Genomic DNA, 64,297 nt, shown 5'->3' with positions numbered 1-64,297 from the left:
TTTTGGTAACTCAACACCTATGTGAGACAAAACTGATACAAACCTTTCTAGATTGTACATAAGATTGCTTGTTTTTCAGCTTACTCAATTCTGTAATTATTCCATTTTCATGTTTGACTCTAAAGATCAGCATTAATATTAGACCATCTGTTTTAGTTTATTAAATTGCACTCCCAATATAAATGGGCAAAGACTATTCCTTAAGTGTATTTGAAATATTGGCATTTGAGAGTGGATATTCCCAAAACAGGTAAGGATTACACCGCAGTGATAGTTACTGCAAGTCTTTAAGTCTCTCTAAATCTTTGAAGTCATCTTTGAAGAATATTTTAATTTTCCTTTTTTTTGGTTCTTTTTCTCAGTAGTTGTCAAAAGATGAAATAGTATAGGTTTGGAAACCTCTATTCTTATCCTCTTTTCATGTGATGATACTACAGCAAAGTAAAGAAACAATTTTCTCTATATAAAGGCTATACAGAACTTAGTGTTAAACATTGAAATTACCATTGTCCATAGATTCAGATTAAATGTATGTTTTCTTTTTCTGAATTATGTAAATGTACCTTAAGAGTTACATCTCCTGAGCTTGTGCTTCCTAAAAGGATAACTGACGCAGCATATAAAATTTTTAGCGCTAACAACACAAGGTCCTTAATTCACACCATTCAGGGGTCAGCTTGAAAGTTCTTGTGATCCTGCTTGATGTTTTGAGAATGACCTCAGGGGTACTGAAGAAAAGGTATAAAAGAAAAATCGAGATAGATCATTTCCTGGTATGTATCCTTCTAGAGTTTGGGTCGGTGGCTTTCAGAGAGGGTATCTGCTTTCATTGTCCTGTGACGGGAATTTCTTACATGATTTATATGGCACTGGCGTTGGATAGTGTGTTGCATGCTGAATGTAAGAAATATATTCAAGCAGAAATAGAAGAATGCTAAGTCAGGCGCTCAAAGGTAGGAAATGCTGGAAACAAGGAACTGTACAAACCACTTCTTTCCATTCGCTATATTTTAAGTATTCTACAAAGACTGTCCTACCTAGGTGTCTGCATATGGTAACATTGAGACTTCTTGTTGCCTTGATGAAAGTGTTCTTCGTTTATCAAGAGATTAGACAGGTATTCTTTCCAGATGTCTGGTCATTCTCATAGATCTTTTGTGATTCCTTTCTTGTCATAGCATCTATTTTGATGGAACTAGAAAAAGGGTGTGTATTGCTCTGTATTCTGAATTGATGACATTATTATTGGTAGTGATATCATGGCTGTCTTTCTATCTAATACAAGCTTTGGGTAAATAAAAGCAACTATTTTTCTTATATTTTTAACAGTGCCTAAAGTTCTTTGTGATGAATAATTAGCTGGCTTGGAATTGTGATTATCAACTTCTACTATAAAATGCAAAGTATTCTGAGGTTCAGTAGCTTTCCAGGAATCTGTTGCTTGTTTAGACAGAGGCAGCATCTGATTTGTGCCTGGACTGTTGAAATATTGTCTGGAATTTGGTTGGGTTAAAATAAATGGAGCTATCTTACAAAGTGGACTTGATCTAGACACGCAAGTCATTCCCAGCCCTAATTACTTATTGTATAAAGGACCCAAGAGTTCACGGGAAGCTTTGTCAGTAGTAGGTTATGGTTAGCTATGTTATTGGTGAATCACAGAATGGCCTGGGTTGGAAGGGACCTCAAGGATCAGGAATGTCCAGTCTTGCTGCCGCAGCAGGGCCACCAACCTCCACAGTTAATCAGGCTGCCAGGGCCCCATCCAACCTGGCCTTGAACATCTACAGGGATGGGGCATCCACAACCTCTCTGGGCAGCCTGTGCCAGCACCTCACCACTGTCACAATAAAGAACTTCCCCCAGACATCCAACCTAAATCTTCCCTCCTTCAACTTAAAAGCATTTCCCCTTGTCCTGCTGTTATCTACCCTTTCAAAGAGTAGAAATGTAAAGCCAGTAGTTTTCCTTAAACCAAATGTACTTGTTGCTTTGAACTTTTTTTTGGAAAAGACTGCAAGCAGATAATTCTACATTAATTTTTTTAAGTCTATTCAAAGAGTTAAAATCATTTAAGAATGTATACATATTATACAGTATCTCTACCTTATCCTTGACACCAAAAAAGTGTTATTTTGGTGACAAAGTCCAAATGTCTTAGTGTTTATTTTGTTATTCTTGGTATCCTTTGGTATTCTTACCAATCAAAAGAAACAAAAAAAGCCCCATGAATTTTTACTGTGTCAGCATGTGGCCTTATCTTGTGTCAGTTTGATTTCCATATCAAATACCAAAATCTAGAACGCAGGGGTTAAATTTTCATGATGAAAAATCTTTATAAAATTTTTTAAAGGCAGGATATTTATTTAAAATCATCTTCGGTTTCCAAACCCATTGTGTATAGTAGCGTTGAAGGAAAAGAAAGAAATAAAAGTCACCCGAGAACATCTTGTTGTGATGTTTCAAATTCGTCAAATGAAAGCATAGCTGTAATAAAAGCTGTCAGACTGTTTTAACTGCAGATTTTCTTGCTGCTTGCATTGCTTACTATACTGTGACAGATAGTGTTTATAGTTTTCAAACAGTTTTGTAGTTCTGTTTTTGCCAATTGTTTATACTTCTAGAGAAATGTGGGCTCCATGTATTCCATCTGAAATGATTTTTCAGCTAATGGTGTGACTGTTGTTTGCTTTATGTTAGGATGTTTTTTTCACTCTTTGGCCTCCAGTAAGCTGTCTGACTCCATCACTTCTTACATAGCATTTATTTTCCCTTTTCTGTGCACAAGGACTGGGCTGGTGATTTCCTCTGTCACTGGAATTTTTCTTGGGAAGTTTTGTGACCTACCTTGTCACAGTCCTGTTCTCTGTGCTCTCTGACTCAAAGCAAAACTAGTAACATCTCCCACTCTTCTGCTGACAGTTGGTGTATTCTGTATAATATCCTTTTCCTTGAAGGTTATTAGTTGTAGGTGTGTGGTTGGAATAGATGATCTTGGAGGCCTTTCCCAACCTTGGTGATTCTATGATTCTGTAGTTTTTCTGATGGAGAAAACGGTATGCTATTGGAGTTGAGACCAAACAGGAAAATGGCTTGGAGTAAGAGCAACCAAAGATTATTGTAATGGCAAGATGGAACTGGATGGATAGGGGATAGAAGAGAGAGAGGTATTGGTGCGGGGACAGTCTTGGAATAAAGGTAGATAAAAAAGTTAACTTCCCATCCAGAAAACAGAAAAGATAAACCAGTTATGTTTGAGTTGGATGAAAAAAATTACCAGCAAGACAAATATGAACAGAGTAGGCACCAACCTTCTGTTTAGTCAGTAAATAAAAGATGATATTAAAAAGAAATGAAAAATATTTGTTTCAAATAAATGGACTACTGATATCTGTAGCCATTTGCAGGCTTATCATCTGCTTCTGCACAGGGACTTGCCTCTTAGCACTTCTGTCAGTTTAGAGCTGTTCTACACAGTAAGAGGCTGTGGCTCATAAATGAGTCTGTTTCTATGCTTCTATTACAGTGATTCCTCTATGATCTTTTAGAAAAGTAGTCTTAGTTCAATATCCAAATAGAATTAGTTGTTTGAGTTCAAAGCACTTAATACTTTTCTAATGTTACATTCTTATAGTTGCAGGTGTGCAAAGGAGAATGCAGTGGTACCAAGACTTAAGATTTTCCTATTGGTATATGAATGCTAGTAGCTAGATCTTGTATTTGATCAAGTGTCATTTGATTACCACAGAAATATTTCTAATCTAGGAAAGAATAAGATCCTCTGCTCTGAATTTGTGTCTTAGACCCAGACATATAGAACTCAAGGTGTAATTTTGAAACCACATGGAGATAGTAACAAGTCATTTAACTGGTTTGGCTTTTCCCTTTTTGGAGTGAGGATGATTGTCTGATCTTTGGGCTACTAATAAGGAAGCAAGTGTAATTCTGATAAGTTGTTGAAAACCTTTTTTTCCCCCCCCTTTGGATCAGGTACAAAGAAGGTGGTGAAGCTTTGTTAGTACTGCTGCCCTCAGAAGAAAAAGGCATGGTAGAACAACTGGCGCAGAGGAAAGTACCTGTCAATGAAATAAAGTAAGTGACTAATGGCTCATCTGTTCCTCAGGTAGTGTGTTGTGAGTATGGCAACAGTGATGAAGTCAAATGCTTGATTTGCTTGGAATTGGACAAACAAGAGAGATGACCTGTTTCTGATACTATTAAAGAAGAAAAGACCTTGAGAGGTTACCTATTCCACCCCTTTTGTTGAAGATGGGATCAGCCATACAAATTACTTACACTGAATGCCTGTCTAATTTGCCAGTGAATATCTACACCGTTTCCCCAAGTGATCTCATCTATACTCAGCAGTTCCTGTCATTAAGGCTTTTTTCTCAAGTGTCTGATAAGTCTTACAGTAAATGTATGTGAAATATTTCTTTAATCCTTTGCCAAGAACTTATGAAAAATGACGTTCTCATACTCTCAGCAACTACTTTTCATTATCGCACTATCTCCTTTTCTTTTGCAGATTAAATAATTACAGCTTCTTTAATCTTGCCTTGTAATGTTTTCCAGACCATTTATCATTCTTATTTCTCTTAGCTGGAGCTTCCTTACTTCTAGAGTATTTCTCCAGTTTGTCATGGCCTTTCTGAATCAGTTACCTGATGAACAGGAATTCTTTTTAAAAAAAGCATTACTAAATGATCATTTCTCATATTTCAGAGAATATACTAATGAAGACCTGCTCTGTGCTTTCCGTACCAATGAAAACTGACTTTGAACGAGGTGGGGGGGAAAAAAACCAAAGCAAAACAAACAAGCAGCTTATTTCCAATATCTGCTAAATCTGACATAATGCACCTGTAGGAAAGACAAAAGTTTTAACTGTAAAAATAATAACTAAAACACAAAAAGAAATAAATGATTTCTTCCTTAGCAGCACTATGTTTTTTTTGATGCTGTCAGCCCACTGATAAGTCAAAAGACAAAACAGAATGAGAAGGAAATGTAGGAAAAGAAGTGAAATAAAAACAGCAAATACACTGTGAGCCGACTCCATTTTGAAAACTTGTGTAGATGGGGTTACCTCATATCAAAAATGATTGAATAAATCAAGAGAAAGATGGATGAGAGATGGGAAATGTCCATACCAGTAGATAAGATTTCCAAATTTCCATACCAGTAGATAAGAACAGTTAGAACTGTTCTATTTTTGGAAAGGTATGATTTGAAGGTGAAAATATCTGAGACTGAAACGTAATTAGCTGTATGCAGAGAATCTTGGTGGAATAGTTGTTTTTAAGAATAACACAAGATAGGGTGAAACTTTAAGTGGCTATTATTACCTTAGCACTTAAACCTTTGGATTTGCTAAAAATTAACTTGTACTGTATTCTTTGAATTCTAATGTAATGATTGAAGGTAAGAAATCACTGCTACTTTTACTGTTAGATGAGATTTTTTACAGCTTACAATACAAAATTATTTGAATTAAGGAATGCAAGTGGGTGCAGTTTAGGTTTTGTCATTAGAATCTATTGAGTAAGACTTTCTTAATTTAGGTTCTTTATTGTGCATTTAATAATAGGGTGCGTTAAAATAAGCTAGGATAATGTAGTCAATTGCTACTTGATATGATAGTGGCTTAATAAACTTTAATTTGTTTTTGTAAATGGAGAGGAGGACTCGTGGTCAGCTGCGATGGAGGTGGTAAGCAAAAGTTTGGACTGATAATCATAGAATACTGCAATTTCTACTGAATCTTACTCTTCTGAGTGCACCAACCAGCTTCACAAGGCTGCAAGCTATGAGCAGGACTTCGCTAGTTGTTTTCAATGCTTACTGTCATTTTTAATGTCAAAGTTAAATATAATAATTTTAAACATCCAATGCCTGGACACGAGTTGTCATTTCTGCAGTGTGGAAAAATGTACATGTGGCACTTTGCAGATTTAAAGTTTTAAGGTGGACTGTTTCAGTTTTAGTGGTTGTACTTGCAAACTGTCCTTGCACAGAATTGCAGAATCACCGAGGTTGGAAAAGACCTTCAAGGTCATCCAGTCCAACCATCCACCCATTACCAAAAGCTCTCACTAAACCATGTCCCTCAACACAAAATTCAAACATTCCTTGAACACCTCCAGGGTCGGTGACTCCACCACCTCCCTGGGCAGCCCATTCCAGTGCCTGACCACTCTTTCAGAGAAGTAGTATTTCCTAACGTCCAGCTTGAATCTCCCCTGGTGCTGCTTGAAGTCATTTCGTCTAGTCCTATCACCGGTTACATGATAGAAGAGGCCGACCCCCAGCTCACTACAACCTTCCTCCAGATAGTTATAGAGTGCAATGAGGTCTCCCCTGAGCCTCCTCTTCTCCAGATGGAACAATCTCAGCTCCTCCAGCTGCTCCTCATAAGGCCTGTGCTCCAGACCCCTCACCAGCTTTGTTGCCCTTCTTTGAACATTCTTTGCAAGCATTACTTCTGTCTAACAGACCGACTGCAGAGCAACCAGTGAAATACATGTGGTATTTCAATGTGGTTGTCAGTTCTATGTGGAATATGCACAAATTTCAAACGTTAGACATCTTTTGATAGGACTGCAAAAACAAAGTCAAGCAGCTCCTAAAAGTCTAATTGCTGAAGTTTTCTTTTGACACTGCTGTTTGTTTAAAATAAAAAAAAAGTGGATGTGGACAACATTTGTAAGCAAAATGTCTTCACATCTGCTGTTTTCCTTTTAAGCATCGTAGCACCTTACAAGGACCAACTGTATAACCTCAACAGTCTAAGTGAATTTTTTTCTGCAAACAGCTGTTAATATTTCTTCATTTTGTTTATGTAGGGCTGTTAAAAGTCACATAATTTGTAGAATTCATGGGGTGAATCTTTCATTTTCCTAAATACCTGTTTAAAAGGCTAGAGGTTTTTTTCCTGACTTTGAATTTCATATCCAAGCTCCCTGTAGAGCCTGTTACAGTAAATCATTCTTTTCTAATCACGACAAGCTGCAAATTTACAGTTAGTGCTTTTAATGATACGTTTTTTCATTGTTAAAGCAGAGCAAGAGAAGCTAAAATATACAATAATAAATGTAATGGTATGCGAATAAGGCAGAAAGCTACTCTGAGAGTATTAAATGTTATAGGCATATTTATAATCAGTCTATAACTTTAAAGTTTTAGATGTGAACTGAAATGATTCTTGATAGTACCTTGAGATTGCTTTATTGCATGTAATTTTGTTGACTAGATAAAAGCTGCTTCTGGAGGAGTTATCCTTGCTAAATTTGTCTCTCTGGAAAATTTTACCCAAGGAAGTGCAGATCTGTAGATATCCAGTGTGAAATATTGCTAGCTTCAGTCTTAGGCAAAAAATGCAATTACTGAAAAAACCTCTGCTTTTGTGTCTCATAGTGGAGAATACTTGGATACTGATTCTATATAATAGTATTTTTAATACTTGGGAATCCATTAAAACTTGCTGCCTTCTGGAAACCATCCGTGCTGAATGAATATCCGGTTGTGTCAGTACCCCCACCTGTACGTGCTGTGCTGTGTGAGGCTGGCAGCTCTGTGCAGCCACTCACAGTCCCAGCTCTTCCTCCTCCCTCCACCTTGGAGGTAGTCCTTGCTGCACAGGAAGCCAACTTCCACGCTGAGAGCATGGAGCAAAAATTGCTGCTGCTTGGAAGCTGGGTGAAATACTGAGACTATATAATGAAATAAAACCGAACCTTCTTAAGTTTACTTTTTAAACATTACTAATACATGTGCATTAAAGATTAAAATCTGCGAGCAAAGCTTTTCTAACAAAATAGCAATATGATCTTTGTGTTGGCTCCCTTAGAGGCTTCCTTATATGAGCATTTCCTCTGGAGGGTTTGGCGTTGGATGAATTACCATCTAAATGCCCAGATGCTGTTTTTGGGAGTTCTTAAATTTAAAATAAGTAAAAGCAGGAGAAAGAAGTGTTGGTAAGATATCTGACTTACTCTGTACAGTCTTGCAAGTTTAGACCATTATTTTTCTCATGTCTATTTTTTTTTTTTCTTAGTTTAACCAGCAGCTTTCCTCTTAGATGTATTGCATACTGCTGAAATGAAGCTTCACTGCCTGTTTCCTCAGAAATCCTTACAAGGGGTGATAGGAGCAAAGTGACTAGGGCTGGAATTGACTTGCACAGCGCACAGACCCTGTGTGTGTGCTGACTGTATGGCTCAGTATCCAATTTACTGACATTGTGCTGTTTAGCATTGTTTGTATGTTTCTCATTTTCTCTAAAATGGATGTTTTATCAGCTGGTTCGCACAGTTTCATAGAATCATAGACTGGTTTGGGTTAAAAGGGACCTTTAAGATCATCTAGTTCCAACCCCCTGCTATAGGCATGGACTCCTCCCTCTACTCCAGGTTGCTTGAGTTTCAAAGGTGTGTTGCTTTTAAATATGTATGTTACATGTTTGAAAGAATAATTTTGTATGTTTTTTAAAAATAAATCAATACAGATTTTCTAGACAGACGTTGCGTTGAAAGAAGGAAAGTGCAGACGTTTCTGTGGATGAGAATCTGCTGAGGCCTGTTGTGTAGTGTCTGTGCTGACAGCATATTCGTCAGTAAAGCTATGCACAGCTGTATCTAAAGCAGAGTACTTATAACCCAGTGAGTGGTAAAGGGAAAGCATCTTGTTTTAGGGAATCATTTGGCAGCATGGTGTTTTTGGTGGTGATTTAATTGTTTTGATTAAATTGCACTTTAGGGAAGATGGAGAAGACAGAGTATCTACTTAGAGCAGTGCTTGTATCCTGATATTAAAAGTGAAGGAAAGAAAAGGAAAACAAGAATGAGTGTTGGCCAGAAAACTCATAGAGCGCTGTCAGATATGGTCGTAAGATGGAACTAGCTGAAATCATGTGTATATCATGACATAGTCAGAAGTGGCCATTTGGCCATTTATGCAGCTGCTGGGCAAAACTGCAGCTCTAGAAAGTTATATTACTTTTTAATTATAAATTGAGTACATACAGAGTAAGAGAAGGAAAAACAACCTAGTTAAAATGACAGACAGTGCAATAAATTCCTCTCCTGTGCTTTTGGTAGTGGATTCTAGCTTGCTGATTCTTAATTGCTCAGGCAAGCTCACACTTTAAGTGTTTGGATTTATTAGGTTTGTCTCCCCACATAGTTACATGTCTATAGTTATTGTAAGGAGTTTCATTTGTTTGGAATGAAATAACATACAAATTCATTAAAACCAAAATCCACTGACTAGCTTTTGTACTTTTGGAATCCCACCATAAGAAGAAGACAGCAGTGGTTGATTCTCTTGATGCAGATGGAGAGAAGAGCATCCAGAGTTACAACTTCTTTTTCAGGATTGCACATTGACTCATTCATTAACAAATGCATAACCGCAGAATGTGCTTGGGGCAACGTGCACTTTTTTAAACATTGCTTAGATTTACACTACAATATATTATCTTTTAACTTAAACAAAAATCAGTTTGCATTCAAAAAATTGTTATAGCCTGCCTGAGATTATTGTCTTTTGTGCCTGAAGCCCCAGTGCCATATTGTATCCTGAAAGTAATGGATCATACTCTTATGATTGACAAATTATTGTAGAAAGTGATGAGTAGCAGCGGGCCAGGTGGGAACTGGATCTTGCTCTGCATTTCAGCATTGTGTCAGTCATAGCCATAGCAGCTCCACGGCTGGTTTTGCCTTACTTTCATATTTCGTGCAGATCAGACACGTCCAGTGTGTGGGCTGCGTGCATCCCGGCTGCAGCCGTCCTGAGCTGTCGTGGTGCTGGCTCTTCTCACTGTGGGGCCCGGCCTGGCCATGGACACACACCCATTGCTCAGCCGCAGCTGAATGTTGATGTGTGATTGGCATTGGGGGCTGTAAGCAGGCATGGAGACAGGAAAAGAGCAATGCTAACTTCAGTTATGGCAGATAATTGCATGCATTGTGGTACACTGGCTAAACACAGTCCTGTGAACAGTAAAAAATATGCCACTGCACTTTCTATTTTGATAAGGGAAATTGGGAATAGTTTGCAAAAAAAAAAAAGATCAATTTTTTGTTTTCTTTCGTTGTATTTCTAACTCCATTCTCAGTTGACGTGAATACATGACCTGTGAATTTTCAGATGGAACGCACAGAGATGCAATCAGATACTCAACTCAATGATGTCCCTTTACCAGGCTTTTATAAACTCTCTCTCACCACTGAGATACCCCTCACTTCACAATCACACCTTGTTCACGTCAGCGTTTTGTGGCTGTGAGAACATGCTAAGAACTGCAGCCACTTCCATCAAACCAGACATTGATGCATTCGTTTCACAAAAACAAGATTAAATATCCCACTAGTTTTATTTTCTTGTTGATTTTTTTTTAGGGTTTAATTAAAAATGTTTTATTTATATACATTAACTATTATTTTATATGCGGCCTGAGACAATTCCTCTTCACTCACTGTGACCCAGGCAGGCCAAAAGGTTGGATGCTCGTGATGCAGACAGTGTTTCCCTAGCTTCTGAGAATATGAAACTGCTGGATGTTTTGCCAACATCAAGAGAAGACATTTGCTACTTCTTTCATATTCTTAAAGCCAGTTATAGTATGAAGGATAATCAAATTGATTAGTCATGTTTTGCTTCTAAGCTGTGTTGGCTATTATGTGTTTGCTTGTTTTCTTTAGGTGCTTACAAATCAATTTTTCAGTATCAAGTGCAGCAAAAGCACTGCTCTTTTTTTTTTTTTTGTCACCTTTGAAGATGAGCACTATGTTTACCTGCCCCGTCTCGTAGATCTTCATCTCTCAATGAGCTGTCTAGAATAGATGTGACTCTGTCCCTAACTGCTCTTTCTTGCTATTGCCAAGTTTCTTTTCACCCTGTGGGTTTATCTAAGTGCCTCTTAACCCATGATTTCTGGTTCTGGCATGAGCTTGGTCTGCACTGTAACTGCTGGTGGCTGTGTGATGGCACCTGCAGCTTTAAGTGAAGATCAGGAGGGGAAAAATTTCAGTGTATGTCATCTCTTAGTAATTTTCCTGTAACTTACCAGTAATTCAGTAGCAGTAATCCCAGTTTTTGGGATTATTAAGTGTTAATTTTAAGGTTTATTGTTGATTATTCTTGTGCTTTCTTCTTCATTATACCTCATTTTGTGCTTGCATTCCTTTATCCCAGGGTACTTGTGATGGTTTTTATACTTGTATTTACTTGAATCTTTCCTTTTGAGTTTCAGGTCACTGTGAACCTCTTGATTTCATCTAGTTAGATTTTTTATTCTTCTTGTATTTTGTCTGCCTCAATGTGGTGTATTTTGCACTTGTACCTTCTAATGTAACTCAGTATCACTTTAGTCACTGCTTTTATTTTGCTCTTCTACCATTTTTCCTTTGTTAGGATCATGAATGTTTTCACTGTTACCTTCTCATTCTTGTTTGATAGAACAATTTCTGTTTACTTTTTCTGTGTTTGGTATCTTATGTGTATTTCATCTGCACCGCATTTCAAGGACTCGTTGGTCACTTTGTGTCTCGTTGAGTTTTTCATGCCTCTTGATTTCTGTCTTACATTTTTACATGTTTGGAGTGAGCTTTTACATATTCGACTGGGCTTTCACTATTGGATCTTTAATAGAAACTGCAGCCAAACAGTTCTTATGTCCACTGCAGTCTTCTGCTCTCTGTTTCTGATAGACATAGGAAATATAAGTAATGACATAGGAAATATAAGTAGTGAATGAATAAAGCTTTGCTGTCTTAAATGGTTAATTGGTAGCACTTCCAGCCCAATTTTTAATGGCTTTTTTTCATGTTTCACAATCTCAATAGTTTATGTTACCAAAGAAATTACTGTAAGATATTTCTTGCCTAATATTTTAATCACAGTCATGTTTTCTCAACTGAAATATGTGAACTAACCCTTTTTTTTTTTTTTTGGTTTCCTTAAGTAAAAACTGTGTGTTGTTGCACAGCATAGGATGATGTTGCACTCAGCAGCAAGATTCATTGTGAGAAATATGATGACTGTGATAGAGCACCTTTTTTAACATCTGCTGGAGGGGTACTCTTCTACCATGTTTGGTAGCTTGTATGAAATGCTCAAGTGGCACTAGCAGGTCACAAGTTGGAAGAAGGCAAGCAGACATCTGGGCAAATAAACTTTGGAATCGGAAAAATATCAGTCGAATAAATGTAAAAAGTCCTGAGTTTATGAGAAGACTTGTATAACTCCTTACCAGCTCTAATGTCTTTTTCTGTAATATAGTAGCTGTTCTCTATTTTCCTGATTGATATCTTGAGGAGATCTTAAATCTGTTTAATCTGAACGTTCTTTGTTTTTGCTCATCTGCCTGTTGCAGAGAAGTTAATTTCATTATTCCCAAGGCGATGGATCTTTTTTTATCTTTCAAAAGTGCTGAGAATTTCCCTGGGAACGTTATTATCTCAGTGTAAAGTAGTCCTATGATTCATTGGGCTTTTTTTTTTTCCTCAGCATTTTTATAAATTCCAGAAGTATTTTAATGATGATTTTGGCTTTGGAGAAGGTTTCACGTCCTTCACCAAAAACTGTAGCTGAATAAAAAGTCTAAGCTCCTGTTTCTTTCTTCTGTATTATTCGTCTAGAGAGTGTGTGCTTCATCCTTAATATGGTTCCACTGTAAACTTTTCAGAGTGGTGATAGGTCTGTGCATATTAAAGTGATGCAGAAAACATGAAGATACTCTTGAGAACTTAATATTTGTTATTTGTTATAATTGCTACAACAAACTTTTTTTTTTTTGTTAATAGAATTAATCCTGAGAAGATTACAGACATCCAGAAGAGGATGCAAGCTTTCTTAGCTCAAGATCAGGAATTAAAAGAGAAAGCTCAAAGGGTAAGTAGTCATCTGCAGCTTCTTGAGGCATGCCAGTTAAATAGAACTGCTGTTAGAATAATTGGCCTGCAGGAATGACCTAGCAGCAGTGTTTAGAATTGCTAAATTTTTCTCATGCTTTACAACATGACATCAGTAGAAAGAATAATCATGTTTTAGCAAGTGGTGGTACATAATAAAATCTTTTAGGTCACTTTGTTGTACATATAGGTGACATTTAAAGAGCATTACCAAAGGCCAGATGATCAGAAATTTGGAAATGCCAAAGTCTGAGGAATACAAGAAAAGCAGAGATTCTGGATTAGTGTTGGAAACTATTCGTTTATCTGAACCAGCATGGGAACAGATGACACATGAAAGGATTCTACTGAATCTGAGCAATAGAGTAAAATGAGAATGGGATTGTGACCAGGAGTTGTAGTCTTTCTGTGGAAAGCAAGTTGTAATATTTCAGACTGTAAAGGCAAGGTTGCAGCTTGTGGAATGTCAACATAAGCTTCCTCATGTTGCACAGGCCAAGTGCACTGGTGACAAATTATGATCATTGGCAGCTGCCACGGGAAGTTGTAATTACACACATTTACATCAAAACTGGTAGAGCAGCTGATTGAAGAAGGTTGAGAATAGGGGGAAGCCAGCATTATCTTTCTTGGAATGAAAATGCTAACAAGTCTTTCTGTTTCTGGCTTTGTGGTTTTTTTAAGATCTCTTAATAGAAAGAGAAAGATCTTTCTGAATTGAACAACAGAAAATAATGGGAAAGCTTCAAAATAGCGCAAGAACAAAATCAAACATGGGGCTGTCTGTCAAGGTCGCAAATAAGATCTTTGACTAATTTTGAAAATTGTAAATTGTAATTTCATTACCATTTTAAGCAATTTTTGTTGCAATTTTTCATTTATGGCTAATAAATCACTATCACCTTGCAGGCAAACTGTGTATATGTTCAGTTTTTGAGAATCTTAAAATATGGACAAGTGGTTTGTCATAGGTATTCCTCCTTAATAAGATTTGAGTGTTCAAACAGTCTATAGTGTCCTCCAATATTCATACATATTAATGTGAATAAAATAGTAGTGATAATGTAGCTGAAATCTTGACCTCAGATTCTTAACTGAAATGTTCAGTTTGTCAAAAAATGGGTCTTGTGCCTGTCTGTTGGAAGCTTCTAGGTTCTTGATGTTTATAAGAAATAAATTCTCCTTGAGAACCAGAGTGGATGAGACAGCAGTGCAGTGGTATAGCTGTGCACAGAAATTCAGGTAGGATGTATTTTACTGTGTTGGGGGCATGAGATCTAAATCATTGTGTCCTGCGTTTTGGAGGCTGAAAGCAAAAATCCTGTTGAGAAGCATACTTAAAAGGGATAGAATTAAATTCTTGGTTACTAATTGCTTTAAGGAATTTTGCAGTTCATTTTGTGGTTTGTGTACTGTTGATTGGAATGAGACAGAGTGAATCAGACTGATGTCCTTTGCAGCATCTATAGTTCTCATGGACTCATGCCACCTTCTGCTATTCTTTTAATTTTGGTGTTAGATCACCTAGTTCTGTGAAAGAGTTAAAAAATACATGTTTCTGCTAACTTGAATTTTTTGTATAGGAGGAGATGTGGACACCAGAATGATATTTGTCCACTGAATTCTCCATCTCTCCTGCAGGGGCTTGCTGGGTGCTCTGGCAACATAATCAGTTACAGTTCAGGATTCCAGTCAAGCTCCGTTACTTTGAGTTCTGTCAAAACAGCACATAAATTGATCTTTTTCTTAATGTTTAAAACAGTTATCCAAGAAACACATTAATAAAATAAAACTACAGATGTGGCAGATTAATACAGCACTTGATGTGTTTTCTTTTTCTAGTAGTTCTGCTAGTCAGAACCATTTTTTTTAGCTTCTCCTGTGATACAGCTGTGATATGTTTCTGATGCTCAGCATTAATGTTATCCATGAGGGTATGATTTAATTCATGTGATAGTATTTTTGTAACATTTGGTTGCAGTAAAAAACAAAAACCAGCAAACCATCACAAAAGTTAAATCAAAACAGTAGAAAAAGCAGTGGATAATATAAAATGATAAAAGAGAAGGAATAGAGCTCCTACTGACAAAATTCATCTTCCCTCAGCTCTCCGGTCTGGATGCGGAGATGTGACCAAATCTTAAAAGAATTGAATGAAATTCAGAAGAATGGACAGTGTTTTAGAACTTGAAGTGAAGGCACTGAAATTAAATCAGAATTTGGATTAAGTTGCCACAGTTTTGAAGAAGCTATTTGCTTTTCCTGTACTTAATTCTTCTTAAAATTAAGTAGAATAAAGTAAAATTTCTCTTCTGTTACACACACACGCGCACACACACCCCAGATATAAGTTTATATATATATTTATATGTATGTATAACCTTTCTATTTTGCATTAAGGCTTATTGGAAGTGTTCAGTGTGTGTGAAATAGCAAGTGAGGTCAGCGGAAGGCTTGAGTCATCACCATCCCTGGATGTGTTTAAAATCCGTTTGGATGTGGTGCTCAGGGACATGATTTAGCAGAGGGTTGTTAGACTTAGGGTAGTATGGTCAGGTTGTGGTTGGACTCAATGATCTTTAAGGTCTTTCCCAGCCTGAGCAATTCTGTGCTTCTTTATTACTACTGAATTATCTTTGAAGCCTCTTATCTGAATGAGATGCTAATTTATTTGAATGTAGAGCAATACAAACCTGAATCCAGTCTGTGAGAAAGCTGAAAAAAATTGTTTTGGGTATCAAAGGGCTGAACCCTGATAGTTGATAAACATTACGACATAATGCATTTGTTTGGCTCATTCTCAGTTGTGGTAGAATCATGGCATGCTTTAGGCAGGAAGTGACCTTAAGGCCCACCCAGTTTCACCCCCCTGCCACAGCAGGGCTGTCCCCCACCAGCTGAGGCTGCTCGGGGTCCCATCCAACCAGGCCTTTAAGGCCACCAGGGATGGGGCACCACAGCTCTCTGGGCAGCTGTGCTACCGCCTCATTGCACTCTGAATGAAGAATTTTTATTAACATCTAATCTAAGTATCCCCTTACAAAGGCTTGGTACATACACAAAAGATGTGTTCTTTCCACCCCTTATTGATAATTTGTTAATTTCTAGACTGTGTGTATCAAAGAAATACTAGTAAAGTAAGTTACCCAAAAGACACAATGAGATTTCTGCTCTGTGGGTGCAGTGACCCACGTAGACCTTACAATCTGTAGGTATTGCAACTTTCAGATTCACAGAAAAGGTAGTTTTTGTTTAACACAATTTTTTCCATCTGTCACTACAGAGAAAGAAGGGACTGTCATTTCTTTTTGCTGTCACTTGCTAGACAGCAGTAGATTAATGAGATCTGCCAACTTTTACATCTCTTTCTGTAGATTTCTAGTTATCTTGGTAAAACATTTAATAATTTAATGTGAGAACACAAGTATTTTATTCTATACCTTATTATTGATAGTAGCTGAGATGGGATGTGATAAAATCTTCCAGCCCAAGAATTAATTGAGAGATGATCAGGCTATGAAGCTACCTGAAAACCTCAGCATTTGGAAAAGCAGACAAGTAAAAGAAAGCTTCTCTAACCAAGTGTAGGACAGCTTGAAAAGCATCTCTCTTAGCTCTTTACTTCTTACTTCCACTGGCCAAGGAAAGAAGTATGACATTGTGACTGCTTAATCTACAGCCTCATAGTTCTCATGTCTGGTGAAGTTTTTGCCTGGAGCATTTCAAGAACACCCATAAAAGCTTGGTGCTTCAGACTTTTGTTTCTCTCCTCTGTCTCAGGTTAACAACAAGTAGAAACTTTTAAAATTCCACTTGAATTACCAAGGCAAAAGTTTTCTCTGACAAGAGTGTAGGTAGCAGAACGGGGTGTGTTTGTAGTGTACTTGAATAAAACTGTGTGCTAGTTTAATTAGCTGTTGGTTCTAGTGCTTGCTGGTTTAAAAGAAAAAAAATATTGTAGTAGTATGTATCTAACCACAGGAGGCCAGCTCAGAATTCTGCTAGTGCATAAGGAAAGCAGTAGATGGCTAATTTAACAACCAACTGCTACTTTGGAACAAATGATACAATTTATTGATGAATGAATGTTAACTTATCAGAACATCACCTGCTTTTGCTGCGGGAAAGAGTGGTGAAATTCTACGAAGCAATTTTGTATTATTTTATTACAATTGGAATAGGAATAAAACTGTATATAGAGCTATCAGTGGTGACAGAAGTGCTAATTTCAAGAGATAGGCAGAAATATACTACATAAAATAAAGGTGAATGCTAAAAGAAGAGCAGGAATCTGTCCTTTGGAGAAGGGCGGAGGGAAAAATACAGCAGAAGATCAGATTGTCCTGTTAAGTGATGTTTCCAGTTTTCCTGGTGAGCATCATGGATTTATAGCAATGTCAAGCTTGGGCTCATAGTGGTAAATGTCTTGTAGCGAATTTATGCTGACCAGTTGAGCTGCGTTCGTCGACTGCAAGTGTATGATTAGCTGGTGGCAAAGGCAAGGTGATATGAATTATCCTGGGCTGTAGTGAAAGACAGCTACATTGAGTTGAATTGCTTTGTTAGCCAGCGGCTACAGTTAAGGCACTTCAGACTGATAGTACCTTAGTCTCTTTTTGTTTCCATGTGATCCAGTTGTCAGAATAGAGGAACATCATTTAGAAATTCAGGAACAGAGGAAAAAAAATAATGTCAGCAATGTTTCTTTTTTGGCTAAGTTGCTGTATTTGCTTCCTAGTGAAAATAAAAGGGCACGCTACTGGCAAATTCAGCCTATTCGTGTGCTTTAATGAAATATTTGAATATTTGAAGTTGTATCATTTCAGTAGCAGTAAATTTTGACTGATGGATATAAGGTAAAAGAACTTCAGCCTGAAATCCATTTAGACTGAAATTCTATTTCTGTTTAGAGAATGATATAATGGTAATTTTGTGTGTCGGTAATTGAATGAAAAACTTCTTTTTAAAAAATACTTTTATTTTCTTTTCAGTGTTTTGTATCCTACTTGCGTTCAGTTTACTTAATGAAGAACAAGGAAGTATTTGATGTTTTCAAATTGCCTCTAGCAGAATATGCCCTGTAAGTATGGCAGAAAATATGGAAAGTGAAAAGTATAAAAAGAAGCCTCAATGTGTATTATAGCTTTAAAAAGCTTGTTTAACTGTTGACACACAAAATTGGAAAGTTTCTTGTATTCATGTTTCCATGTTTATGCAGTGCTCTTTCCTATTTTAAAAGATATTTTAAGTAGGAATGATGTGTAAAAACCTCTACAAAGAGGGATGAATTGTACAGCAGAAGGTACAATAAAAGACAGAGCTTGCTGAGTAAAAGGATAGAGAACAAATAATTCTTGTTCAGGTACATCCTCAAACCACGTAGCTACATGCTGGCTATTATTTAATGAGAAATTGAGATATTAGCAGTCCAGTTTTGGGTGTGAAAGAAACATTGTTCCCTGGATGTAAATTACTTTTCAGAAGATACTTAGGGCTTGGTAAAGATGAAGCACTTCTTCACTGGTCTGAATAGTGTGTATTTTACTATAGAAGCTTTTGTGCATATTTTCCACATTTTCTTATGGGAGGGAAATTAATTTTGACAGTTTGACATTAAAGATGACAACCATCTGAGGTTGTTTTAAAATGTGAAGCTTTGAAACAATCTCAGGGGACATGGGGTAGTCAGAAGGGAACAGGAGGGTGATCAAAGATGCATAATGAATTGATTTTATGTGTCTCTGGAATTATAACAGAGAAGACCTAAGTCTTCAAACTTGTTAGTACATGGCATAATGAACTAAAATGTGACAAATTACTCGACTGTGGAACACCTGGTCTTCCTGGTGCTATGCTTCAATTACACAATTTTGTTTTTTTTTTTTTTAGGTAATAAACCTGTTATAAAATATGCTTTGCGGACTAGGAGTTTTTAAGACAACTAGGAAAAATTTCAGCAATTTCATTACATCTATTGCCTGCCCCTTCAAATGTGTGGTTTGTCAGTATCTTTAAAACTGAATTGTGGGTCTTGCTGTGCTGAATGATAGAAGATGAGGACTGAAAGGACTGATCACAAAAACTTACCCAGTATTTTAACAAGCCTACTAACAGATGGTGGTAGTGATGAAGTCTAGGAATCCAGTATCTCTTTCTGAATTTCAGCATTTAGTATCAGATATTTATGTAGACAGAATAGTCTACAATTCTTGTTGGCCATCTGAGCCAGGATTTGACCCTCCATGAAAGACAACTCTAATCTGAACTCAGCCAAGTTACTAATATGTCATTGCTGTGATAAAATGGAAATAACTGGGCAGTTTTTGGACTATATGGAAGCATAATCAAAAAGTCAGAAGATAACACATTTAAGAGATAATTTGGAGATTCTGCTCTGAGCAGTTGGATCTCTTCTTTCCCTCTTTCCAGACCATAAGGCTTGCTTACATACACCCTGCAGCCCTCTGCCTTTCCATTCACTGCACATGCCATAGCACACTGAGTCTCCTCGAAAGTATTTCAGCCTTTCTTCAGAGACTTACTGCTAGCCTGATAGATGTTACTTGGCTAAAAATCCGATAGAAAAAACATGCTCACTCAGGTTTGCATTTCAGTATGTCAGATCTCTGTTGCTCTTTTACCTGGCTTGTCTGTGCACTGAGATTGTTTTCAGTGCTGCTGACAGAGTCTGCAAAAAAGCAGTGGTCTTTTTTATGCATCTGTGTGTATATCTATGCATATAGGTAGATAACTCTGATAGTAATGCCTCCAATTTATTTCCATGGAAACTGCAACAGACACAAAGAGCACAATAACACTGTCTGATAGAGCAAATTCACAGCTACAAGACACTGTTTTTCAGCATAGCCACCACAATTAGCTATGCATTTTTGCCAGCTATGAACAAGAGCCTGCATGCCCTGCTCCTCGAACTCTGCACCAGTGGAGGTGACCCCCCGATTTCACCCCTTATACCTAAGTATTCCAGAGATATTGTGACCTTTGAGCTATGATACATTAGTATTGTATCCAATATCTTCTCAATACAAATTGCTATCAAGAATAATTTACTGGAGGAAGACTTAATCAGACCTGTGACCAGAGCCAGCCTTCAGGTTTCACGAAGGAGAACATCCACACTACATAAAAGAGAATTTGTGTTTTCATTGCAAAAACCAGTGTTGAAAATGTAAGTGAAGGTAAACAAATAAGAGAGAAAAGGAATAGTAAGTCACTCTGGCCTCCTGGTTAGGAGTCAAGGTAAAAAGGAGGTGGGGAGATATTTATTTTTTTCTTCTTAGGCTATCTAACACTAGCACATTTCAATCTGGGGGAGTATCTTAAGTCAAGTCTGCTGGATTTAGGTTAGTCACTGCTCTAAGGAGCTGCTAAGGAAGTAATTTCCTGTTTTCCTTGTGATTTCCAGGAGGAATGCAGCATATTTTTCTGTTTATCTCTTCACTGATACACAGAGAATAAAGAAAGCAGGCTGAAGCCAAGTTGTTTGGGAAATATCTGATGCACACAATTTCGTACCCAGATGAATATACCATTGTTGCTTACAGATCAGTGTTACAGAACAGCAGTTATCTGCAGGTGCTGTCAGACCTGAAGTGCGTGATACTAGAATGCACAGTCATCTCTCTAAACCTGTCTGTCCTGTCACTGACCAGAGAAATAGCCACTCCACTGCAGCTATAGCCTTGATCCTAATGATGTGGTCGGGACAGAGGGTCTGATTTGTTTTCCTGCTCTGGCTGCTGTCAACAAGCACAAAGCTGCCCAGTGTTCTGCAGACAGTGCCACTTCTGGGTTTGCACATCTCAGCCCTTGGGTACTGCTTGGCCTTCCTTTTTGCTGTCGTTGTGCATCTTTTCTTAAACACAGGCCTCCTTTGAAATTAATGGCCTGGCCTTAATTACTTTTTCCCAGTTGGTTGCAATTCTGTAAGCAGACATAGTATTTCCCATGCTGTTACCAAGATCCTATCTAGTGATCTGTGGAATCACTAGATCTTGGATCTTTGGGTGTTTTTTCGCGTTGCTCTCCCTCAACTGCCTGTGAGATCCAGCCTTCCCTTTCTGAGCTTTCTATTGCTACTTCTGTGAGCATCTGAGCTTTCTGGTCCTGCCATGCAGTGACAGAGATGTGCTGGAGCTGAGGCCGCACAGCACAGAGCGGAGGGCACAGCCCCTCCCCCTGCCTGGCCCTGCTGGGCTCAGGGTACCCCAGGGTCTGGTTGGCCCTGTGGGCTGCCTGAGCACTGCGTCCACCAGTCCATACCTATATCCAGGGTTGTCCCAGGTGCAGAATTCAGCAGAGAAGAGTGTACTTTGTTTTTCTCAAGGCTTGGGCTGTAGGACATCAATCCAAGACAGCTTCTTTGTGGCATCATCTCTGATTCTGACCCAGAGACTCTTGATGATCCTTCTTTTTATTAGTTAAGTGTCTTGCATTTTATTTCCTTAGCGTAGACTTGAAGCTTGCTAATCAAAGAACACAGCAAAAGCAATTTTTCTGTTTATTTTGGTTATTAATCAAGCCACCTGGAAAGACTGTTAATTCAGATTTGTATCACTTCAATTGATTTGATTTCTCCTATTTTCAAGTGCTTTGTACATTCTGTCTTCTGAAAACATTTCAAAAGCTTTAAACAAATAATGCATATATTTTCTTCTGAGATTCTGGAGTATTTACTTTTTTTCAGACTATTTTAAGTCATTTTCTGAATCTATTTTACTGTAGAAGAATTCGCTGTGTTGTGCTTTTATGTGTTCCTATAATTCTGAACAAGTTTACTGATGTGGCATGCTTTGCATAAGAATTGGTGTTCTGCAGAAACAATGATAGGTTATTTACAACTGTCTTGTGTTTGAAAAAGGGCTGGAAAGAAAAGCTCATTTATATATGAAGATCTTTTAGTACATCTGAACTTCAAATTGGAAAATCAATTAAGAAATATATTCTGAAGAAACTATTGCATCTAACAATATGGGGAAACTTTCAACAGTTGTAGAATGCTTTTCTCAAAGTATTCTCAGTTTGGAAGATACTATAAAAAAGAGATGTAGTGACCTAAAATCCTCAAGTTTCTTTATGAATTCTTATAATAAAAAGTGTTTGGGGGATTTTTTGTGCACAGATTTGTCTAAGATTATCTGCTATTATTTTCTTAGCAATATTAAACCTCTCTACCTACCCCCAAGATAAGAGCTGTGTTGCTTGGCTTATGGGTCATTTCAGTTCTGGTAATTCTAGTCTTTTTCTCTAGGATGGATAGGAAAAACTGGCAAACATGAGAAATATCTGTTCACATACAGTCTTCTCCTGTTTTGCTCCTGTATAATATTTCTGATTTTTGTCTGTTTATTGTCCGCTTATATAGAGTATTCTCATGGGAATAACTGGGTTTAACAATAGTGCTGTGGCACTCAGTTATACGTGCCACAAAGCCAAGGCTTTGCTGTAGGAGTAAAGGCAGATGGGATTTCTTTTAAGGTATAAATGTCTCTCCCAGAGCTTTTCCTGGAGTTTATCTGTACTGTTTGTTCTTGTTCTTCTGATCACCACGAGATGGTAGGGATGATGTTCTGGGTGTAGTTCTAGCAGCAAAGGATACTGACTTGATCAGTGCTCAGTGTGTGACGTGACATCCGTGTATCTTCAACACCAAATTATATCAGTGTTTCTTCTGCTTATTTCATTGTAGATCACATTTGATTTGCTCTTCCCTGCAGGTTTTCATGTTCTTTGTTTTCTTGGTCTTCTCCTGTGTTATCTCAATTGTTTCATCTTCATTCCTCATTCCTCATTTTCATTTGCATCTTTCAACCTACTGTGTGCTGTTGTGTACCAGACACTATTCTCTAAATATGTTGATCAAAGTGTGTAAGTTTAAACGATCGTAACTAAAATGAAACACTTCAGCTGTTGATGAGGTCTTCTAATTTGGTAAATTTTTTTGTATTTACCTTTCAGATTAATGTATTCGCTTAATTCCATGCTTTAGGTCACTTGGTCTTGCAATGGCACCCCGTGTGAGGTTTCTTCAGAAAGTTCAGAAACAGTTGTCAGCGAAAGAGACATCTGAAGAGAGAAATCCCTTGAAAGAAACAGAGCAAAACAAAAATACCGTCTCCCCACCGAATAAGGAAGGAATGGAAGAACGCAGAATTAATTCAGGTGGAAAGTTGTCTGTTAACAGATCAGAGGAAAAGGAGAGAAGGAAAGAAACTGAACAATATCCTTCTTCCCGTGAAAGCACTGAAGAGAGTGAGTCTGAATGTGAATCAAAAGAGGCATTTGAGGAGGAGGAAAAAGAAGGTGCTTTGGCAAGCCGCGTTCCAAACACAAACTCCATGCAGTTCTTTGAAGATGATGACGATGACGATGATACTAAAGATCTTGATTTGCTGACAGTGAAACGACGGGATGTTTTTGACTTGGAATCTAAAGACAGTCCAGCGCTGGTAAGTGCACTTTACAGTAAGACTTATGAATCTTAATGATTTGATTTTGAACACCCTCTGGAAAGGAGAAAATTCTGCTCTTAGCAGTGCACTTACTTGAAGTCACGTGTGTTGCCCAGAAGTATTAGAGATCAGAATTGCTCCCAGAAGATAAGTGGTGTGACTTACGCTGTTATAATTTTGTATTCCTAGCATAAAATAATATTATTTACATAACATATATCCTTATAGTAGTTATAATTTATGAATGTGACCTGAATACTTGACAATTTTTTACAGAATTCGTGCCTATTTACTATGCTTTTACCTTCCTGCTACAACCTAGCTACAAACTTTAGTCCTAATTTTGATGATGTGATTGGGTTTGTGACACCAGGAACCAAATTGCTGCACATGATGAGCTGTTTCCTAATACTGATAGTAACAAATAATCTTTACATTAACGTAAAAGATCCAAACCATTAATGTAAAGATCTTCAAAAATTTTCCTTTCAGCAACACCTGAGCTACTAGGAATTGATCCAATATCAGAAAACAAGTGAACATTTCTTATAGAACATGATTATAAAGGCTATTAAAAATAATTATGAAGAGTTGTTATTTCCTTGATCAGGAACTATTAGCTGTACTATTGGGACTATTGGGTTACTCTGTGCTTACTATTCTGAGATAATGTTGTTTTCATTTAATCTTAAATACAATGTCTTAGTAAGGTGTTTTTTCTTTTTTTCCCTTTTCCTCCCATAAAGCACATTTGGTGTGTGTTGTGAATTTTTTGTATCCTTTCCTGGCTAGCAACTAATTCTCTGTAGAAAAGATATCCAGATAGCCATCTGCTTCAGCAAGATGTTTTTTTTAACATGCAAGGGGAGTCTCTCCTGTTAAGCAGCATACTTATTTTTTCGACTGATATTTAGATTTTTTCTTTTTCTGTGCTGTTATTTAACAGCATGGGGCACTTGTCATGAACTTTTGCTAATCAGCCCACTAACTGCATTTATAAACAGCACCCTTCCTTTAGTATTTAGTGTGCATAAAATGGTCTTAGCAGCTACCTGTGTCAAAGCTGAGCACTTGAACTCTCTGCTACCTTCAGGAGGTTGTCACAGTTTCCCATCTGTGGCCAGAAATGTGGAGGAGGATGGGTATACTTAGGGGAATAGGTTAGATTAGGGATTTTGTTTCTGTTCCTCTTGTTCTAAAACTGAATTGTGTGTCCTCTGTCTGCCCATGGCTGGCTAGTGTTAGTAGTTGACAGATCTGAGTGAACATGGCAGGAGCTTGCACGTAGGTTGCTCTGGAAGTAATGCCTCCTATTTATTTTCATGGAAACTATAGCAGGTGCAAAGAGCAAACCAGCGGCCTCCCTGCTCCTTGTACATCTTCTCCTCCAGACCATTCATCATCTTTGCAACCCTTCTTTGGACACGCTGTGATAGTTGTATATCTGTTTTATGTTCTGGTGCCCAAATTTACCTAAACGTGTCTTATTTTTTAGCTTACGGGGTTAGTGAAAAATGCAATGTTTTTATGCATAAAAAGGTCCAATAATCACAGCACGATTAACGTATACTCAGTATTATTTAATTTTTATGTTAACATTATTTAGATTATCCATTTAAAGTGCATTTAACAATATTTGGAATACTGATGTTACAAGGACTTGAAATAATCCCTGGTTAGAAACTTTGTTTTTAATACTAAATTCATGAAATTGGCTGTTGCATTTTCAGATGCATTGAGTGTACTTAAAACATTATTTGTTATAGTACTAAGATTAATCCTATGATTGGTTTATTCTTCATTCTTCTTCTTTATGCTTATCCTTCATTTTATCATCTTGTGCATACAGTCAGACTTGTCTTTTGCTACCAGATTTCCATTTTTACAGTAGAGAATGTTAAACTTCTGAATTTTTAGGTTTGCTGTGAGTCCCTTCTTTCTCTATTGTCCTTTGATTTATGGACTCATAAAGCTCTTCTAGTGAGGTACTGCCTGGTTGAAGATGGTAGTAAGTGTAAGTCTATGGACAGAGGTTTGCCTTAAATGATACTGCAGATTCGGTGGAGTTAGCCTGCAGTTTGAAAGCTGTTGCTTTGGGGAGAAATAGCTTTATCTGTCGTGAATTCTGTTTCAGCTAGTCAACTTATCTTATAATCCAGTACTGTTATTAAAAATGAGATTTTCTTATGCTTCACCGACACACAAACACTGTAAGTTGTTGAAATATTGCAACATGTCTATGTACATTTTTTTGTAAAAGCAGGAAAGAAGGTTCAATTTCCTTATGTTAGAGATTGTATAGGTCTATACCAAGTCTATACCAAGGAGCAGTGAGTGATAGCTTGTTGTAATGTACACTTAGAACATATCAAGGAAACACAGTCTGCACCAAAGCAAGGACATGATCCTCTGAAATTTCTTCTGTGATGTTGGTAAGAAAGTCTGTTACTGTACAGATAAATCAAATCTACTTTTTTTAGGTTGTATTTAGTTTTGATTTCTTTCCTTACTTTGGCTTCTTATTCTGGTAGGGATTTTATTACCTTCTGATCCATGCAGTGAGGTACACTGCTTTTTCTATAATGACGAGATTGGTCAAAATCTATTTGAAGCATCATCTTCCTTTTACCAGCTCTTCTTAACTCATATTCTTGCATGTAAATCCATGTCAAGTGTGTGACCTGGTCTCCTTGGTGCTCTTTTGGAGATGGCAGGCTAGAAGACAACAAAGGAGGCAAAAGGGAAGGGGTGAAGCTGGCTGACTCGAGGTAGTGCTGATTCCCTCAGGGATGGTCCTCTGCTTCTGCTGTAGCAGCATCTGCTATTTGAGAGAACAAAGCTGTTCCTGGGCAGCCTGCTAGAGAGGGAAAGCATTATTCCTTGGAGGCACGTTGCAGGGTTAGCATTCTGGCTGAGTAAATACCTAGGTTGTTTATTTTTTAAATTACAAGTCAATATGCTGATACACCATAAATCCTTCCCACAAAACTGGCCTTAGGTTTCTATCCTATTAACTGCATGCTTGTGTGTTTCCAGTTGAATTGAAGCAAATTACGATTTATATGAAATAAAAAACATTTGCATAGAAGTGAAGTGGGCCTACATTTGGATGTAAAGCAAAGTGCTGTAAAAGCAAAGTGTCATGAAAAAATGTCTTACGTCAGCCGTGAGTGGGAATCAAACCTGCTGATGCACAAAAGTGAGTGCTGAAGGCATCCTATAAAGTGGGTGGAATTGTAAGGAAGTCACAGTTTCTTAGCATGTAGTTGTAATAACTTAAGTATAACTGGAACTTGTTTTTTAAGAAACAATGTGATGTTCAGTTATATCAGATAGAAATCAATATGTCATTGAGGAGTGCCTCTGGAAACTGTCTGTGGAGGCAGTGCTAACCCAGGGACAGGAGTCAGCGAAAACATTTCTTTCTCTTCTTGGACAATTTTTCACATTTTCTTTTTGCCTGTCATCATTAAGTTTAAATAGAACATTTGTGAATTTCTTGTTAAGTTGAAGTGTGTAGCAGGGGCTTTGGAGGCAGTCTTTTGTAAGAACTCGTAATTGGTTTTAGATTCCAGATCTGCTGATTGCTTATTATTTTAAGATAATCTTATTGCTTCTTGGTTGTACTTTCAAGTTTGGCTGCTTTAGCAGCCCTTCTTTTTGTTTCAAATGCATCTTCGGTTTCTTCTCTGTTGATTTCCATTTCAATTAATTTTCTAGAGACTCAGCAAAATCTTCTGTAGTGTATGAAAAATTCACTGTAATTGTTTATTTTGCCTCTAAGGAAGCTTTCCAGATGTTTGTGTCAATTGCTGTGCTGTTCAGGAAAACTGAAAAATCTACAGTATTAAAATCTTGTCTCTGAGTTATGGGTGAGCTACAAACTTCAAATAAACAGCTACATCTCTTAAAATGGTCATCCTAAATGTTTTTAGTCATGTTTCAAATCTAGATATAAAGTATTATTTAGGAATTTCTTTCTAAAATTTGCCCTCCTTATAGATCTCAGCTGTATGTGTTGTAAGCTACTAAGTACTCAATTCTGATGTGGATGATATTGTTTCTGTGAGAAGTTTTACATTTGAAACTGCTTTTGAACCATTGTGAGCTGTGTTTGTTTTGATGTCTGCAGTACACCTTGTGAACTTTTGGTGGCTTCTGTAATGAAGAATGCAGTATAGAAAGATGCTGCATCTGTCAGGGACTTGCTTTTAACCTTTCGGTTACACTCTTTGAGAAGCACAATTCTCCTATGAGCCAGGAAAAGCTTCCTCAGTTTTGATGTCAGTTGCTCGTAAGTCAGTATCTTTTCCAGGATTGTGCTGCTCATCTTCTAGCAGAAATGCTGTTTACGAAATTGCTAATGAATGGAGGATGCTCTTGAACCAAGCAGGACCACCTCTTTATTATAGGTGCTGGGGCTGTGGCTTAAAAACTCCTTAACTCCATGTGCTCTCTAAAGCAGCCTAACAAGTCTTCTCCACTGTGCTGAATCTACTGCAGTATCACACAGATTTCTGTCCTGGCAAGAAAAAGCTGTTTTCAAAGCATTTCTGTGGTTAAGTTACACTGAAGCAATGTGAAGCTCGTATTTAACCACAGAAGTTTTGAAACTGTTTTTTGAAGGTGATCTTTCTGGTATATCTACTGTAGCAGTGTAACACATTGCTTAGGTGCTCATGTTGCAGTGTGTAAGCTGGTTTGAGTTCAGGTTGCAGCAAGGCACACTTTGTCTTTGGATTAAATGAGACCCGAGATGACTGAGATGCATGGTGTTGTATCTCAGAAATTATGAGGGTATCGAATGTTTTAAGGTGAATCATTAAAAACTCCTAGTAGATTATTCAAGCCTGCAGAAATGCCCTCAGTTTCATTGTCCTTAATCACTGATTTATAGCTTTGTGTGATATGTTGCAGTAGTTTCATAGATGAAGATGAGTGAACCAAATACTCAGTATTAAAACTACTTTGTTTTAATCAATATTCTCTGAATCTACAGGATTTGTATATTCTGAAGTGCTGCAATTTCCTTTAAGATTATTAGTGCCTGAATGCTTGCTGGGTGATGGCAATGGCATTATAAATAACTGTGACATACTTTTTGCATGACTGATTTTCTAAAAGTTAAGTGCTAATACTGTAAGATGCTGCTAGAAATTACAGAGCACTAATTTTCAAAGGAAATGCTGTTTCCTGAAATAGTAATAAAGCAGAACAACTGATAAATGCATACTCAACGTATCCCGACAACTGTCAGCAGTGCTTATAGTAAATATCTTGAGAACTATTCCTCAGTTCTTTATGTGGATATCTTCCCTGATGCAGGCATCTGCTGCTGCAAACCTGGCCTAACGAACTGCTCATACATATTTTTAACAAAATTTTGGGGCAGATTTCTGAATTCTTATCTCTCCTGTGCAAAGTTTAGCTGGAATAATTCAGTGACTGTGGAAAGAAAATCATGGTTATGATGAAGATTCATGAGCTGTGAGCCAAAATAAAGATCTCGGTAATTCATTACACTATCACTAATATGCAAATTGTAGTTTAATTACTATTTTAAAGGGAAAATGTGTACTGTTTCCATATTCTGATGTGAAGACTGATAGGAAGAGAGTACAATGATTGCAGAAGGCTGCTGTGTCCCTTGGAGCTAATGCTTCTCATTCCCATGGGACTTTGGTTTGTACAGCTGTGAAGTGATGGGATGGGTGAGCCCAGCACGGGGGCCTCCTGCCTGCTGCATGCTGGGCTCTGCTCCAGCTTGGGTGAAGGAACAACTATGGCCTCTGGGGTAAAGGTCTCTTGAAGGAGCGTTAATCTGAATGAGTGAGAGGAAAATAAAGCAATTAGGGTGACAGCTCCTAGCCTTACTTGTGTCAAAAATAAGTGAGCTATAGATTGCCTTGGGCCAGCCTGGCAGGGAGGTTTTGGTGGTGTCCCATCCTTCATTATCTATAGCATGCTGCTCCTTTGCTAGCTGTCTGCTTATTTCAGTGCAGGGCTGCTGCCCTCTTTGCTTGAATTGCATGCTTTTTAATCCTCCATCAGGAAATGTCCATCTCCTTGGTGCTTGCCAAATCAAGACAGGTTGCCTCTCCTGTTCCTTTGCAGCCCCATTTGCTGTGCATAAATGCTTGAACATTAATGGGGCTGGGCTTGGGCCACGAGATGTCTGGCAAATGTGCCTCTAGAAGCTTGAGGGTGTACAGTAGGAAATCCTTCAAAGCAGTGTATGGATGGGAAAATATGGTGTTTTTAAGTGGTGAAACCCATAGGTGAATGACAGAAGTAGCTTTTTGAGGAGCTAAATGGCAGTATAATTCTTCTCTAGACCCACCCCTTACATGACCAGAACAACAAAGTATTGTTTAAAATGCTGTTTCAGAGTGGAAGTGGAAGAGAAGGAATATGTCAAAGGTACTTCTGCCATGCTGATTTTGCTGTGAGCATGCTGGCAAGAGAAAACAAATGGCTACGTATGTGAAATGGATAGCTAGTGCTACCACAGTACATTCCAAACCAGGGCTGTAGAAGCTGCCCTCCCTGCAGAAGCTGGTGTCTGACCCCTGTGCTGTGCTGCTGGCACACCTACTCACCTACTAAGCTGATGCTTAGAAAGGTTGTTCTTGAAAGCAGAGCTTGACTCTCTGAGGAAGTGCAGCTATTTGTCCTTGTTGACTTCTTAGAGAGATGCTGGTGAAGGACCTTAACGGCTTTCCTGTTTCCCTAATCTCCAGTTCACTGAGCAAAATTAATATTAGTTGCTGTTTTGTTTACATTAACAGTTCCATATCCTTGGCTCGGAGATAAAGAGTGCCTTCAAACACCAGCATTGCTGTGGCAGTTTTCCATCAAGTTCACAATGCAAGGGCAGTGTCTTGCAGAGCATAAAAGGACAACGTGTATTTCTGTCTCCATAGGTCTTCTTTTGTCTTGGTGGAGAAATTATACATCTACCTTATGATTTTGAAAAATACTGTTTTTTTTACAGTAAATCCCTCTTCCCGTATATGCTGTCCTAGTCTGAGTTTTATTGGTCTGTTCTTTGGGTGATAGTTTTCCATTGCTATAGAAATGACAAATTCATGAGGCATCTTTCCAGCCTGATCCCTCAAGAGCCCACATCAGCCCCGTCAGCAGATTTTTTTGTCTCCCTTAACATCATTTGATGCAGATTTGTACCATTCTTACACATTGATTTTTGAATATATGTTAGTGTGCTGATCACTGCTTCCATTTTGGATCTTGACGATTCATCTAGTATGTAATTTTTTTGCAGATCTTTAGTGCTACAGTAGCTACATTTCATGGATATGAAAGGAAGTGATTATCTGGTCTGAGCTCTCCAGGTACCATAACCCTGTTAATTTACTCTGGCACTCCTGTCTTGAATGCAAAAAATTCTGCTTTTGGTTTCAGGAGGCATCTTACCTATATCTGAAGATATGAAGAGATTCAGAATCCACCACTGCTATTAATTTGTTCTATGATTTAACTCAGTGTTAGGGTTGCATTAGAGAGGTGAATGGAGGGGGAAAGGAGGACAGGAGCTGAGAATAGCAAATATTCCTTTGGCTAGCAGGAGAGAATTATTTTAGCATACAAGAATCTGAGAAATGTGATACTGTTATGGAGGAGGTGAATGATATGATATAAATTGAAAGTGCAATGTGCGAATGCAAATTAAGACAGCATTTAGCTTAGGGACACTGCATTACTGAATGTTATCAAATGTTGCAAGTGACTTGGAAGGCATCCCATAGTTCCTTTGGAATTGAGAAGATGGTGTAGGTGTTGAAGGTTGATTATTTTGACTACTGAACTTAAGTCAAGTTTCTGCTGGCTGGGTCAGGCGTTACAATTAGCTCAAGAGGGCAGGCATTAGAACAAAAGGAAGTTTTATGTAGCACATCTGCAGGTAATTTTTCTGTGTTTGGTTTCAAGGTCAGTGTTTACACTAAGCCAAGGAAAAGTTTTGCTTTCATTAGCCAACGTTATTCTTGTGGTCCATTCTCAATCCTTTATAAAATGGTGGAAATGTAAAACATGAATTACTTTAACTTCTGTCCTTTTTCAAGAAGCATTTTATTTTTACTACAGCTGAATTTTTCAGTGGGTCAGTGAAGCTAATCAATCGTGACATTTCTCTGTTATTGCTAGTCTTTTAAAGTGGTTGGAAAAATAGCATCTTCATATTTTAATTTACCTTTGGACACTTTTTAAGACACTTGTAAGCGATAGAAGCCTTCTGAACCCATTTATGATGTGAAGGAGAATGTTGCTAATGATGAAAACTGAGACAGCTGTAATGGAATATTTACTGGATATAAATAGAGATTAATAAATAGTGGTGCAGGACATGCTAATTTTTTTTAGTGGAAAAACATTGGAGAAGGGAAATGTAACTTTTGATGGAGTGTTTCTATCAGATGTGAGCATATCACTGGAATGCAGGCCTTCGTTTCTCATTTGTAGATATTCCTTTTGGTGTTGGAATTTCAGCTAAAAGTAATTTCAAATGAAGCTTTTGTTGTGTACTTGCTTTCCCTGGAAGTGAGGACACGTGCCTGCTTTCATGTGACGTGAGCCCTGTGGTCTCTGAGCTGGGCACTGCTGTACTGGCATTTGTGCTGTGCTCCTGCAGGCAGAGTGGGAACTGGTGTGGCTGAGAAGGCTCTCAGCTGTTGTTTCTCAGCTAGATTAATAGCTAGATTAATTTCTTACCTGTGTGGCTCTACGGATATTTCCTTCACATATCACAAGGTTTTCTTGTACTGTGACTTTGTGACCGTAATACCTGTAGAGCCAGGCGATTCTTCTGATCTTCTTCAGATTCTTCTTACAGGCTGAAAGAGCTGGGATTGTTCAGCCTGGAGAAGGCTGTAAGGTGGCTTTTCAGTTTCCAAATGGGAGCTAAAGGAAAGAAGGGGACAGACTCTTTAGCAGGGTCTGTGGTGACAGAACTAGGGGAAATGCTTTCAGACTTAAAGAGGGGATATTTAGGTTAGATATAAGGAAAAAGTTTTTTACAGTGAGAGTGGTGGGGCACTGGAACAGGTTGCCCAGCGATGCATTGGATGCCCCAACTCTGGAGACTGTCGAGGTGAGGCTGGATCAGGCCTTTGGCAACACGATGGAGCTGTGGTGTCCCTGTTCACCGCAGGGGAGTTGGACTAGGTGACCTTTAAAGGTCCCTTTAAACTCTGAAGATACTGTGATTCTGTTCTACTGAAAAAAGATACAGAATAAATTGGAGCAGATCATACTTTACGTCAAGATTTTGTGCCTGTCTCAATGTTAGGAGGGAATCGAGAAAATTATTTTCTTTTGTAGGATATTGGCTATCAGGTCAATATAGCAATTAATAGATGCAAGAAGTATCTTTCTTGGAAAGAAAATACTGTGAAGAGGACGAAAGTCAAGGAGCAATCACATTTGCTCGAGTCGTGACATGTGGTAGATTGGAAACCAATTTTTTATTTTCCAGTTGCTTGTTGTTGCTGCTGTTGTGTCCTCGTGATGAAGGCTAAAGGGCAGGACACATCACTGCTTTTGTGCATCTCATCACTGTCTGCTTCTCTGTTTTTCTTTTTTTTAGTCATAGGAACAGAACACTTTAGCATTCCTTCTGTCCTAGAGGAGTGATTTGTTGCATGGTTCCTGGTGAATTTTATGGTAAATTTGAAGAAACCCCATTAGAAAAGGAGTAATAAGGATAAAGAATTGAGCATTTGAGCTAGAGAAACAGATGCCGGTACTGTGGCTTCTAGTTCTCAAGTCTGAATGCTAGGGAGAAGTGAGGTTAAATCTGCAAAAAATTATGAGAAACAATTTTTTGCAAGTGTAACTGTATCTAAAGAGATCTCTTACAGCTGAAAAATCACTAGCTCTTTCCTGAAATTATTCATCTGTAAAAAATATTACTTCTAAGAGATACATTCCACTAAATTACTTTTCGTTTTGGTGGCAGGAAAGCTCAAATCTATCTTAAACTCATTTTATCAAAAACAAATTAATAGAAATTCAGACTGAAGTTCTGTAGAGATGGATGTTCACCCAATTAATGTTCATATTAAACAACCAAACTTTAAAATCTTGGTTATCGATCAAAGTCATCTTTGCGTGTGTTCCAGGTTGTCTTCAGTGATGCTTGTGTAAGGTTTTGGAGGACTTGGGATGAGCTGGGAGGTGATCTACAGCTGTGGAACTGAGCAGAGGGACTGCAGGAAACAGAACATGTGGTAGAAGCGTTCACTTTCAGAAATGATGTGGGTGCATACACAAAGAAAGAGGAGGAGAGTAATGTTCCAGGTTGGGATTTGTGAGGGGGAAGGAAAATCGGTAGCTACACTAATAATGCTTCAGCATCAGTAAAACTGAGTATTTTACATCTACAAGATTTTCTTTAAGAGTAAAACCAAACTTTCATATTCTTAATTCTCTTGTGCCCTTTTGATCTAGTCCTTTAGAATTTTGTGGAAGGAAGGGATGCCATTCAGAGGGACCTCAACAGGCTTGAAAGGTGGGCCTGGGTGAAACTAATGAGGTTCAACACAGCAGAGTGCCTATATGGATGTGGGCAATGTGACGGAATGCACAAGTCTAGCTATGTGCTTAAACATATAAATTTTACTGTGAGGTGACTAGAGTTCTTCAATCATGAGAAATTATGCTGTGGTTAAGAAATTCAGAGTGATAAGAGAAACCTGGTCAGTATTTTTAATTGTGAACCCATTACTGCTTTGTTCTCCCATGTCTGGTTTGCTCACTCCTGGAGCACGGTTTTCCTGCTGCATAAAATACCCATTTTTCTTGCACAAAGGTTGCTTACAATTCCTGAGGCAGTTCTGTGTTTGCTAATGTCCCGTTTGTGAACTGAGTGTCTGAAGCTCCGCTTGATTGCATTTGCAAAACGATGGAGAAATTTTATAGGTCTAAAGCTTTCATCTCGTGTTAACCTGTAATATGAATATGAATTGTGTACTCAGGCTTATGAAACAAACATCCTTTCCTTTTTTAATTCTTTCTATAGATCTTAACAGGTAAAAATTCTACCTGATGATCTCTACTGTGCTCTGAAAGCAAGATTTCCTGTTGGATCAGTGAATTATAACTGAGTTTTGCTGCCTTGAGAACTTTTGCCTTGCCTTCTCCTTCAGTGGAGAGGCTGAAATCCATTAATGAGAGTGGCTGAGGACTTTCTATCTGTCTGCTATTCACATGGACCTTCCTGAAACCCAAATGAAGTGTACAGCCTACTGAATTTGCCATGCTCAATCCAAAATGACTTGGTACAAAATAGAAATTCAGTGCTTGTGCTGTGAGACCTGGGGCATCTGAATGTCAAACTCTATCTGATGAAATTGCATTCTTCTCCTGCTTTAATAGGATTGTGAGGATAATATAGTTTAAATTTATAGTTGTCATAAGGATAAGGTCAGCAAGTAGATCAGAGATGAATTGGAATTGACCCTGTTTTCTTTTCACTTGAGTTAATTTACTGACTAGGCTACCAGGCTTCCAGGATTCAGTCCATGACTAAATTGTGTGACAGATGGGAGTTGTCTTAAGCATTTAAAAATATATTTATATCTTCATAAAATATTTAACCCTTATGTATACTATATGTACAAAGTGTATTTCATGCATAAAGATATAGATCTTATATATTGATTTATACATATTTCATTTATATACTTGTATATGCATACGTGTGCATTTGTGTATAAATGAAAAAACCACTGCCCAGATAATTCTGCCCCCACTGTCTTTCCTAAGAAAGTTTACTATTTAGTCCCTGAACTTAGCACATTTTACACGAGGTTAATTTTGCCATTTAAGTGACTAGAGCCTAATGATGAATGTTTTAATTTCTGTGGTACTTCTTGCTCAGCTAGGAGTAACAAACTGCGATAGCGATTCTTCTTCGTTGAGTTTTGTGATTGTCTGTGATTGCCTCTGGACGCAGTGCAGTCAGCAAGGGCTGCAGAGAAATAGTGTTTGCCTCTTTCAGGCAATTTTGGTATTGAAGATAATTCACATGATAGTTGTAGGATAAACTGATACAGTTGTACAGAAGCTGTGCCTCGCTTCACGGTCCCCTCTCTCATACTTTATACACGTTGTTTTTCCTTTCATTAGTTCTGACTCAGTCACAAAAACAAGAGGTGGCTGACTCAGAAGAAGGATTTCTTACAGCTCAGTTTTCTTTCTGCGAAAAGAGAAATCTGCCCACTCTCCCTTCTTCATGTTTATTTTAAAATGTCAGTCATTAGATTCTTGGGAAAGTAAGTTGCCACCATCTTGAGTTTATTTTTCTACATAATTAGGTTTGATGCAAAGATTCCTGAGAACAGCTGTATTTTGTTAACTCTCTCTCAAGAGTAATTGTAGCAGCACAAACAATCCAGTTTAACTTCTCCATCCATTGGGAGGCTTTAGGATAGGGTTATATGTTAACCTCTATAACGTAAGAAGGAAGCAGACCTCAGGAAAACCAAGTGATCCCTTCTGGATTTTTCAACCTGTGTTTATATTTATCCTTCAGTTCAAGTGGCTGTAGTGAGTAAATATGGTGCATGCCCATTGTGTGACAGGAGGGGCAGGATGAGACATGGAATCATAGACTGGTGGTTTGGGTTGGAAGTGACCATAAAGACCATCAAGTTCCAACCCTCTGACTCAGGCAGGGGCACCTACCCACTAGACTATGTTTCCCAAAGTGCCATCCATCCTGGTCCCTCCAGGCTTCTCAGGGCAGCCTGTGCCAGTGCCTCACCACTCCCAACTCTAATTTGTAATTTATTTGTACGTTATATATGCACACATACATTTATAAATTACATGTAAAAATTTGTAAATGATACCTAAGATGACTTAAATCTAAACATTAATGGGAGTTTACCAGTGGCAGTTAGAGTTTTCTACTTTTTTGGGGATATGAGTTATTTAAAAAATGTATATACTGTTAATACTTCACCTTTTTATTGGTAGTTATTTCTTGGTATTTCTTGGTAGTTAAAGTGATGGAACCTACTTTTGTTTCATGCAAAATCTTTTGCAACTCTTTGACTTCATTTTGCGAACACCTGTCACTTTCACTTTTTATACTGGACTGGCAAAACCCCAAATTGTCGATGAATAAATAAATTCTAAGATCTGAGTGGTCTGCTTGCACCAGAAAGCTTTGGGGGCTAGCTGCATACGGAGCAGGCAATGGTTCTAATTACTGGGTCTAGACTAATTTGGCTATTCTGACAATGAGTTATTGATGAAAGCTCCTAAACTTTCATCAAATAAAAGTCTGAAAAATGAAAACTTTGTCTATCCACTAACTCCAGAGAGATTCAAATTTAAGATACTGATAATCCCAGCTGTGTAGTCAGTAATGTCCCAAGCTGTTCCACAGCTGCATTTAGCAGCTGACTGTGGTAGGCGCTGATGAATGGTAGCCAACAAAAGACATCATCTTTCATACTATTTGGGAAAAACCCTCTCTATGCAAGTTTTTGAAGAGTCGCCCAACACAAAGCATTTGAGAAGGTATAGGAGCAGTGATGGCCTCCTTTATTGGCCATACAGGCATTGCCAGGTGGCACACAGCGCAGTGCCGTGTTCAATTAATGTGTTGTCTTCGGCAGATGAGCTACTCAGTTCTTGGAGCTATGCAGTAACATGGTTTTTCTTTCAAGTGTCTTAAAGGCATTGAGATACACGAGTAAAGGTGGATGAAAATTCTGGGCAGATGTGCTTACTTCAGAAAGGGATAGAGAGAGAAAGGGTTTGTTTTGGAAAGCACTGGGGACTGTTCTGCTTAGCACTGGGGCGCATCCCCTGCCTTTCTGCCCTTTTTGCAAAGTGTTTATATGGATGTTCAGGCCTAAAAGGCTGTTCCTAAGTGCATTCATAGATTTGCACATCAATGTATCTGAGACAAGCAAGGGTCTTTACACACCTTTGAAAAAAAACAGTATGCTTTTAGATTTTGAGGTGATAAATTGTAGCTATCTTTGGTATGCTTGGATAATTACAGTAATGGAAGCAGTATTTGTTCTGGTATTAAAGATACAGACAGACAAACCAACTTGCTTTACTTATGTGCTGGCCACATGGCATTCTGCAGCCCGTCATGGTAAGTGCCGGATGTTTCAGTGCTGAATGGCTCCAGTGGACCCAGTAAAAACTACTTTTAGGCTTAGGGATAAAATTGGCATACTGATGTTTTTGTTTGTTTAAAAAAAAAACAACAACAGGCAAACATACCAAAATACCTCAGACCTAACTGCATCCTTCCACTCTTCTTAAATATGAAGGAAATCTCCCTTCAAAATTGTACTTCAAAAAAAACAAACAACATTTTGCTGAAAAGGACATTCAATATTTCGCAAGCAATCTAGAGCATTTATTTTCAGCTTTAACAGTTTTTAAGAAAACAAAAGCATGGAGAGAGAGGTTAAATAAATTCTTTTTTCCTATTTTTTTCCCTGTTAGTTATAGTTAGTTATTATTATATCCAAACACACTGGTAGTTTCTGTAAAATCTGATGCATTTTTGATCATGCTGAGTTCCTGGTATCAGCTGCTCTGTGTGATTTTCACAATCTAATTAGATATTGTATGAGAAAGTATTTCCTGCCTTTAGTTTAGATTGTGACTTTTTAATTTCATATAGTGTCATTTTCTCGTGCTGTGAAACAGAGTGCATCTCTTCACTTATTAAATTATATACATTGCCAAATTCTTAATGTATTTCTTCTTTTCAGAGACAAAGATTTGCAATGATTTCATTTTCTCTATGTAAAAGTTATTTTAGATTTTCTCCATTCCAGTCTGCCTTCTCTAAACTTACAGTAATTACTTCTCAACAAAGAAAGAACAAGTTCACCAGGAAATCCAAATAAATGTTGTTACAAAGTAGTAGTTGTGAAGCATGGACTTCTGGGAGGTTTGTAGCCTGGAGAAATAATTATTTCACTTTCTTCAAGAGCGTATTCATTTGTTCTGGTTACATTTATGCTCCTTTCATTCTAATGAAGAAATCATTGACTGAAGATTATATTGCATAAACCATAAAGCTGTTGGTCTAATTTGTGTTCTCATGCTGAAGTTGCACAGTCAGAAGCATCCAAACAAAGAGAAGTGGCAAAAATCCCTTGCTTGACACGCAGAATAGGACTGTGGTTATAAATAAAGTACAAGAAATCGGGAAGCAGATAGATATTTGCAATACAAAGTTGTACATACTGAAGTAGCAAGTAGTGCTAGCTACTTCTGCTGAGCACAAAATAATTCTCCACTGTCTCAAAGAAGTGGATAGCCTTACCAGGTATGTTCCATGAGTTAGCATTTAAAATGTTCTAGAACTCCTTTACTTTATGATTCTGCATATATCTATGTGTTAAGATATGCTAAACATAAAAGGTAATACTGTAGCTTTCATTAAATTAAAGGCTAGAATAAAATGCATTAGAGAGATCTAATAGAACCTTAGATTAACTTCTTCCAGCAGTAGGAGATAGGAAGTAAATTGGCACATTTTATCTACATAATTTCCCAGGAGAAATATTAAGAGTTAAAATCTGTACTGTTACAATGAAAAAACCAATACATATTTAACTGTGGTACTGGAAGGACTACTGGCTGAATTTGTCCGTGGAAAAAAAGACACTCATGAGTCCTTCTTTAAGAAAGTGTTCTAAATATCTGTTGATTGTTAACTGATTGGCTTTTTGAATTAATTTTAAGATGAAATTTCCAGTTTCACTTAGTAATTTAGGATAACAAGTAGTAACATTTGAGAATCAGTAAGTCATGAAGCGAAATCAGAGGTTTACTGGAACAAAAGTACCGATGTTAAAGATCCTTTGCATCTATGACTCTTCGCATAACCATAATTATATGCTGCTAATCTGCTAGAAATAATTGTGAACTTCTTGACACTGGTAAGCCCCATGCAAAGGAGAAGGAAGAAGCTTTCTTTCATTGTTCTTCTTTTAGATGGAGACCAGAAAATGAGTTCTGTCATGAACATCTTTCTCATTTAGCTTCAGAGTTACATGCTAGCTAGAGCTATCTTACTTAAAGCCTTGAAAGTTTAGCAGTTATTCCGTACTTCATTTTAAGCAATTTCCCCTTCTTAGAAGGAAGGATTTTTGTTGCAAACTTCTAAATTAGGAATCAGTATTCTTCATTAGCTGGAGGGTGTTTTTATTTTTAATTACTGTGTAGCATGTGCTTAGACATCATTTGTATTCCTGAAGGGTATTAATTTTGAGCAGTTACTTGGCAGACAAGATTGAGAGAGGAAGCGCAATGCTGAAAGCATTCTTACAAAACTGTCTGAGTGGGCAGTGATGTTTGGGTAATAAAGAGGATAGGAACGTATTTTCTGGTGCGATGGGGAGAGAGTGATGGATATGAAATACACAGCACAGTCTAGAGAGCATTATTCCTGCTGTGCAGTGAGCAGTGAAGTCTGTGGTGGCTGTACCCTGAGATGAGCTTATTGATTCCGCTTTGGTATCAGATGTTGGGTTGACTTGATTTAGTTGCCATGCTGATTTCATTGACTCCCATGCATGTATGGTAAAGCGCAGTTCCCTAAGACGTGTCTCCTAATCTAGAAAAGGAAGAGCTGAACCAACCTGCAGATGTTATTTCTCTGTCAAATGGTGCAGTTAAGTCCTGAATTTCTTCTTGTTTGCCTACTGACAGGTCTCACTGTGCATGACTTTGAGTGGAACTTCCAAGTGTGTTGCTTGGGGAGGTGTTTGGCCTTGCATCAGTGGGCTGCTTTAGGAGAGCAATAGTAGCTGTATGTCAGCGTTGAGTCAGAGTTCCTCATGGATAAAATAGTTTTGAGCTATATGCTGGCACCTGCACGGAGAGTTTACCATATTAAACTCTGATTCTCATTGTGAGACATGTAATGTGTTTTAATGAGCCCCTTTAATTCACTTTTGATTGCTAGTCTAGACAAAATCCAGTGAATAAACTTATATCCATTATAACTGTTGGAAATACCATTTATCTTTGTATGGTTGTAGTGTGATGTTCCCTAAAGTCTTTTCTGGCTTAATTTGTTGTAGTAACATATCACGTTGTAGATGCTGGCACTCACCAAACAAGCTAATTAAAAGGAAATTCTCTCTTTTGTAAATGTTGTGAATAATTTAAGCTTCAGAATTTCCTTCTTAACCATTTGGTACTTTTCTTTCATTTGCTTCAGCAATGTCTGGTTGCTAAAGATTTTCAGATGAAGAACTCAGGAGAAAATATATTGAGAGGTTGGATCAGTGTTGATAATGCACTTTTCTGCATGCAATTTTTTAGCCTGGGCAGCGTTGCTTTTTTAATTGGTGCCTGAAATTTTGTTCCTCAGCCAGCAGAAAGCTCCTTCATGTGAGGAAGAGCCACGTTCCCTTGCTGATCTTCCACCTCAATTATCTCATTCCCTTGTGCTGAAAAGGAAATGCGTTAAGAAAAATTCTTTGGGGAATGTTAGTTTTATATATACTGTGTATACATAACTTGAGGGTTTTCATTACCCTAGTTTTGTCTTTTGATTCTGATGGCAATTCGGGAGAAAACGTGAGAACAGAAATCGATACAAAGTGGTTGAATAACTTAAACTGGGTGTTTTATAAGGGGAGATGGAAATTAAAAGCGTGGTATTACACTGTGTGTTGGCTTGCCATACATTCATGTGCGTCTTTGCCATTGAGAATTTTCAGATTGAGTTCTTTTGTGGGATGGGATTTTGGGAACCAGTCATGCAATGAAGCTGTGGTCACACATGACATGTTCACATGCCTTTTACACACCTGTCTTCTAGAATCATAGAATCCTTAGAGTTGGAAGGGACCTTTAAAAGTCATCTAGTACTACTCCCGTGCAATGAACAGGGACATGCACAGCTTAATCAGGTTGCCCAGGGCCTGATCCAGCCTTGCCTTGAAAGTCTCCAGGGATGGGGCATCAATCACATCACTAGGCAACCTGTTCCAGTGCCTTCGTCAGATACCACAAGGATAGGAGGGAAGCCTTTCTTCCCCTTTGTTTCATTTATAGAAAAGTCTTGTTTCACAGCTGTAGATCACAACGATAAAGGATGAAGTTGTAGCTGGTACTTTGGTGTTTTTGTATTCAGAGGGAGCAAGCAGTGAGCTGTGAAGTAGAGTTAGTAGAATTTGGTTTTACTTTTTACAATCTTACCAAAGGGAGTTAATGTGCCCTTGGAATGCTGCTTTAAAACAAATATTTTGTGTTCTTTCCACCTCTTGTGAAAGGAAACAACTATAGTGCTGGAAAGCCTATGTAATTCAGGTGTTGTTAGATGCACAGTGAGACCTGACCTTAAATACAGTTTAGTGCATGATAAAGATGACTTGGTACACCATTGCCTGTAACTTTTCCTGGCAAATTCGTTGCTAAATATAACCTTTGACAGGAAACCCTGAATAATTTCACAGCTGTGAGAAACAAGAAAAAGTAACCTATATGTACAGTGTAAAGAGCTGTAGTTTGAAATATAAATGGATCATTTATTTTGACACTAGCTATATGTATGCAAATCTTTGGAATCCTCTTGTTCCCTGCATAAAAGTGAAGCCTGGTAACTTCATAGCAATAGCTTTTTTATGGGAAGTTTTATGAAAATGTTGCAGTCCATTGTTACGCCTAAATCAGTTCTGTGATACAGGCTGAAGTACTGCAGGTTATTTGGCAAACAGAGACAATACCTTGACCTTGGCAACTGGCTGAGTATTATAGCCTCATACATAAATTTGAATGCTGGGGTTGCCAGACTGCTGCCTGTACATTCCTGTTGCTGGCATTTTGGGTGCTCAGCAAGGTAAGCTCCTGTGGTAGGTAGTTTCTCTTTTTCCTTACTGCACATTGCTGTGAATAGGCAATACATTTTTGAAAGTTTATGTACAATTTGAGAGCTTCTCTCTTCTAAGCAATGTCGAAACCCCCCCAAAAAGCACAGATCTGGTCTCTGTACTTTCTCGGAAGGTATTCATTCCCTTTGAATGAACTTGAGTCAACTCATCTGGTCCAGACCCTGTATTATTTGAGTGTGATTGGTACTTACATGCCTGAAATAGGAAAGCTAAGTAACTTTGTATATATAACCTTAAATGTAATAACTTTGTGTACCACTTCTGTGTCTGATGATCCTCTTCTCAGAAATCTTGTCACAGCTGCAGGGCCAGCCACCTGGCATTAGCTACCGGTGTATTTCCTTGCTTTCACTTGAGTATTAAGATGTACTTGAATAGACCAAAAGTTTAAGAGCACTTTGTGCAGGGTGTTATCAAATAATTGAATTTGTAATTTTGTAGTTTACTGAACTCCGTGAGTATACTTGTCTCAGTGATGTGTCCCAAGGGATGCTTTTATTGCACATTGAATGGCAATCTAAGTGCTCTACTCAGCCACCTTAATGAGTGGGCTGAGCATGCGATTGCAGAATGAAGCTGTTACTGACAACAGGCTCTGTTTAGATTTGGTTAGAGCAGTAAATAAAAGGTACATAATTTGCATAAGCTTGTTAAGTGCTGTTCTTGAGAAGAACAGCAATAATTTCAGATGCTGTTTGTTGTGCTGACAGCTGATCCATTTACAAATTAGATATTGAGAAGGGTTACAGTGAAAGGATGAAGGTTCCAGTCTGCTCCACAGGAGTCTCAGGAAAATGCAGGAAGTGTTGAGTTATCCTGTGAGGAATAAGAGTCCAGTCTATACAAATTATCAGAGGTGAGCAGAAAAAGCAGTTTATACTGGTACTGTAGTTTGGAAAGTAAGGTTATTTCAAGTATTTCTAATCTCTTGCATAAAGAGATTTAGTTAGCTCAGCATAAATTGCATGGGGATAACTATTTTAACTAAGAGTTTACATGTTTGATTTTATGCCTAAAATAAACCCAAATGAATCTCAATGAAATTGGCTCCGTGTTATTTGCACTGCTTTGATTAAAAGTTTCACAACAAACCTCTGTTTGAACCACTCAGACTTCTGTGAGGAAAAGGCTCTTGTGATTTATGGTCTTTCTTGGAGTGGCTGATTGAAAAAGTTCAATATATCATTCTTGTTAAATAGAAGGTTTCTGTATGACATCTCTTCCAAAAGAAAGAAAAAAGAAAAAAAGTGACTTTTAGATTAACTTGATTTGAAAAAGTCAGTGGAAAATATCATACCTAAGACAAAAGTAAACTTTCCTGTGAATCTTTATGTCATTCAAGTTTCTCATTCAGGTGTCCTCTATATGAGGCCTCCTCTTCTGTTTCCTTTCTGTTCCAGAGGATGACACAGTGGCAGTGCCTTTGAAAATCTATGTTTAGGCCTTGCATGCCACTGTATCCCCAAAATAGAAAAGTTTTGTTGATAAGCCTAGTTATGAAATAAGTGTATTAAAATCTTCTCTTTCATTCGGAGATGGGAAGTTCATCTCTCTTGAATCATGTGCCAACATGTGCTCAGTACAGAGCTTTAACTTTTACTTAAGAGGTCTCCAGCAAATGTTTGTAGTTTTGTTGTTCTTTAATTAAAAATGCATAGAAGATTTTTCAGTGCAAGGAGTCTTGAAAAATATAGACGAGTATAGAAAAATAAGCTGCAGAAACAGAGACTTGCACTGTTTTATAAACCTTCATTATTCTAAGAAAATATTTGTCATAGCTTAAGCAGATTTTAATTTGCAGAATAGACAAACTTTATTCTAAATCAACATTGGATTGTGTTCTTCTGGCTTGAAATTGTGATTTTATTAATACTGTGTAATTAGAATAACAAGTGGAAAATTAGGACTCAGCATTTGGGTATAGTTTTGGTGATGTATTCCAGGATGTATTTTGTGTGCTCATCCAGCCTGCAAGTGTGCATAACTTCTTTGGCTTTTGGCTATTGAAACTGAAATTAACAAAGGCCTATTGTACAGGTGCTACATGACAGTCAGCAATAGGTGTTGACTTTGTGGTAATGATTCAAGCTATAATTTCCTGTGATCTCCAGACACAGTGAATTGTTTCTGTGTCACAGAAATGCTGTAACAGATGTAGGTTGTATTTATTGAATGCTATCTGATTTGAAAATGTAGTATGCCTTGATTAACATCTGATCATTGCCTCTGCAGTTCTTAGTTCTGTGCCTTGGTTTGTGTGGAAGTGCTTGTAGCATTGCCCCTGTGACTGAGAGTCTGATAGAAATAACCGAGCAAGCCTGACGCACAGGCTTGCTTAATCCTCCATTTCCTTTCTTGTAGCACGGCAAGCAAAAGGCAAGATTTGCTACTGATTTCAGAATTGTTCTGCCATGCACTCTGGGATTATCACGGTTCTCTTTTTTTTCTTGACTTTATGTCCAGTTTTAGGCAGAAATTGAAGTAGACAACAGTGCATGCTGGTGTAGGTGCCTGTGCAGATGCTGAGTTAAAACTTACAGATCTTTGTCTGCTTCTTCAGGTTGCTATGTTTTTCCCTCATATAGATTGACACTCCGTTGGCTTCAGGAGACTGTGTGTGCAGATCCTCCCAGAAAGATCAAAATTGCCAGTCTGTTCCTAAAATGGGTCCAGTTTTGAAAATGTTATATTCTTGTAGTGCTGTTATGAAAACAGCAAAATGTTGAAAGAGCAGAAATATGTTCTTTTGAAAATAATGTGAGATAATAGCAATCGTCTAGTTTCAAAACTAACTCGTTAAGTAAAAAGATCTTTTTAAAGTAATTGTTAACACTTAAAATAAAGCAAAAATAGGTATCTGCATCCTTGTATGTATTTTATTCTTCTTAAATGTATAGCTTTGAATCACATGGTTGGGGAAAAAAAAAGAAAAAAAAGAGGGGAATTTCTTTGGATTCCCTAAGATTGCATGGACTTCAGCACCAAGTCAGAATGCTTGTCTTGTTCCATGTAGCACATACAGCTTCCTGGTCTCATACATGTTTCTGTCAGAAGGGTGTTGGAAAACCTGAAGTACTCACTATCAAACCTGAAATTAGTTTTGCTGACCCATCTACTTGTAAGGATGGTTTGTTATAAATAGGAAACAAAAGCCCCTTATATCAGTACAAAATTCTTTATATAAGCATATGAATTGTAAAAGCAAAAGGATTGTTTCCTTATTTGAGACCTGGTGCATTGCTCAGGTGCTTTGTTCTGAAGGCAAGCTTGGTGCTTTGTGTTTTGCTTCCTTAGAAACAACGCCAGAAAGCCTGCAGTTCTTACTCCGAATCCTTGCACTGCTCATGCAGTGACTGTGCTCTCAGTGTAAAATCAGAATTGAGCACTGGGTTCGGTAAAGTGTTAAAGTTGTCTCACGTGTGGAACGTGACTCACTTGTCAGATTTGCACATTGTATTTCCCTGTAGCTAAAGAAGGTTTTATGCCTTCTGCACGGGTGCTTTTCAGGTCACCCAATGACTGCGTGCAGCCACATCTGATGGCATGGTGGGAAAGAAAGGGTGCAATGTGACCACACGTCACAGCTGGGGGTCCTGGTGGAAAACAGAGCTAGCTGTCATCAATTGCTGTGGCCTCTTGTGTGTCCCTTTTGCAGGAAGCATCGTTTGCTGCATATGTTGTTGCCTCAGTCACCTGAAGAGGAGGCTACTGACATATCCAAGCTTGCTGCCTTCTACTTCAATAGTGCCAAGCATTTTTACAGGTGGGAACATGTCTTTCCATCTCCACAAGGTCATAACGTTCTGTCAAACATTTTGTGAACTTTAACAGAGGTATGTTTAATGTATATGAGAGTGAGTCATTGTCCACACAAATGGATTTCTTGGCCATCTCCCCTTAAAGGATGCTCATACACGATCAGATTAACCTTTAAAATATTTAGACTTCTATTTTCTGACTGACTATATAACGTTTTATATAGACAAGATATAAATTCAAGAGCAAAAGTTTAACAAAGGCACATTGCACCCATACAAAATACATGAGGAGTTTTAATAATCTGAAATAGTCTTCACTTGTTGCATTAGGAAAAGCAATACCTTTAAGTACCCAGTCCCTGCTATATTTTGGTGCTTTTGGTCCAGTAGGACTTTGCTTTCTTGAGAATTATTCACTGTGCCAGAAATCTTCTTGATGAGGTTTTGGTAATGACATGTCCTAACATTGTTTAGTTCTAAAGATTATGAACCTTTCTGGCAGGGTAGCCCTGTAACACAGATGTCTCTCATTCAAGTCTGAATAAATTTTCTCTCTAGCATATTGCCTTTGTTTCTCAAAAACCCTCTGATCCTGTTTTATTGAGTGCCTGCTGTTAGTGAGTTCAGCAGGCCTAATTCTTGTACATAGGATGAATTCGGTGATGAGCCAAGTAGTTATGGATTAGTTTCATAGGAACTAACATTGCAATTGGAAGGAGATCTTTGTAAGTAGCTTGCAGGGCTTTTTTGGTGTGCAAAATGAGTTTAGCTAGTAAATACTGCTTCATGCTGTCAGTGTTTTCTGGCCCTTAAACGATCATTTCTACCAAAATATAGATCAGTGTGTTAACATTTTCTCCTGTGTGTGACAGCACGTAGACAGGTTGTGTTCTTTAGAAGACTGTATACCAAGCTGGCATGATGAGAGAGGGCATATACGAACTGGCAAGGCACTTAACATCCATGAAATGTGCTGACTCCTGCTTTTGTTTCTTGATAGAGTGGAAGTATAGAATTACCCAATTCTGTGGCAGCAGAAGCAAGCAGTAGGAGTGAATCTGCCGTATCAATTTATTTTCGTGTTTGGGAATGCAGAAATTAGGTGAATATGTGCATACCTATTCCTGAGAGTATGTAGGCATATACTTTTGGTAGACAGTTTGTGTGTTCAGTAGGTGTTAAGGTCAGTTTCTTCTGACCCAGTCTAGTCCCAGTAGTGATTAAGGCAGACATTGAGGTTAGAGCGCTGTCCCAGTATTAATGATAAATAACGTGCTCTTGCTGATGTCTTTACTGCATATAAACAAGTCATGACCCTTATTGACTTCAGCTTGGCATTATAATCAAGTGGGTCCTCTTTCTCTGTCTGGAAGAAGGCACAGTGCCAAATGCTTGAACAGACTTTGGGTGACCTTTTGTTGACTTCCTACTCCCATTAGTCCTTGCCTTATGGGATTCCTTCGAAGAGTGGAACATCATGACTTCCAAACATTTTACAAGGTCAGTGATTTTTCACGGCCTGTTTATGCAGTTTGTAATGCAATTCTCATTTTTTGTCTCAAGATGTTAATATAATGCGACTTCAAATTTGAAGGAGACAAGAATTCAGAGTTGTTCACTATAATTTGCTTATGAAAGCTTTAAATATGAAAATTTGAATACCCAAAAGTCCTAGTGGTTATTTAGATTCTTTGCTTCCATTGCTTACATAAAAATGGTAAGCTTTTGAAACAGACGACTGTTTTATTGGAGGGTTTGTTGGGATTCAAGCCTCTACCTCAGGCTGTTTGCCAGTGGTGGTACGGACAAAACTGGGAAACTGTAAAGCCAGCACCTCCAGACTGAAACTCAGTTGCATTATTAAGAGCTTCTTCAACACTGAAATCTGCCTCAGCTTTTACAGTGAAGGTGAGGCAGAAAATGCCACTTCTCAATTCTTCCTTGAAGTATAGGTGCGTCACTAGAGAGAAGGGAAAAACTAAATCTCTGTCCATGAACAGAAATTTGAAATGTTATTAGCTATCTGATGCAATTTATAGAATAGCAGAGATTGAACTTAATAGTTCTGCAGTTTAAATTTACTGTACCAAAAAAGTATGTTTTTGGAATCCAGCAAAAAAGCAAGACAATCCTAGTATCAGATCTATGTTGGAACAATATTCGGTTTGTCAAGTCTTTATGTGCTTATCTCTCTCGTTGAATGTAACTATTATTTCTGCTTTGTAAGGTCACAGTCTCATATGCCACCAGGATATTTGTCACAGTAGAGTCCTTCAAAATGTTCTTATTTGTCTCAGTTAGTTTAAGTTCTGCTTTGTATTTGGTTGCAGTCTAAGGATGGTACATTAACATTATGAATGGCCAGTCTTACACTTCTTGCCTGAATTACATTTGGGAAGCCATACTTCTCTAATGATTAAAAATGTCTTCTGGTCTACGTAAATATTTTTGGATTCAGTTTAGCCTTTTCATTTCAGATTTTATATTTAATACTGAATAATGTAAATTGTATATATATTCTCAGCATTTTAGAGGCATGTCATTTGATTAATGTCACGTGAAGGAGTGTTGTTTAGACCTTTAGCATATACGTAGCTATTAACCAATACTACTCCCATCCCTTCAGTCCATGTAACATACAGGACTCACTTGTGGTTGCTGTGTCCTGAAGCTGTGTAGTACTTCTGACTGTCTGTGTTTCTCTGTTTTCCATCTCTTGCAAAGAGTCTGTATTTCTCAGGCAAGATGGTCGGAGCTGAGATTGTCATCAGAATGCAGAGTGTATCATGAATGATATGGCAGTGTTTGGTGTTTCGTTTTGTTCTTGGTTTGTTTGCCTCTTTGACTGCACTGAAGTGGTTAGCTCATGTATGAAAAATTACACACAGTGATTGGAAGATCTTTCTGTGGATGACAGAACTAATGTAGAACTCATCACTCTGTATATAATGCCGTACAGCTATTTTTCTGTTGTTGTGCATTTTTGTAATTCAATACATCATTTTACTGTCAACTTACTTCATACCCCTGTGATCTTTCACAGGTAAGCTTGTTTACAGATTTTTTCACCTCGTTATTCATACTTGCTTCAAAATTTATTAGGAATGTATGGAGCTGAAATCTCTGTAGGATCCTGGTACCAACATTCTGACATTGTGAAAAGCACTGTTTGAATCTTCACTTTTTTCTGTAATTTAACTCTTTAATGACAGATAAGGCATCTTCCCCCTGGAATATCCGGCAGTATTTTTTTTTTTTTTCCCAGCTGTAGCCCTCCCTGTTCCTTTTCCTTAGCAAGTATTATTAGCACAGCCTTTATGCAAAATAAATTAATTAGAATTCTGAAAATAGGAACACCGTGATGGTTTTGCTTGGCTGTGTTTCGTTTCTAATTTTCTTTATTCTTGCTGTGATTGTCTAACATGACTCTTAATACAACTTCAATGCACCACGTTTCTGCTCTTAACATTATTCCATCTTGTTGGACCTTATGATTGCACCCTTCATTATAAACCTTTTGTTTTTCATCCCTCCTTTCACCTTCACAAGCTTCTCCATTTTCCCACACACACCCACATACACAGACAAAAAAAGTCACAGTAGAAACTGACAAGTGAATGCAATGAGATGTTTTGGGGTAAACTGATGTCCTTACAAAACTAAAAAGGAATTTCAGAAGATGCCTATTTGGCTTAATGTTTTTTTTCTTTTTTCAGATGGCTTCTATTTTCAGAGCTTGCTGTTTGTCTTCTGTGCTTTTTATTTAATGTATTGTGTAACTTCTCTTTGCTGAAATTGGTGTTTCTGCCTTATGAGTACATTATTTTTCAGAAATATTTAGTGTTGAAGTAAAACTTTATTGACATTTCAATTTATTTAAGAAATGTGTCTCTAGAGACTCTAGAGGAAGCAGTATGCTGTTTGAGCTGTGGTGTATCTGAAGTGTTACTTTAAAAAGACGATACAGAGAAGGAGAGTAGTGGAATATTAAATTTGCAATCAGTATAAAAGTTGCATTATGGGTATAATTTGAAAGACATCTAAGGTATTAGAGTAAACAACCTCACTATCACTACTTTCATTTAATGATACACAGGCAAAGTCAGTAATGGATTTTTAAAACAAGGCTTGCTTCGGTTAGAGGTTAACATCTGCATTTGAACAAAGAGACCAGTATAAAGGCTTGATGCGTGCAGCATCTTTTTAATTGCATATTAAAACAACCTACCAGATACTTTCTTTCAGATTTGTTGCTTGCTTTCATCTTCTCTTAGCCATGTATTTCACTAATTTAGAGTGATATTTTAGTAGAGCAGTTTGGTAATTGCTCAGCAGTAATGCTGTGTCTCATATGGCCTTGAAGGTTCTGTATTTGGTGCTGTGTTTTCTTACCTAGCACAGCATCTAGGACATAACTAATGAGGACTTGTAAACTGTAAAGGAGAAGGTTGGAACACAAAGGAGATGATCTGCCTCACAGGGATAATTACTGAAGAATTATCTCAATGCAGACCCGAGATGCTCACCCAGTGGCGCAGTAAATGAGAATTTCCTTTGCAGGCTACAACTACTGATAAATGATATTGAAGAGACTGGACAAGAAATGCCTAATGTAATCACAGCGCTGGCAGTGGGGAGCGGGCCCAATAAAAATAAATGCCTTCTATTTCACTGTGCCTTTTATTACTATAGGAATGGAAATTTTTATATGTTGTAAGAGCAATGGGAATCTTTTGCCCATGGTTGTCTTGGGCTGAGTAGAATTTTAGTGAAGCATTTCAGCTCCAGAATACTTCTAAGTTGATGGTTCCTCAGTTTTGGCCTGTAGACCAAGAGTAATCTTTGAGGTTTACTGAAGGAGGCAAGCTAGGCACTAAATAGAGTTAAAAGAAGCTAAGAGGCAAGGTAATTAAAAATAAGAGTGTATTTATCTTGATTTTTGTAGACTATGTTGTAGAAGAGGAAATGCTGACATAAAAGTCTTGCGTTTGAGAGCAGGGGAACATTACAATTATGTTTCCTTTATTAAGTAACTAAAAACACATGATCTGCGGATGTTAATAATGTGCATTTTAAGTAATCCATATATGTTCACAAGTAGATTCTATTAATAGTTTGTTTAGTATAGATCAGAAAATCTTAAAGCAGAATCCGGGACGTCATTGCATTAGGCATTTAACATACTGTATGTGTGCTGTGACAGTTTCAATTTAAGGCAAGAAAACAAGTGAACATAAGAAAGACAGGGAAACACAAGATAATGGAGACAATTATGACTACTGCAATAAGCTGTAGATGTGACATACCACGTGCCCAGCTACAGAAGGAAGTTTTTGTTGTAGTGTTCTATTTTTTCATTCTGCCTTAAATACGTAGCACTGTGTGTACATGACTGTATGCCTGGACAGCATTGATTGGTAAAACCTTCTAGGGCAACAGTTCTTTCTGAGCCCTCAGCTGTGTCCAGCATGTATGCATGTGCCTGAGGCATGCTGCTTGGGCTTACATTTGGTGGGAAGGTGTTGCTGAATGTTACCTGTAATAGTAATCCAAGCAGTATTTGTTCCTCTCTCGGAGCATACTTTTTCAGTGCTGCATTACTGTCTTGACCAGATTTGACTTTTATTTTTATCATTTTGCCCTGACAGACTTTACTAACACTAGTCATTTTCCATGCAGTGCGGTAGTGCTATGAACATGAAGGGGAGAGTACTTGGGTCTAACATTGTGGCATTCTCAAGTTTTCCTAGATTAGAGACTTCAGATGAATTTTCAAAAGGACCCACAGTGCTTTGCTTCCATTTAAATGGCTGGGACAGTTAAATGTCCCTCTTTCCTTAAAAAGCACTTTCCATCAGATCTGGGAAGCTGCTGACCAGTTTGACACTGGGCTTAGGACCAAGCTGACCATGGTGACTAATAGAATTTCTAGATCAGTTGCAACTGGATGTGTAACAGGATGCTGACAATCCACTACAGTCAATTAATCGTCAACATGTGATTTGGGAGGACTGGTGAAGCTTATTTTGCATGGAGAGAATGAAGAGAGATCATGAATGTTTCTATAGAAAATATGGTTTGATACAGCTGTTACCTTACCTAGAGATTTCCATGATCTTTTTGGCCACAGCAGTAAGAAGTTGTACAGTTGAGACGCTTTAATAAGGCTAGCTGGAAAGGAATTGTGATTGTTTCTGGAATGTTTTCAGGTCTTTCTGCAGTGTCCTGTCCTGAATTGTCTGGTGATGGTAGGACAGGGCCTGCATTGCAGTAGTATGAAGAGATCTGATCAGCATTTGTGTCACCTTCAGCTATTGCTATGGGAAGGGACTTTGCTGATGCAGGGTGCTCTGTTGGGCCCAGCAAAGCGTATCAGTGGACGTGGGTTGGTGGCTGAGGCCTGTGAAAGGAGCCCCGTGCAGGTTTGGTGACATGACCACTCTGACTGCAGCCTCAGCACTCTGGGGACAACTGCTGACCCATGGGAAATGACCTTATGGTATTTGCAACAAAGTGGACTCATGCTTTTGTACCAGAAAACTCCTTGTTGCTTGCTTGTGAACATGGAGGCATATGATGTGTCTTCAATATATTTAAGTTGTACTTGGCGTGTTGGAAACAGCTGAAAATTAGATAATATGTCTGAAGTCCCAGAGGGTGGCAATAAATACGTTACCAGTATTTGTTTCTGGCAGCTTAATCTAACTTGTGTCTTCTAGGCTTTTGTATGTCAGAAAGTCATATGAATCTTTCATGTGGGGATCTTTAGCCTGAAACAAAATGTCTCAACAAGAATTGAGTACAATGAAATTGTGTTCTCTGATAAGGGCAAACTCAAAGTTAAGTAGTGGGAGCCTGAAAAGTGGTTCTGAAAAGAGGAAAAATAGCAAAGGATCAAGATAATTGTGTGGAAAAAACTGATGCTGATAACTTTTGCCATTTGAGCTAGAAGAGCAGTGCAGTCCAGTGGCACACCATGTTATCGGGGGGCTACTGGTGCGGTGAGCACAGCCAAAGGCATGTTGAGATGGATAAAGGTTTCTAGCAAAGCGAATATTCAGTAAAGAGCCAGAGCATTTTGTGTGAAAATTACCCAAACACACGTTGGGTGGTGGGCAGTGAGGACAGTAAGGATACTCACAAGCTTAAATTTCCCTTAAGTAGGCCAGTCCTGTAAGATTGCTCCTGAAGGGAATGCTTCTCTGGGGATTCATTCAAAGCCTGTAATGTGTACCTTCAACTCAGAATCATTCCTCTTGATCTGCAGAGGTGACCAGTAGAAATTACTTTTAATTTGCTTTGCTGCGTGGTTCTCTGCTCTTCCAGTTCACTTTGTCCCCACTGTGTTTGAGAGTCCGTCTTCTTTGTTGCTTCAGGCAGAGAGGTGGTTAAGTCCTGTGCTCTATGGAATGCTTGCCACTTGCTCAGTAGAGTATTCAGAAGTAAATGTAATCAGAATGCAATGTAATGTAGGTAATCATAGAATGGCTTGGTTGGAAAGGGACCTTAAGGACCATCCAGTTACAGTCCCATGCCATGGGCAGGGACTGCTTCTGCTGGATCAGCTTATCCAGGGCCCCATCTAGCCTGAACACTTCCAGGGATGGGGCATCCAGAATTTCTCTGTGCAACCTCTTCCAGTGCCTCACCACCATCTGAGTGTAGATTTTTTCCTTGAATCTCCCCTATTTTAGTTTAAAGCCATCACCCTATGTCCTAATATGCTTTCCTTGTACATAGCTGGTAGTTGTACTGCATTATGAATTGTACCTATACCTTTGTAAGTTAAAATGGCTCCTCTACAGCAGAAAAATAACATCTCAAACAGCAACTGACTGCTGTGTATGTAAGGGTGAGAGGGCTAACTTACAAACAAAGCAATTTGCTGCGTAGTTGTTAAAACTCTGCCAGAGTAAATCTTTAGCCAGAAAGCTTGCTGAATCATTGTCCTTTTAAATGTGGAAGTGGCATGATGATTGCAGGTTTTTTACATGATCTGATCTGAAGTTTCACATTAATGCTTTTGGTTGTAATAACATATCCAGCAGTACTCCTACTATTGTGTCGATGCCTGCTGCTCAGTAAATTGCTACCACTCCATATTTACGTTCTGAGTTATGTCGGTAAGAATTGCTGATGACTAAAAGTGCAGTATGCCCTGAAGTTAGAATGTGGTAATGATGAAAATTGTTTCAAGTATTCTAAAACTTTGTTTTTCAGTTCACCTTTGAAAGAAAACTATTATTCTTAAGTCCATTTTATTGCTCTCTGTTGTTTTCCTCTGTTTTGTATCTTTCCAGTAACGTGGTGATGTTTCAGACAGGATTTTCAGAAGTTGTGAGAGGTGCCTAATGTCTAATTCCCTTTAAAATTAAGTTTATTTCTCAGACAGGCCAAGTAATTCAGGAGCACGTTAACTGCCTGGAATTTGAAGTACTTATGATCTTGAAAATCTTATACTAGAAAACAAACCCACAGTGACTCCTTTTGAAAATCCAAGCTTTACATTTCTGCAAGTGAAAGATGTATTAGTCTCAAATCTCAAGAATGAAAAATTTGAGGCTATCTGAACCACAGTCCTTGCAGATGAGCAATCCATGAAGCTACAAACAAGTGAAAATTGACTGAGTGTTAATGAGAAGTGTTTGTTTCTGCTGTGAGAAGTGTGGTCTTATTTTCCATTTGTATAGTTGAAGTTATGATTTTTTTTAGGGCAAGTATCTGCTGCACTTTAACCATTTTTTTTTTTTTTTTCCTTTCAAGAAGGAGGAGCAGTTCCTTGCCTGGTTTTTACGGTATGAGTTACTGGATTTTTTCTTTTTCAATTAGAAGTATGATTTTTATTTTCTTCATATCCATTTTATTTTAAGCAGTGAGGGTGGGCCTTATCAAAAGTTAAATTCAGCCAAAGTGGTGTAAATAAGTGAGCAGATGGATTCTAAAGTTAATCATCTATTTTACATAAGCATATATTAAAGGTAGGTATAAAACATATTAAGAGAACATACTTGTAGACTGGCTCTGTGTATTTCACAGTTTTGATTACTGAGTACTCAAGTCTTATCCTAGCTGAAATATTGATCTCTTTGCACTAATAGCCCATAGCTGCCTCATTATTTTTCCCATAGCTGTACTAAATACTGAAATCTACTGATGTTCTAAACAGCAAAGTAGATAAATAAGATAATAAATTATGGCAGTTATCTTCTGGGAACTGCTAAACAGATAGAAAATGTATTATGGTTATGTCCTTGGAAGAAGGTTGCTTGTGCAGTGTAGTATGAACTTTTTATCACACTTCTTGTCGTGTCCTGATTATTGACTACTGAATACTCTGAACTGCTTTTTCAATTTAAAAACAAATCAGTCAGATTTCCTTATACATAAGAAAAGTTTCGTGTTAGACAAAGCATGAGACCATTGCACATTAGACAAATTGAAAGATTACTCTTTATCTGTAATGATCTCTCAAACTCTTCTTGCCTACATTAGCCTGTACTTGGATATGCTTTTTTTATGGTTTTCCTCACAGCACTTGAAAATGATAGATTAAAAAGAATCTTACCCACATTTCTGTAAATGGCTATGGGAATAAAATCTGTTGAACACATGATAAAAAGTTACTGCGTCGTAAAAAGATATACTGTTCAAGCATGGAAGAATTGCAAAAAGTGCTTATAAAAGCATTTCAGATTTTTTTTTCCCTCCCAGAGTAGGAGTAAGTCATAACATCTGTTTCCTTTTAAAAGAAATCAAAACAGTATTTATGCAGCGATACAGAGGGGTAACCTCAGTTTCTGCAGATTGAGTAGAAAAAATTGCTTCCTTGAGTTTGTCTCCTGTTATGTATTATCTTAAGTATGAAATGCTGCAAGTGTTATCTCAAAGTAATATACTTCGTGGTTTTAAATTCAGTGGCATGTGCAGAAGGTCAAATTGGCTGTTCTTACAAACAGACCTGTTCACAGCATTTACATCTGACTACATTATCACAGTTACGTAACTTGAGAAAATACTTTGGAGAAGAGGAATTTAAATTACTCTTTATCTCAAGTAGTTCTATCTTGGATTACTGCTTTTAAAAGAAAAAGATAACTAGCAGTGTGGAGAACACGTATGCCTTCTTACTCATCACTGTTTCTTTTTTAAGATCACAAATCTACAGAAAGAATTTTTCAGCCAAAAAGTTTTGAGAGGATGTTTTTGCTTAATCTTCTACAATAAGATATGCAGTGTGAATGCATGCTTAAAAATCTGTTTTCCACATTGGCAGATGATTTGCTATTGTTCTTGATTTTCATTCTTTTCTTAGCTCTTCCTTGGTGTTGACTCTGTCCATCTACCTTTACATTCTGGAGTTGTGCACTTTCTGAGTAAGCAGTATCTGGGGTTCTTCTAGCTGTGATCAATGAATGTCTCTTGATATAATGTGAAAACATTTGAATATTTGCAAGAGAAATGGGAAACAGTTCTTACCATCCTAGAAATCTCGATTTTTCAGGCAGATTGTTCTTAACAGAATAAATATTGTCTACCATACTTAATCCATGCATTCTCTGAAATGACTTCAGACAGTATTTTTCTTTGTGAGAGACAAGTATTTCCCTTATCTCTCACCTAGCCTATCTGGAGATTTTTATGGAGACCTCTAGTGAGATGGCAGTAGGACTAACACGTTAGCCCACAGAATCTACTGTATAGGAATACATTTGTCAGCAATAACTTTCTTCCATGAGTTGTGATAACTAATGACTGAGCATAAATCTATTTTTTCTCCTTTTTTTCACCTTATCCATTTCAATTATTTTTTAAAAGTCCTAATTTTTCACTGCAGCAGTTGACTGGAGTTGCAGCCTGTAAGTCTGCTTCAGTCAGGCTGGAGGAGGCTAGGAGTGGGAATTATCACGATTATTGTGCATCCCTACTATATTACCTGCTCCAGACTTGTTTTCTTATTTTTTCTCTCCTTTTTTTTTTTTCTTTTTTTTTTTTCCTGGCATTCCTGTTGGCTCAAGCTTATTTTATCACTTCAGGCAGTGTAGGAATTTGTTAGTGTGCCCAGGAGCTTAGTGAAGACTCAAATGGGCTGACTCTTTGGCGGCAGAGATGTGCAATAAAGTCCAACTAAGAGACATCTGTCAAGAGAGGATTTTTCGACTTAGAGATATTTCTCAGAAGACCAATACATTTTTTGAATTACGAAGATGAGAAGTAAGCTTGAAATGGAGAACTCACAGCTTTTGTGGCAGTACTTAGAAAAATGTTTCAGGAATGGGAATGTATTTTTTAGTCTGTATGGCTTAAACTGTTTTCGTCCTGTTGTTGACCTGTGTACCAGATCTGTCCTGCAGGAGACTTCTCAGTAATTCACTGTGCTTCCAGTGGGAAGGCTGGGAATATCTTTGAGCAGCAAATGGTCTCTACTACATCCGCACTTCTAATGTCACTCCCATGTCCTGCCTTGCACCTTTATGTGAGCTGGCTGCAGCACTGGCCTTGGTTGATGATGTGTGGAGAGGTGGGGGTGACTGGTTGATGCCATTGATCGGGTTTTCATCCCTTTGCTGCTTTACAGCATTCTTTGCTAGGTCAGCGATATACTTACATCATCTGGTTTGTAAAACTTTGTTCTTAAATAGTTTTCAGTTGACAGTTGAGAGAGGTCTGAGCTGTATCTGTCGGTGAATAGCTAGCAAGGAACAGATTTGCTCACATGGTTATTCCTGTAAGATTTTTTTTTTCTGAATATAAAATCTATGCATCTGAAAGCAGTACAGTTGAAAGAAAATGTGAAAAGTGTGTAATGTTTCATAAAAAAGAATTAGTGATAATGGAAATAACTGCAACAAGTAGATTATGTTCAATCTTGAATATCTAAGTCCAGTATGTTCCTCTAGAAAGTTCTACAAACTATTTCAAGTATCTTCAAAATGCATTTTATTGCTCACGAATGTTAACCAGAATGTAAGAGGTTTTCCAAACAGTGACAGTGGCAGAGCCTTGAATAACTCAGAGCCTGAATAGCTCAGGAGAATAGATTGTTTCTGAGTGTTAGAATGCAGTTAACTACCTTCCACACATTTTAAGATAATTAGTATTGTGATGGACAAATTCTGGTTCCTCTTTCAAAACAACTGTCATAATGAATGTCAAAATTCTAAAAAGAATACTTGAAAGAATGCTCTTGCTCCAGATGCACTCTTCTTTTTTATTCAATCTGAGAAACTGGAGGTGTGCACAGAGTACCACGTGAACTCATTAATATCTGTCAGCTTTTACTGGAAGTAATTTGCCTGATAGGTGTGCATTGGGTCTTCCTGGCTGCTGGAACAGTGGGGTTCACAGTCATCATGAGACTGAAAGTGCCTGATTGCTCTCCTGTTTTTATTTGAGCTCTCCCTTTAAGTTTTAGATACCGAATATTTCTTTGTTGCATTTAAGCATGTAGTATGGTTTTCAGGCTTAGTTTTTCTTTTTGAGCAGCCTGTTGCTTGTTTTCTCAAGCTGTGGGCTTTCTTGTCTGCTCATTGGTGCACTCTGGGCAGCATGGGGACCACAAGAGCGAGTGAGGAGAGCTGCTGCTCCGTGGTGATTTGTCTTTCAGCACAGCTCACTGTAGTCCCAGTGTGTAACTAATCCTTCAATTTTTTTTTTCCTTTCCAAACTTCAGCTGATGCTTTTCAATGTAGTGCTGTGGCGAATGTTGGTTTGAAATTAGTGCTGATTTATCTCCTTTTATAAAAAGAGCCAAGATACAATTTTTTTGTTTTGTTTTGGAAGTCAGTTGTTGGGATTCCTGTATACAATATATTCCTTATTCCAATTTTTATTCAAGTGAGTAGACATCAGTAAATTGATTGTGTTTCTTGGAACGTGCATATTTTTAAAGTTTTAAGAAGGAAAGAAGATAGCTTTTCTGCTGCTTCAGAACAAGCTTGAAAATCTTAGTGTACTTCAGCGTATCAGCCAGCTAAACTTCAGTTGATATATCCTGGCAACTGAATGTGCTCATAGATGAGTGTTTGTTTTCCCTCCGTCTATCGCTCTCATAAGTAAAAAAAAAATAAATGTAAAATTGAAAACTTTTGGTTACAAAACACAGTGGAATTCTGGGAGTGAGAAGATCTGAGAAAACACAAATATTTAAACAAAATACCACAAGTTCTTGTATGCTTTCTTCTAGCAATATCCCTTCACGCACAAGGCACGTGGAAATGAGTGGTATGGAAACTGCTGAAGGTACAAGCTCATGGTACACGTGTCTGGGGCCAACTGGCTGTGGCCATATGATTTACTCAAGTTCTTGTGTCTTGTTTGCTTGTAAGTCAAAATGCTTAACCTTCTTTAAAGAAGTAAAACAGTAGTTACGAAATATTCTTTTACGTTTGTTATTATGGCGTTTCAGCCTTTAGTGGTGAATATATTTCATCTCTTCAGAGAATCTGTAACCAAAAAGTGATTGGAATAAACTAGATACATTACTCTCAGGCCTCTTGCCAACAGTGGCCAACACACTCAGCCCCTCTTTTTTTCCTTTTCTCTTCTGTGGTGTGGAGGAGTGTTTGCTCTATGGTCTTTGCCCCAGCTGGCTGACCCCTGTCGATGTGTTTGGTGCTTGGGACTGTGGAGGAAATCCCAATGTGGTTTGAAAATAGATTGTGTGCACTCCCTTCTTTGGAGCCAAACTCTAATAAGCCTTGTCTCAAAGAAAAACCCTCACAGGTATGCCATCTGACGTTTCCTCTTCTTAAGAGACCTCAGTTGTGCTGTGCTCAAGTGCAGGTCAGGTGAACATTTACTTGCTACGTTCTTGGATACTGAAAGGAATGAGTTTAGAGTACTCTAATGCGAAAGAAGTGTGTACCATCTGCTTCAATCCAAAGGTGAAATAAAGCTCTAGGGAGAAATGATGATTATCACACCAATCTACTGCTGAAAAAGTTGTGCTGATGAAATAGACAAAAATTGATGTTGGGTATTTTTCGAAAGATAGGAAGATATCACTATTTACGTACATAGGCCATTAATAATATCGCGGTCTGATAATTAAATGGGCATAACTTTTGTTTTTAGCATGTACAAAAGGAGGCAGAGAAAGAGCTGAGGTAAATGTATATTTATATTTGCAAAGTTTAAGTTTTTGTCACTTTATATCACGGACCAGGGTAATATAGTGAATTAACATGAAGCTTCTGCTTTGGCTGCTGCTGTGTTCCTGCTGCCACGCATAATGGCTTTGAAGGGGGAAGGGGTTTCTTCTGCTCGTTATAGGAGGTAAAATGTATTCAGCCTTAAAGAAGAACAGCATGAAATCTTATTCTTCTCATTTCACCTTTTGACCTAAGATTCACGTGTAGAGTATTTTTAAGCCATAATTTTAATGATGTAACAGCATATATTTAGATCTTAACTGTCTTAATATAGTTAAGAATTTTTAGAAGATAGTTTAATTACTACACAGTACAGTAGCATAAAAAATTGAATCCTTTAAGTAAAAAGTCTCAATTTTTCTCTGTTTAGTTCATTAACTGTTGTCTCAGCATTGCATTCTTGCTGCAGAATTCATTGTTCACATCTCCGTGAATATTAGAATTTTTCTTCTGCTTTAAGTTAGTACATGCAGCTTGAAAGAGAAGGAGCTATTCTGGTTCTTTTGGAGACTGAAAAACTAGAAATGGAAGGAAGTAGCACATTTTCAGTGTATCTGGAAGACTTAATCATTCTGTTAGTTTTAAAACAAGGCAGAACTCCCTCCCCTTTCTACTTGTCTCCCTTTGCCTGCATTTTGAATGAGGGAGTTGCTCCATGTCAGCTATTGAGAGGGGAGATGAACAGGTAGGATTTTCCAATTGCTCTAAACTGAGAAATGATATGAACATTGTAATTGCTGGAGATCTGAAGTGGAACAAAAGTTGCAAAGCAAGTTAAGGTTTTCCTAGCTCTTCAGCTGTGCGTTATTTTGTGCATTTTGGGATTTTTTTGGAAAGTGACAGAAGAAGATGACTATGCTGGAAGAAGTAGTTTTTAATTTAGTTTGATATAGAAGATGTGTTTATCGATTTCTGATTTGCCATTTTTTTTGTTGGAAATAGCATCTTTGTCATGCCCTCTTCTTGCTTTTACCTAAAGTAGAAGGCCAGAAAAAGGAATATCAGTAGCAGTCAATTAAATCACATTATTTGCATGTTGATTTATGTGTGAGAAAGTTTGCTTACTAAGCTGCAGTCTCTAGCTTAGGATAACTGCAAGTGATTTGACTGCTTAATATTCTTCTTGGCTGTAGAAGTGTTGGCTACTGTGTTTGATGGATTTTATCAGAGGGTTGGGGTTTTAATGTTGCAGCACTTTGCAATGACTTAGGGAAGGACAGAATGAAAACATTTCATTCTTGATTTGCATTAGAATTAATAGTACTGTTACTAATTACTGTATACTTCTTGCTTATTATCAGCCTGAGATAGTCTTTAGATTATTAGCCATTAGAATATCTTTGCACCTATAACAACATCTTTCTTTCAAATGTATATTGCTACCAACTCTATGTGTTTATGTTATATGTGTTCATTACAATATGTGTTAATATGTTTGATTTTGAGCTACAAGCTTTTGAAATATATTGTTCATTTGGTCAAGAATTCTGTTATTACTTTTTTTTTTTTTGCCAAGAAATATAAATAGTTCACAATTCTATTATAGCTTTCTTTTGAAGTTGTTTTATTGTGGTAAGGGCTTAACACTTCAGAAAGGGAAGTCATCACTGCTTGTGCTTGTAGATACTGGAGAATTTCTGAGTAATGCAACAGCAGTTCTGTGATTCAGTGCATTAAATAAAGAAATCTTTCAGCATGTGATGTAATTATTACAACTTAAGAAATACCTTAGTGATTTTGTCCATACTAAGTCTATATAGAAAGCTTAAGATTTCAGCAAAAAACAGTTTTAAACTTTGAGTGTTTTAAAAATATCTTACAGAAATACTCCTTGTACTGTCAGTTGGAAAGAAAAGTAAGATTTATTGTTGAAGAACTTTTTAGTAGACCTTTCTGTTACACTTGGTTTATATCTGTGGTGAGACAGGAATACTGAGCGTAGATCTACGTAATGGTTTCTCTTTCTCCTTTCCTCTGTTATTGTCTACATACAAGTAAAAATCATATCATAAATAGCTTTCTTTTTTTTTTTCCCCTTGAAATACACAGAATAGTAAGTATCTGTCTAAACATAAAACCCAACCTCATGTAAATGTATTGCAGAAAATTGCAGTTCTAGCTAGTTGGCAAGTCTTTTGTCCCTTTCTTTCACATTCAGTCTGTTAGACACTGAGATTTTAATCTTAGTTTAGCTCTGCAACTTCCATGGTGCAATTTAATTTGTTTTATTAGAAATAACAGTATGTTGTTTATTAAAATGTATAGTCTAACCTAAGCCTTAAACCCAATCACATACAAACTAATGAAACTCGGATGCAGATATAATCTTTTGTCTTTTGGGTAGTAGCCTGGCTACTGCTGTGGTAAGGGCTGTGCTCAGTACTGAGGCAATGCAAAAATGTTTGTACATCCTGGCTTCCTGCTTTGTTGATTAAAACGAGCTCCTTTTCCTAGGGCAGCAGGGCAGGCATGCCCTGGAAGCGAGGGGCAGTTTGTGGGAAGCCATTTCCTGGTGGCTCCGGCCTGTTCGGGCAACTGGGGCTGTGCGGGGCAGGCCTGCAGCTTGCCAGCAGTCAGTATGGAGTGGGACAGGCTGAAAAAGCTGTTATTGTGGAGGAAGAGGAATGGGCCTCCAACTGAAGCAATGACTCCTGCTACATAGCGAGGGAAGGTAGTGTCCATTCCTTCCTTTGTAGTCAGGCTGCAGCCTCAGCCCCCAGCTCTCTGATCCTTTGCGCTCAATGGGAAGACAGATGGCTGGTTGGGCTAAATTGTATCTTTAAGTGGAAACTTTTAAAAAAAATATGACTGGCCTTCAAAGTCTGTTTATTTTGGTTCTCTCGCTACTGTTTATAGCTTTGTGTAGAAGGATAAAGTTTGCATCAGGCTGCTGCTTTGGTGGTTCATAATCAGTAGGAGTGAGACTGTGCCTCTCCTCAAACCTTATCGTCATTGTAGATAATCAAACACAATCTGAGTTCAGTAAGTTTATGGAGTTGAGAGGTAATGATATTAGCTGGGCAGTATTGAATCTTCTGAAAGTCCGTAATATCCCTCAGCTAAAAGCAGTTGATATGTGCTTTCCACCTCACAGAAATCAAGACAGCTGTTTTCTTTGTCTGAGACTTAGTAACTTAAATTTGGCAAGACTGTCTTATTCCATGAAGAATACCTCCTGAGTGTGAACTCTGCGGTCAAACAGGAGGATTGAAATGCTCTGCGATAGAACAGATATGATAATCCTTGCTCCTATTCTGAGCAATTTCATGAAGAAATACAAAAGAAGTGTGTGAAATGCAGTACCAAATCGATTTGTGTTTCTCAGGGACTGTTGCTGCAGAATTCTGGGTAAAAAGTAGTGTAATAACGTTGGGAGAGACTTATCAAATATCCAGGTACACAACTTTTCTTCCTAGTCATTTCAAGTTATAAGTGTGTGTGTGTTTGCGGGAGGGGAACCCACAAAGGAAAACTGGGAAAGTGGTAATGCTTTTTATATCTAACATAACTGAAGAACTAATTATTTTCTGCTGCTGTTTTTCCCTTCCTCAGTAACATAGTCCTGTCTTAGCCAGCCTCTGCAGCACATACACTGCCCTTGCTTTCACTGCCTGCAGGAGTTGAAATTAAGTAGAAAAAATGAAGTTAGGAAGAAATAAAATGTTACACTTGATGATTTGTAACACGCTAAGCCAAAGGCCGAGGCAAGTTTGTCTTAGTTACGTTAAGAGGGTGCAAGTGCTTTTACCCTGAGTTATTGAATATTGTATAGTCCAAGTCTGAACTATGGACTTTATCAGTTGCATTAATAAGGAAAACCAGTCCGTGTTAGAATGGCAAAATTCACTGTCACTCCTGTTTCTGATGCACCAGCTTTTCAGCAAAAAGTTGTAATTGAAATATAGGAAATTCTTACATCTTAAACTTGTCATATCGTCATTTAGAAAACGTTTTTTATAGAGATTCAGCTAGGAATATCAGATCCAATAAACTAGAAGGAAAAAAGTTTGTTCCTTTTTTTTTTTTTTAAATTTACTTAAAAGAAGAGCCTGCTGCATATTAGTTGTATTGTTCCTGATTATATATCAAAAT

General features: G+C 37.8%; 1 protein-coding gene across 1 annotated transcript; it reads left to right on the top strand.

Moving 5' to 3' along the window:
• Positions 1-3,992: 3,992 nt before the first annotated feature.
• Positions 3,993-46,018, top strand: LOC104917594 (probable ATP-dependent RNA helicase DDX10). The gene is made up of 5 exons (XM_031552072.1): positions 3,993-4,092; positions 12,810-12,897; positions 17,909-17,997; positions 22,927-23,386; positions 45,953-46,018. The coding sequence occupies exons 1-5, from the start codon at positions 4,046-4,048 to the stop codon at positions 45,992-45,994; spliced, it is 726 nt and encodes a 241-aa protein (XP_031407932.1). The 5' UTR covers positions 3,993-4,045; the 3' UTR covers positions 45,995-46,018.
• Positions 46,019-64,297: the final 18,279 nt, after the last annotated feature.

The sequence above is a fragment of the Meleagris gallopavo genome, chromosome 1 (assembly GCF_000146605.3).
Source record: "Meleagris gallopavo isolate NT-WF06-2002-E0010 breed Aviagen turkey brand Nicholas breeding stock chromosome 1, Turkey_5.1, whole genome shotgun sequence".
In the NCBI taxonomy this organism is placed as follows: Eukaryota; Metazoa; Chordata; class Aves; order Galliformes; family Phasianidae; genus Meleagris; species Meleagris gallopavo.
This window is presented reverse-complemented; position numbering and strand designations above follow the sequence as displayed.

Bases quoted from the DNA above. Each gene is read 5' to 3' on its own strand.
- LOC104917594 (XM_031552072.1), top strand. From the start codon at position 4,046: ATGGTAGAACAACTGGCGCAGAGGAAAGTACCTGTCAATGAAATAAA. The intron at 4,093-12,809 runs GTAAGTGACTAA...TTTTGTTAATAG, and splicing joins GTACCTGTCAATGAAATAAA to AATTAATCCTGAGAAGATTA. The intron at 12,898-17,908 runs GTAAGTAGTCAT...TTTTCTTTTCAG, and splicing joins TAAAAGAGAAAGCTCAAAGG to TGTTTTGTATCCTACTTGCG.